Consider the following 71,325-nt stretch of genomic DNA (forward strand, 5'->3'; position numbering starts at 1 on the left):
ACTAATATCTAACAAGATATAATTCAAGGTAAATTATTCAAGATATAATAAATATATTATATTATATTATATTATATTATATTATATTATAAATAATTCAAGATATAATTCAAGGTAAATATGAATTTGACAATTCATATTGTCAAAGAGCGATACAACATGCCCTGAAATGGCCACAAACATATGCATCTAACAATAGCCTTAAAATATATAAAGCAGCAACCGGAGAACTACAGGAATTGTAGTTGGATTTTAATGAAGCCACCTCCTCAGGAAGAGATATATCAAAGCAAAGATATAGATGATTTGATTGACTCAGTCAATAATCTTAAGAGTGAAGATATATCAAGAGACAGAGGCACCAGTGTCCATCTCCCAGAGGTGAAAGACAGGATAGAATTCTCTCAATTAGAAACACACGATGGATTTGGATTGGTTTTTAAAACATAGTGTGAAATGAAAGATAAAGTGAGAAGGAGAATGAGATTTATTAGCACAGGACAAGGTATGTCAGTTAAAGACACATGCACATGAAAACACGCCTGCAAGGGGCGCCTGGGTGGCTCAGTCAGTTAAGTGTCCGACTTCGGCTCAGGTCATGATCTCACGGTCCGTGAGTTCGAGCCCCGCGTCGGGCTCTGTGCTGATGGCTCAGAGCCTGGAGCCTGTTTCAGATTCTGTGTCTCCCTCTCTCTGACCCTCCCCCGTTCATGCTCTGTCTCTCTCTGTCTCAAAAATAAATAAACATTAAAAAAAATTTAAAAAGAAAAAAAAGAAAAAAAAAGAAAACACGCCTGCTTTACAGAGATGGAAGGATACCCATCGAACATGCCAGAGCAGATGCCTATGGTGGAGCTGCGGAGGGGTCCGTCAGGAATTGGGCCGAGAGATAGAGGAGATGATAAATAAGTAAAACAGGAGACAAGCCTTGTGGGCTGATGGTGATAAACTCTGAGCTGAGGCCAATGATAAGCTCAGCCCATCCCTTCAGGACACATTCCTAATTGCAAATCTTGCCCATCAGCAGAAAGGTTTGTACAAAGCAGAAATTACTCTAGTGGTCATGTGGCCTTCAGACAGCAAATTCTCCCCAGAAAGTCACAAGGGCCTGGGGCCCCATAGGCAACTCTGGAGGTGGGCACTGCCCATTCCTGGCACCAGGCACCAGGTCAGCTGCCCTCCCAGCCAGTCAAAGCCCCCTCAAACTGCATCTCTCGGGAGCCACACATGCTGAGCTGGAGCCACCCAGAAACTGGGTCCAGCTCAACTTGAGCTTCTGGATTTCTTAAGCAGTAAGTGTGAAATCCTGAAAGCAAAGTCCTCCAGGCCAGCTTCCAAGGTAGGTGAGGTTTCTCACTGTGGCTCCCTCTCTCCCTCACCTCCTGTTCCCACAGGAATGACTGGGTAGCGAGCAGGTCCAGCAAGAAATCTCAGAGAGAAATGGTCTCACACGGCAAGTTGCAGAGCATCAAAAAAAGGAGTCTTTTAAAAAATGTAAAGTTGCCCAAGGACTCGAACAGACACTTTTCCCAAAGAAAATATACAAGTGGCCAGTAAGCACGTGAAAAGATGTTCAACATCACAAATTATCAAGGAGATGAAAATCCAAACCACAATGAGACGGCCCTTCACACCCATTAGGATGGCTATTACAAAACAAGAAAAAGAAAAGAACGAGTGTTGGAAAAGATGTGGAGAAATTCGAACCGTTGCACACTGCTGGTGGGAATGTAAAATGGTGTAGCCACTGTGGAAAACGGTATGGGGGTTTCTCGAAAAATGAAACGTAGAATTGCCATATGGACCTGGCGGTTCCACTTTTGGGTACTATACTCAAAAGAACTGGAAGCAGGGTCTCAAAGAGATATTTGTACACTCATGTTCACAGCAGCATTACCCACAACAGCTAAAACGAGGAAACGACCCAAGGGCCCATGGACAGCTGAATGGATAGGCAAAATGGAATGGAATATTATTTAGCCTTAAACTAGAAGGAAATTCTGCAATATGCTACAGCATGAATGAACCTCAAACATTGTATGCTAAGGGAAATTAAGCTGGTCACAAGAGGCCAAATACTGTATGATTCCACTTACATAGGGTAATTAGAATACTCAAATTCATAGAGACAGGAAGTGGAATGGTGGTTACTAGGAGCTGGGGGGAGAGGGAAACAGTGTTGAATGTGTTCAGAGTCTCAGCTGGAGAAGATGAAAAACTTCTAGACAGGGATGGTGGTGATGGTTACGGAACAATGTGAATGTGATTACTGTCACAGAAGTGCATATAGCGATGCCTGGGTGGCTCAGTCAGTTAAGCTTCTGACTTCAGTTCAGGTCATGATCTCACGGTTTGCGGGTTTGAGCCCCACTTTGGGCTCTGACAGCTCAGAGCCTGGAGCCTGCGTCGGATTCTGTCTGCGTCTCCCTTTCTCTCTGCCCCTTCCCTCTCGCTCTGTTTGTCTCTCTCAAAAATAAATAAACATTTTAAAAAATGAAAAGAGAAAAGAACTGTATACTTATATGTGGTTAAAATGGCAAATTTTTATGTTATGTATATTTTACTGCAATAGAAAAATACAAAGGTGACTTAAGAGGGGATTCTGCAAAGCCCATGCGTTTCAACAAGTGCAACCTCCACCCCACCCCTTGGGGAGTTCCTCTCATTCTCAGAAGCCATCTGAGGTTGGCGTGGGAAGAGAGGAAGCCTGGCTTTTAAAAGGCTGCTTAGCCGGGTGCCTGGGTGGCTCAGTGGGTGAATGAGTACCCCACTTCGGCTCAGGTCATGATCTTGTGGTTTGTGAGTTCCAGCCCCACATGGGCTCACTGCTGTCAGTGCAGAGCCCCTTTCCATCTCTCCCTTTCTCTCTGCCCCTCCTCCCACCCCCTCAAAAATAAATAAAACATTAAAAAAATAAAAGGTTGCTTAGCCTCTGATGGAAACAGGAAGAAAAGAGCAAGGGTTTCTTGTGGTCCTGGTGGAGGACATTTCTTGTCATCCTCTGCTGACAGGACCCAGCTCCTCTGTCCTCTTGCAGGAGGAGGGTCTGGAAACAGGTGTACATGCTTACATTTGTGTACACACATCCATAATATATGCGTGGGGACTTGCACAGGCAGTCATACAGAGCTGGTGTCTTACTAAAAGAAAGAAGTTAATCAAACTGCCCTCTCGGCCTTAGCAGCTGGGGCAGGTGTCATCCTGAACGTTCCTTGTGAGCCTGAATGTTCCTCCTCCCTAGCGCTACCCACCCTCTTCTGTGGGGCCAGAGACTCTTCAGCCGGGAGGGCTGATGGCAGAGCGGATCTGCAGGCAGAAACTGCTCTTGGCTCTTGGTACCCCCTGCAAGAGAAGGAAGGGACCTCATGCCCTGAGTGAAGCTCAGCTGAGCAGCCAGCAGGCTGGAAAGCTTTGCTGCCTAATTCCGACCTCTCCAAGGGAAACTCCGTCTTCAACCCATCTCTAACATCAGCTGGGCCAGCACTTCTGTTATCAGTGGCATGTGCGGGCTCCCACAACCACTGACCCTCCTGCCCAGGGCCTTGAGATGGTTATGGAGATCCGGAGCGCGGGAGATAAAGGCTATTGCACCTGGACTTTGGCTGGGGCGTCCCGCAGGCTGCAGGCAGGCAGTCCAGGCGGCACCAGGGCAGATTCACTTCTGAGTGTGGCCTGACACTTGCAGACTTGCCTCCACCATGTTCAGGGGCTGGCTCTGCCCGTGGTCACATCCCATCGAGCTCCTTGATTCTCGTAGCCTCACCTGCCTGTCCCATAGAATGGGGGTAATACTAATAGCTTCTCTGGGGAGGGGGCCTCAGGAGGGAAAAGATGAGGTAACAACAAATGTTGGTTACCGATAGTCAGGATGGGGGGTAGACAACCCGCTGGCCCTGATACCAACCAGTAATTAACATATTATCCATTCTTTCGCCCAGTAAATACCTTATTGAATCCTGGCTATAGTCTAGGTGAAGCTTGGCGCTGGGAGACAGTGGGCAGAGGGCAGGCTCTGTCTCTGCCTTAAAGAGCCTTGTGGGGAGGCAGACCTTTCCCAGATAGAGACACTTAATTGAGCGGGACAGAGAAGAGCCGGGCTAGAGCGTGGCACAGGGACCTCTGGTTTGCTCCTTCAGGTCAGCCTTTCCTGGGCAGCTGCCGGGCTCTGGGACACGAGGAGCTGGGTTCCCAGAACAGCCTCTCACTGGTGGAGAGGGCCCCGCCCATGCTCAGGGAGGAAACATACTACTTTTGAGGAATGTGGGGTAGCTGGCTGTCAAAGGTTAACTTCTGCTGGGGCTGGAGATGCTGCAGATCACAACTGGCACCGGTGTTTTGCGATGTGTTTCGTAAGCATTTTTCATCAGCAGTCTCAAAGAGACCCGATGGGGCAATACAGTGATGATGGCAGGAATCACTGGTTACAGCTCTATAAACCAAGATTTCTAGAGTCGTAAGCGGGGCTCTGGGAGATGGTGGGGCCGAACCCCAAGCTTCCGGGGTGGTGCCGGCAGCAGCCGCTCTGTGCAGACCTGGGCTGTGAACAGGGGTGAGGCGTCGGACTCCTCCAGCTGGGCTGTGCTCCCCGAGCATGGGGTGACTCTGAGGGCTAGACAGGGAGTCTGTGGGGCAGCACAGACCCCAGGCAGGCTCAGCCTCCCGTGGGCTGTCAGTCTGCAGGCCAGTAGACAGCTTGCAGAGGCCAAGGTTCACCATGGCCTCCAAAAAAACACTTAAAACACCTCTCTAAAAAAACACTTAAGAAATGCATGCTATCCACAAGCTACTGGACAAGGATCCAGTTTGTCACTATGGCCTTTTTGTGTAGTCGCTCTGGGATCAAACTGCCTGGGCTCAAATCCTGGCTTATTAGCCGAATGACTTTGGGCAAGTTACTTATCATTTCTGAGCCTCAGTCTCTTCGTCTGTAAAATGCAGTCTCTTTATCTATAAAATGTGGCTATAATATGAATACCTACTTCTGAGGGTTGTTTTGAGAGGTAGATGACATAATTTACAGATAGAATCAATCTAGTACAATGCCCAGTACAGTAAGCACACCCTTTAGGCGTTAGACATTCATATAATTATTGGGATTAACTGTGGGCTTTGGCTATCTGGATTTGAATTCAGCTCCATCATTTACTCTGTGTGATGTCGGGCACATTGCTTCCCTTCTGTGCAGTGGCCACTGTGATCTGCTGCCCAGAGCCCCCGCCAGGACTGAGTGTCTCATTTCCCCGCTGCTGGGGGTGTAGGTGGTTGATGGGTCCCAGCTGTGTTTCTCTCTGGGACTTGCCCTCAGTGGAAGAGAGCTGTGTTGTTCGAGGTCACTCATGCCCCCCCATACCCCGCCCCCCCCAAACCTGCTTCTGCTGGATGGTCACAGTAAGGGTACAAATGCCAGGTCTTCGTGCCTCAGGGCAGGATGTCCCGGAAGGGCTGTCAGAGTTCCCTGCAGGATCAGCTGGGGTCTCGCTTGTTACTGCACTGCACTTCCCCTCCTCTCTGCGCATTCCAGACTCCCTATCCCCTGGCAGGTGTTGTTGCTGAAAGCACTCTCCAATAAGCCTGCACTCTGTCTTGGAGTGTTTTCTGGGGAGCTCAGCCTATGACAGTGGTGCCAGGGAAGATCCCAGAACAGCTTCTACAATGGGATCTTGGTGCCAGTCTCCGGGGGCCCGCCGGCAAGGAGGACCTCGGGTACACAGTGTGGTGCAATTGTTAACACTCCCGTGTGGTGAACTGGGTTGGGATACTTGTGGAAGGGAATGCACTGGTGCACGCAGGTCTCTGTACACTGTGTCCTGTTACCCCAGAGCTGGGAACCAGACTCTGAGTTGCAGCCTGGAGCCAGGCCCATGTCAGCGGGAAGCCCCGTCTCCTGCAGGCCTTGGTTCTGAAACATGAGGGGATGGGACAAGAGGACTCACTGGGGTCCTTCCAGTTCCAGCATTCTCCACCAGCCTGCCCTTGTGATGAATTTGGGTGGGATGGGAGTACCCTGGAGTCAAGAGTGTGAATAATTGAAAGTAGTGTGTGGAGGGGCTTGAGGAGGTTTTCTGTGTCCCACCTTGCCTGAAGCAGCCTGTTTGATCCTGGGCTCAGGACCCCTGGCTCAGCCCTTACCCCCTTCCCCAGGCCAGTGGGTTCTGATACTAGGGTCCCTGCAGGTGGCCCCACTGAGCTTGGATTTTCATCTACTTCCTTCAGGGTGACCTTGGCTTCATAGACTTTCCTCCCCCGTCCCCCTCCCCCCCCATGCTTATCCACAGCCTGGCAGGAAGTTGTGGGCTCAGGATCACAGGCAGTTGCAGAAATTGGAAAGGTCAAAACTACAGCCCACATTTGAATTCCAACAATCATACAAATGTCTATTGTTTTTTTTTGAAAAATTTTAAAAATGTTTATTTATTTTGAGAGAGAGAGAGAGTGCACAGACAGAGGAGGGGCAGACAAAAAGGGAGAGGGAGAGAGAGAGAGAGAGAGAGAGAGAGAGAGAGAGAGAATCCCAAGCAGGCTCCACACTACCAGTGCAGAGCCTGATGCAGGGCTCGAACCTATGAACCGTGAGATCATGACCTGAGCTGAAATCAAGAGTCAGATGCTTAACTGACTGAGTCACCTAGGTGGCCCCAAATATCTATGCTTAAGACTTCTATTTCTGGTCTGTCAGACCTTGAGTTCGAGTTCCTAGGGTGGCCAGGGCAGGCAGGGGCCTCACTCCATACCCTCCAGAAGACCATGTAGGCACTTGACTTTCCTCTTAGTCATGGCTCCCAACCAGCCCATGAAGCAGACACTCAAGGAGGAAGTGGAGACTCTGAATAGTTAAGTGACTTCCCAAAGATCTCACAGCTTGTGGTAGAGCCACATCCACATCCAGGACTGACTGGTTCCAAGCCTGGCTCCCTCCGCAACCCTGTGCTGCCTCCTTGGTGAGGCCGATTCATAATGTCATGGCACGGGATGAGGAGACAGGAAACGTTAGGCCAGTGATCCGGACAGTGGAAGGTTTTATTTTGGTTTTTGTTCGCTTGTTACTTATTCATTCCCGGGTGAAAAGGATTAGTTATCTTGAATGCTTTAAAACTCGAAATACAGAGTTTAAAGAACAAAGTAAAAATTACCCTAAACTCCACCAACTGTAGATACTGTTAACAGTTTGGTGAACAGATTTCCAGACGGCTCTGTGCGTGCGCACGTGTGTGTGATCTTATAATGGGATCATATACTGTTTCATAACCTGCTCTTTTTACTCAACAATATGTCATGGGACTCTTTCCACATCAGTAGAGATAGAGCTATTTATAGCTCTATCCTTCATATAATGGCTGTAGACTATCCATTGTATTTCACTACAAATAAAAGTTTGTACCATCTTTTATTGATCCAGCCCAATACTGCTGGGCATTTAGATCATTTCCAGTATTCTGCTGTCACAAAAACGCTAGGTTGAACACTATTACATGTTTCTCTTGACCATCTGTCCACCTACCATCTTCAGGCACATTCTAGCAGGCTGATCTTAAAGAAAAATTCCTGGGGTGCCTGGGTGGCTCAGGTGGTTAAGCGTCAGACAGGCTCTGGTCATGATCTTGCGGTTCATGGGTTCGAGCCCCACATCTGGCTCTCTACTCTCAGCGAGGAGTCTGCTTTGGATCCTCTGTTTACCTCTCTCTGTGTCCCCTCCCCCACTCTCTCTCTGTCTCTCTCTCAAAAATAAATAAACATTAAAAATTTTTTTAAAAAATGAAAAATCCCCACAGCCATGGTCGTTCCTCTGTTGCCTCATTCCAGTAGCAGATCCTTGTTTTCCAGGGCTTCCCCCTGCAGCCCCAGTGGCCCTCCTCCCAGGTGCTCTTACCGCAGGTCAGCAGGGATACAGCTTTGTTCTCAGGCAGTTCTGGGTGAAGAGAGGGATGAGCCCTTGCCTCCCAACTGTGAAATTCCCAAGTCCAAATCCAAAGACATGACCAGTCCACCAAGTCCTGCCAGAGTCTGATGGCTGCCAATTCTGAGGGGCTCAGTTTTGCCCTCGAGGAGACAAATGGGCCAGGCAAGGGTGGAAGAAACTTGGGCCAAAGGATGCCAGTGGGCCAGAGGGAGTCCCTGCCAGGATGGAGGTCTGGGCTGGGTACTCCATGGATTCATGCTTTTATTCATTTTTGTATTTAGCAAGCCAGGTCTATGGTAGGGGCTGGTACATGGAATCGAAGAAGACGAGGTTCACAGTTGGTAGAGAAGGGGTTCAAAAGGGCAACAGACAATTCTCATGTGCTTGGCAGGAGGGAGGAGGAGGACTGGAGGACTTGTTGGGGGTAGTCACTCCATTATCAGACTTTGGTCTATATCTTAGCCAGGCAAGTCTTGTTTTTTAAAAACAAAGTGAGGGTAACTTTCATCATTGTGATTATGACTACCTCTCCTCCCCCAACACACACATTGCTTTTTGCCAAGGGAAGAGACCAAGGTGAACCTAGCTTTTTACTGTTTTCAGAGACAGGATTTCTTCTCTGCTCCTGCGGTGTGTCCTGAAATCACAGGTCAGTTTCCTGGGGGGACGATGATTCCACCTCTTGATGGAATTGGGGTGCAGAGGAGGACTTCCAAAGGGGGTGAGGAGGGAGGGAGAGGATAGGAGAGTCCCAGAGTCATGGTGGGTGGTGTCAGTCCTATTTCCTGAGGCTCCCAGTTTGTCTCTCCCTGGAGGTGAGCTGACTCCCGCCAGCCTGATGATGAGCTCAGCTGTCATGGTCACCAGTTAGCGCCTCTGCCCAGCAGATGGCCTTCAAAAAGTGCTTTGGGTGCATTCTTTCTCTTGCTGGGGTAGTTGGGCCCAACCTTTGTGGCTCCTCACAGAGCTCATAGAATCAACAGGTGCCTTAAGGAATCCATCCCAGGACAAGGCTGTGGCGGGGCTGGAGTGAAGGATGCTGTGGTTTAGGACAACCTGGATCCATGTCCCATTCTTCTTCTTTTTTGTTTTTTTTTTAAGTTTATTTATTTATTTATTTATTTTGAGAGAGAGAGAGAGAGAGAGAGAGGGAATGCACACGTGAGCAGGAGAGGGGCAGAGAGAGAGACAAAGAGAGAGAATCCTAAGCAGGCTCAGCACTGCCAGCACAGAGCCCAACACAGGGCTCGATCCACAAACCATGAGATCGTGACCCGAGCTGAAATCAAGAGTCGGACGCTTAACTGACTGAGCCACCCAGGCCCCCCTCCATCTTTAATCATAGTACCCTGATTTTTTCTTCCCTTCTCCGATCTCACATTTTGTACTTCTGTGGGTGATGGCTCTGCCCCCAGGGGCTCCCAGGGTCATGTGACTCTGGCCCAAGATAATCCACACAGCACAGAGGTTGACCGGTGACCTGGCTGACGCAAATCGGAAGGGTCCCAGGCTTCTCTCCAGCAGTAGCACCAGCTCTGTGCTTCCTGGGAGCAGCGATAGTTCCAAATGGCCACCCAATTGACTGTGAGGGCTGTGGGAGGGGCACAGGTCTATAAAGCTACCCGGGGCTTCTTCCAGGGACAAAGGTGACCCTGGGGATCACAAAGGGGATGCTCAAAGACTTATGACAGCTGGACTGAGTTATTGCTGACACCTCTTATTCTGTGCTTTAGAATCTCCCTTTGGCTGATCACTGATAAGACCCCAGGATGTCACCATTCCCCAGGTGATTTCCTGCCCCATCACTGAAACCCACCCCCCAGCTCCCTTATGGCCAGACCTTTCACCTAGGATAGGCCCTGGTTCTTGATTCAGAAGGGTCACACTCATCCCCACAGATGAAGAAATGGGCCGAGGGGGCCATGACTTTCCCTGAGTCACACAGCCTGTTACGAAGCCAGGCCAAGTCCCAGGGGCCCATCTCATGGTCTTTCCACTGTGATCACTTCTATCAGCTAGGGATACATTCAGCTGAAACAACAGAACGCTGGATTAGCAGTCAGAGAATCAGATTAGACCAGTCCAGGCCTGGGTACTGCTGCTTGAACCCAGTGCTGCTTTTTCCTTTGCTCTGCTCACCATGCCTTTCTCTGTTTGCTTGCAGCCTCACATAGCAAGGTGGTCGCTCCATTTTCCAGCTTTCATGTCTGCTTCCTGGGCAGGGGAGGGGAAAGCCTGTGCTAGCCCAGTTCCTTTTAAAACACCTTCAGGGGGCACCTGGGTGGCTTAGTTGGTTACGCGTCTGACTTTGGCTCAGGTCATGATCTTGTGGTTCACGAGTTTGAGTCCCACATTGGTCTATGTGCTGACAGCTCAGGGCCTAGAGCCTGCTTTGGATTCTGTGTCTCCCTCTCTCTCTGCCCCTCCCCTGCTACCCTGCTAGTACTCTGTCTCTCTGTCTCTCTCTCTCTGTCTCAAAAATAAGTTTACAAAAACATTAAAAAAAAAAAAAAAAACCACCTTCAGAAATCCACACCCTGTAACTTCCACTTAGGTTTCATCAGCCAGAACTGGGACAGTGAATCTTTGTAGCTGGCACGTTGCCATCCCGAACCAAACCATCAGGAAGGAAGCGGGGAGGATGTTGGTGACCACAGGCAGAGTCTCCCATGAAGCTGGCTGGATTGGGATTTTGACTAAGAATGCCTTGCTCAGTAAGTCACCAGGCCCTTTTCTTTGTCCCCCTAGTGTCCCAAAGGTTGGCTACAGTAGAGAACATAAAGTAGGTTTTCCCCTGAGTTGGAGGTTTGTGGGGAGATGAGAGGCTGGGAAGAAGCAAGAAGGGTATTCTGACCACACGGCCTCCTAATGCCAATCTTGCTGTCTTCTCTTCCTGAGAGCCCTTTTCAGAGATGCCTGGTGTGGGGTGCAGGACCAGTGGGAGGAGGGAGCCACGTGCTGGGCAGGAGAGTGAAGTCAGAATGCTGCCCCAGACCCTTGGCTACCGAGCAGGGACACCCGGGCTAAGTGTTTTGGCATCGTCCTGCACATCCCACCTCTCCCCAGGGACAGCACGGAGGCCGTGGTCAGACAGGCCTGCGCCTTTCTTCCAGGCTGGGCCCTGCTTCCTCCATCAGGGCCTCCTCACCACTCACCCTTCCTACCCAGATCCTCAACTCCACTGGGCAGGCACTTATGTTCTCATGGGTGTGAGCTCACGCTGTCCTTAACAGTGGTCTTCAAAGTGAGGTGGCCTGATCAGCCGCATCAACATCACCTGGGAATTTGCCAGAAATGCACATTCCCAGCCCTTGGAATCAGAGACTCAGGGTGGGAGATAGCACTCTGTGCTTTTTTGTTTGTTTGTTTGTTTGTTTGTTTGTTTGTTTTAAATTCAAGTTAGTTAACAGAGTGTAGTATTGGTTTCAGGAGTGGAATTTAGTGATTCATCACTTACATACAACACCCAGTGCTCATCACAAGTGCCCTCCTTAATGTCTATTTAGCTCATGCTCCCACCCAGCTCCCTCCAGCAACCTTTAGTTTAAGAGTCTCTTATGGTTTGCCTCCCGCTCTGTTTTTATCTTATTTTTCCTTCCCTTCTCCTATGTTCTTCTGTTTTGTTTCTTAAATTCCACATATGAGTGAAATCATATGAAATTTCTCTTTCTTATTTTATTTAGCATAATACACTCGTCTATGCAGACATTTATAATAGATGTCTTCTTTAGAAAAGTGTTCACGTATTAGTAAAATACTGTTCATGTATTAGAAGTGTCTTCTTCATGTATTATTTGTTTTCCTGGGTGTTATATTTGGTAAGTTCTTTATAAATTTTGGATACAAACCCTTTATCTGATATGTCATTTGCAAATATCTCCTCCCATTCCATTGGTTGCCTTTTAGTTTTGATTGTTTCCTTCGCTGTGCAGAAGCCTTTTCTCTTGATGAGGTCCCAATAAATAGTTCATTTTTGCTTTTGTTTCCCTTGCTTCTGGAGACATACGTAGTAAGAAATCGCTGTGACCAAGGTCAAAGAGGTTGCTGCTTATTTTTTCCTCTAGGATTTGATGGTTTCCTGTCTCACCTTTAGGTGTTTCATCCATTTTGAGTTTATTTTTGTGTATGGTATAAGAAAGTGGTCCAGTTTCTTTCTTCTGCATGTCGTGTCCAGTTTTCCCAGCCCCATTTGCTGAAGAGACTTTTTCCATTGGATATTCTTTCCTGCTTTGCCAAAGATTAGTTGGCCATATGTTTGTGGGTCCATTTCTGGGTACGCTATGTCTGTTCTTGTGCCAATACCATACTGTCTTGATGATTACAGCTTTGTAATATAGCTTGAAGTATGGACTTGTGATGCTTCCAACTTTAGTTTTATTTTTCAACATTACGTTGGCTATTTGGGGTCTTTTCTAGATCCAAACAAATTTTAGATTGTTTGTTCTAGCTCTGTGAAGAATGCTGGTGTCATTTTGATAGGGATTGCAGCACTCTGTGTTTAAAAAAAATTTTTTTTTAATGTTTATCTATTTTTAAAAGAGAGAGTGCAAGCAGGGGAAGGGCCGAGAGAGAGGGAGACACAGAATCCAAAGCAGACTCCAGGCTCTGAGCTGTCAGCATAGAGCCCAACGCAGGGGTTGAACCCACAAACCTCGAGATCATGGCCTGAGCTGAAGTCGGACACCCAACCAACTGAGCCACCCGGGTGCCCTGCAGCACTCTGTGTTTTAACAAGCCCTCCAGGTGATTCTGATGCGCGCGCAAGTTTGAGAACCACGGACACATACTGACTCTCAGGCTGTGAAACCGCTTCTGGGCTGTCAGTGCCAACCCAAAGACACCTGGGAAAGGCAGAAGCAAAACCACCTGGGCCACCTGGCCCCTCTGCACTTTGGCACAGAACAGGCAATAACCCTGTGAAGACTGTGAGAACTGAGAGACCCGGAAGTCACTGAGGGACCATTCCAAACTTCCCAGGTTATATATAGATTTGGGAACGGAGATTGAGACAGGAGAAAGTATTTGCCCAACATGAATAGCAAAAGTATTAAAAGGACTAGAATGCAAGTTTAAGTGATCTATTCTTTTTTTCCAAACTGAAGTATCTTTTTAAAAAGTTGTAGCATTTATACTTAATGTGTGCACCTTCCACAAGAACGTCACCCTAAGGAGTCCATCCTCATTATAAACATGTAAAGAAAGCCCCAGGGAGGAGTCTGAAAGTGGGGGTGATATCTCATCTGCAATGTGCTGTGTGGTCCAGGAGGACCTGCCTGTCCTTGGGGGGGGGGGGGTTAGTTAGTCACCTTCTCACCGTCCCTGTTTCTACCACACCCACCCAGTGGTCTCTTCAAATGAGACCAAAGGCAGGGGCAATGGCTCTTAGCCTGACTTCTTTGTGTCTTCCAGAGCCCCGAGAGTACAGCTGTCAGCTGGACAGCTGTGTGCACAGCAGGCCCGCCCACCCCAAACACTTGCTGGGCCCAGGACAAGAGTACCAATGGAGGCTTACCTCCCATGTGGCTACAAAGTTACAACTCAAGCTAACAAACTTAAATAAAATGTGTCCTGTCCTACTTTGACAAAGAACCCTTTATAAAGAGTTGGCAGACTGGAACATGAGGTGCAGAGCGAACGAGCTCCCATCCCCCAGCTTACCTGATTTTCTTCCCATCCGGGCTCCATCCCATGTTTTCAGGGCCTTGTGCACATGTAAGTGGACACTGCAGCCTGTTCATCAAGCTCATTCTACACCTCCTGCAGACAGCAGCCTTCTGACCACCCTTTGGAGGCAGGACCTGAAGAAGAGTCCTGTGCAAACCCTGGTAACTGGCTCAGGACTCTTCGGGATAAGAAGTCCAAAAGCATGGTCTAAAAGATGGTTTATGCACCCTGGGCAAACAGCACTTTCCCTGTGACTCTTCCCACCGTGGGTGGGTGTGGTCAGAGGGGGTTCAGCAGAGGTCTCTGAAGGCTTGCTTCTCTAAATGTGATCCCGAGACCAGCAGTGTGGGCACCACCTGAGGGTTGGTTAGAACTGCAGCCTCACTCCAGACCTGCCGAATCACATTCTGACTCTAACAAGATCCCTAGGAGATTCGCGTGCACATCCAGGTTTAAAAAGCACTGTTCTAAAGCACAAAACCCATGGCCGAGGTCCCTGTTGCCCCGGTAGATATTAATAGGTGCTTGACAAATGCCAAATACTACCTAAAGCAGACCCGGTAGCCAACACTTGGGGATGTTGCTTTGCTCGCTATGATTTCACTTCCTCTTTCTGGGGGGGTCTCAGTGGCCAGGTTTTCGCTGTATGCCCAATGCTCGCCTGAGCTGATTGGTCCAGTGGGAGACACCTGACCCACATTGGGCCAATCAGATGATTCTCCTGGGAATTTGAAAATTAAGCCCACAAAACAAGCTCTAGGAGTAATCGTAATAGCAATGGTAATAGTGTCTGTCCTGCACCTGGGATGTGCCAAGCAGGGTGTGGAGTGTTTTACATGTAGGATAATCCAGACTTGACAAGGACTGCACCAGGTGCGTACTATCAAGCTCATGTTTCAGAAGTGGAGATGGGGCTCGGATGCTAAGTAACTCTCCCGAAGCTTCAAGGGGTGAGTGGCAGCACCAGGAGACTCACATGGTGCAGAGACCGTGTGGATGCTCTCTGAGGCCCAGGTCCCTGCCCAGCTTCTGAGGTCAGGCAGACCACCCAGTTACAGCACGAGCACTGTGGGAGTGAGACGCAGCTCTGTAAGATGGCCGCAGCGACGGAGGGAGGGTTGGCCTGGGGCAGCGGAGGAGCCGTGGGAAGGGGGAAGGGCAGAGAACCTCCACATCCTCAGCCCCAGCAGGGCACTGGCCAAGGCCAGCCCCACTGGCTCACTTCACGTCAGGCCAGACAGTGCTGCTGGTGAGGACTGTGGGAGATCTGACTTCCCTCCCCTTCCCTCCTCCAGTGAATTAGTGGCCAACTTGCCAAAGCAAAGGTGTGGGCAGCTTATTTTGCAGACACAGGGCAGGGGTGGGTGTAGAAGTTGGCATCCTCCTCTTTATCTGGTCCCCAGAAGAGTGGGTACCCAAGAGGCTGAGGGGGTGGAGGCAGCTGAGATGTGCTGGGGGCCCTTTCAGAGTGGAGAAGGGAGTTGGGTGCCTCACCGGCTGAAGAGGCCCTAACTCTGGCTCGGGGAACAGGGTTCTGAGTGGAAACTGCCATTCTGGGCAGGCTGGGGAGTGGTCTGGGGCAGGTAGGCCTCTGACCAGCTAAGAAGTCAAATCAATCAGCGGCAGAAAGTTTCTATCAGATTCCAAGCCTCATCAGGTGCAGGGCTGTTCGGCTTTATTTTAAAAAAACAAACCAACATCTTTTATTAGCACTAACACAGTGGTAGCCCCCTGCTGTCACCTGAAAATCCAACCTCACACAGCACTCACACATGTCATACTCAGTGGCTCATGGTTACTGGTGTCACACCCTGGGCAGCACACTAGCCCAGGGTAGCCAAACACAAATACACTCTCACTGGACGAATCTCCCTTAAAAAAAAAAAAAAAAAAATCAAACAATCATCAGGTCAGAGAATCATTCACTCCTCGCGGTGAAGAGGGTACAAAGCTTGGTAGCGGAGGCTGCTCCTTCTGGCCCTTCGCAGTGGGGTAGAGTTTCCCCAGCATGGTGACTAGGACTCCTCGGGACGGCGCGACTGTGGCCAGGATGCTGCCAGGGGCCTCCTTCATTGCTGAGAGATGGAAGGTATCCATCCCAACGCCCCCTGATGGGGGCGAAGCACCAGGAACCAGCCTGTCATCGGCGTCCCCGAGGCCCCCGCAGATCGAGACGCAAATAGCTCAAGACCCACGCGGCTCCCAGTCTGCTGAGAGGGTGGCTTGCTCCTGTTTCTTCTTCTTCTTCTTCTTTTTTTTTTTTTTTTCCTTTTCTCAGGGAAGAAAATTCAGAGGAAGAGCTGGCAGTTCTGGAAACTTTTCTGGCTCCTCAAACAACTGTGGCAAAAATGGAGTAGAGAAGACCCTCTCCAGGCACTTTCCTCTGACTCACAGGGGAGGGGAAGGTGGGACCCTTCCTCTGGATTGAGTGGCCTCGTCCAGCTGGTACAGGCCTGGGTGAGGAGACCTCCTGCAGACACAGAGGAGGTGGAGCTCCCCACTGGTGCCTAACCCGGCCCACGGCTCCTGTGACAAAGAGAAGGGCATCTCCCCATTCCTGCCTCTTCAGACAGCTTGTGCTGCCTCGGAGGCCCAGGTTACCTCCTGCTCCAGGCCTGGAGCTCTCTGGGCAGGTCCTTGAGACTGAGTCCTTCCATGGGGAGGCAACTGCCACTGCTAGATGTGCAGGGGCATCTGAGGAGGGGAGGGCGTCGCACGGGGGTGGGACAAGAGGATAATCTGAGATGGAAACTCAGGAGGGGGGATGCTTACTGAGGAGCATTTCCTTTGTCTGAGGACCCCCTTGAGGGTTCACCCCTGTGGTCTGTTCTGGCCCAGCACAATCAGGTATGTCGGGTGGTCTGGGCCACACCAAGCCACAGAAGACAAGGACAAAGGGCTGTTTGTGTCCAGCAGCTTCACCTCCCTGGCAGGCCCGACTGTAGCCTCATCTGGTGGATGCCTCCCTAGACAGACACGGTGTCCTAAGGAGGGAGGCCGGAAGAGGGAGTCTAGAGCCCAGATGGAGAGGGGCTAACAGGAGGTGCCAAGTGTGCATCCATTCCTCAGAGGGGAAGAGGGAACCGGCAGAGGACGGGTCCCCTGGGCAGCTCAGCAGGGCAGGCTCCAGCGGAGAGGGCCGGAGAGGGCCGTGTGGGAGGCTGGGGGCTCAGCCTGTTTCCTTGGTAACTGGCCTTTTCCAATCCTGAGCCTGGTGAGGCTCCTCCGGTGGTGGGAGCCTACAGATCTGCAGGGAGGCGGCCTGCCAGCCGTGGGTGGGGCGTGACTGGGAGGCCGGCCAGCTCGCCCGCCTCAGGTGGCAGAGGGACAGGTGGTGCCTGGGAGGCAGAGGCTGGGTTCACGCAGGAGCACTGCTCGCATCCAACTCAACTCGAGGTGGGGGGGGGGGGTCCTTTAACATTCATCTTTATTCCGGTTTGCAGCAATCACAGAACCTCCTCTTTGGTGTCAGAATCGCAGCTCTGAGGAGCTCCGTGGTTTCTCACACTTCCTGTCTCTCTGAGCAGTGCTAAACCGCTTCACCATAGAGAACAGCTTATTTATGGAGATTTCTGAGTAGGTTTCCATTCCGAGGGAGGGCTAGGCTTGCCTGGAGCTGCTTCAGAGGGCGGTATGGAGAAGGCCAGCTGTGAGGAGTGGCAGGAGCAGCAGCAGCAACTGGGACAGGCTGGGGACCAGGGCCGCTGAGGGATCGAACACAGGCAGTTAAGGCCTCAGAGCACCTAGAGCCGCATTATCGGGCAGTGGGCACACCAGCACAGGACTTGACCGAGCGCACTTGTGTGCACTCGACTCGGCCAGGCTCCCTCTTTCTGCCCTGGTACAGTTCTTCTTTCCCCCGGTTTCTTTACATATTCATTCCTTCCAAAATTATACTTCATGTATATTTATGTGGTTGCTTCAATCCTCTCTGGACCATTACTGGCAGCATTTATATTCTTTATCTAGGTCTGTCTGGGTTACACAGCCAGTGTCTCTGCTCTGTCTGCAGTCTTCCTATTCAGACCACACTCCCCGCTGCCCCCACACCCCACCTTGATCGTCTGTAACCACCCGGAAAGGCCCTCAGTTCACTCAGGATATGGGGTGAAAGGCTGGGAGGGATGACGGGGAATGTGGCGGGACACCTGCTCTTCCCGTGAGGTGTGAACCTACCTGCGCCCGAGCACCGCTGAGACAGCATCCCTTCTAGAGCCGCCACGTAGTCAGGGCCCAGCCAGTCTCGGTACGTGGTTTTCTCCCCCACAGGCACCGCCCGGATCGTGGCATCCTTGAAAAGCAGGTCTTGGCCATGATAGTTGGAGGAGTCGAACATTTTGAACCCATTCTTATTGTGGTCATCTCCAAACAGGTCCTGGAAGCACCACAGGTAGATGTGCTTTTCATCTGGCCTCCCCAGTGGTCACTCAGGCTTTACATATGGTGACCCAAAGAGCAAGGGATTTCAGGGCACCAAGACTGATGTGAAATCACAGGCCTGCCAACCTAGCAAGCTGGAGTACTGATATGATGATAGCTTCCACAGTAAGCAGGGTCAAAGTGGCCATCAATCTTTCGGGGGACTCACGGATAATGGAGGATCTGATGAAAGGCCAGCCTTCTCCCCGGGAAAATGTGCACTGACACAGGGTTCTTCCCCACATCGCTTCCGCGGGGAGAAGGGGACACAGGGGAGAGAAGGGGGGAGATGGGGAGGTGGGGGAGGGGGTGGAGTGGGTGGGAACCAAAGGCCCTGTTGTCAGTCTGTGTTCATTCCAGATGTATATTGAAAGTTGAGCCAATGGGATTTGCAGATGGACTGGATGTAGACCGTGAGAGAAAGACAGGAGTTGAAGAAGACTCCTGAGGAAATGTGAGGTCTGGAGTGGCCATTCGCAGCAGGGGGGAAGCCTGAGGGAAGCAGGCAGTCCAGCTGCGGGCTTGTTCAGGCTGAGAAGCTTGTTAGAAATGCTAGTCGAAATGTCAGGTAGGCAGCTGTTAAAGATGGAAGGGTGGGATGAAAGCAGGGCTGAAGGAATAAATTTGGGAGCTGTCAGTACACAGATGGCTGCTGACAACGTGGGATGAGGCGATGTCAACAGGGGTGGAGGTGGAGAAGAGGGCTTAGGATAGAGCCCTGGGGCAGTCCAGTCATTACAAGCCAGGGAAATGAGGAGGAACTGCTATAGAGCCTGGGAGGAGAGCCAGGCAGGTGTGCACCTGGAAGCCAAGGGGCAAAGCACTTCCAGCAGGTGGGAGCTGTGGCCAATGTGGCTAAAGGGTCAGGGAGATGTGGGCTGAGAAACAGCCACTGGACTCAGCACCATGGCTCACTTTGATCTAGCTCAGGGCAGGTTCACGGCCCTGTGGGGGCCTGTCTAGAATGGTCTCCGTTCTTAAGAGAGACCAGAGAGGGGGCGCCTGGGTGGCTCAGTCGGTTGAGTGTCCAACTTCAGCCCAGGTCATGATCTCACGGTTCGTGCGTTTGAGTCCCATGTCAGGCTCTGTGCTGACAGCTCAGAGCCTGGAGTCTGCTTCGGATTCTGTGTCCCCCTCTCTCTCTGCCCCTTCCCTACTCACACTCTGTCTCTCTCTGTCAAAAATAAATAAACACTGGGAAAAAAAAAAAAAGAGAGAGAGACCAGAGAGGAACTGGTGACTTGAGTAGAGATGACTCTTTGAAGGAGTTTTGCTCTAGGAGGGTGGGATTATGGCTACAATGGCTGTGAAACCAAGAGGGGGCTTATTTGTTTTTTCAAGATGGTAGAAACAGCAGCAGGTTTATATGTGGGTGAGAACGATCTGGCTGAGAAGGAAACATTAATAATGCAAGACACAGAAAGGATAGTTGGAGGAACGGTTTGACTAAGTGAGCATGTCAGAACTTTCTCCAGGCTTCCTCAGTTCCTCCTGAGGTCTGCTCCAGGTAGACTGAAGCACCCGGGGCCCTGGCTCACTTGGTTGCCCACCCCCCAGTGATGTAGCCCCTGCCCTGGCTCACCTGGGCCTTGTCCAGCAGTCCATACACGGTGAAGATGTTGGTGTCCCGCCGGACCATGACAGCATGGGATGGTATCTGTGCCAGATTGCAGGCCGCGAACTGGGACACCTCGGCCCGGGCCCCATTGGGACACAGCAGCTCATAGTCCTCTGACCTTAGCTCAGCAGCCCAGGGCTCAGAATTGTGGCCTGAGAGGATGGAGCATTGGGAGAGAGGAAGAGAGAGGCTGCTTTCCTTCTGGATTCACAAATCCTTGACTGGGGAGAGGTGGCCATATGTAGCCAGCTTCTCAACCCTCTCCATTCTCCAACTTATCTCCTCTCCTACCAGGACCGGAGAACCTGGTTGAGCTAATAACATTGGTAGGAGCCGGGGTGCCTGGGTGGCTCAGTCGGTTGAGCGTCCAACTTCGGCTCAGGTCATGATCTCGCAGTTTGCATGTGCGAGCCCCATATCGGGCTTGCTGTTATCGGTACAGAGCCCACTTTAGATCCTCTGTCCCCCTCTCTCTGCCTCTGCCCCACTTGTGCTCTCTCTCTCTTTCCAAACATAAATAAAAACATTAAAAAAAATAACATTGGGAGGAGCTACCACTGGTAGAGAATAGGGAGAACCTATAATGTGACAGGTATTTCACAAGCACTGCTCTCTCCTCATGGCAGTAACACAAAGTGAGTATGACCACTCCTATTGCATATGAAATGACAAAATGGAGACTCTTAATCACTCCCAGGCCAAGAGCCCCACCTGTGTGTTACAGGTCTTGGGCCTGAGGTGGGGTGGGCTCCTGAAGGTGGTGGTGGACCTCTTGCCCTAATGGCTGAAGTTCTCAAACCAGAAAAGGTATAACATCATGTGTTGATCTGGAAGAGGCAGTTTCAAAGTTAGGTCTAGGGTGGGGCCCAGGGATTGGTATTTTAAACCAGCAACCCAGTGTTTCTGAAGCAGGGGGTTGTTGGCCCAAGGGCTTCCTGAGAAACGCTGCCCTCGGGAATCATACTATTTTTGTGTCTTCATGTATTATTCACTTAGTATCCACCCTCTTCCAGAAGAAACTCCAGGTGGGCCCACAAGTAGAGATAAAAATAAAGGGGAATGAGTGCCCCTGGGAGGTGGGTGCCTCGATGCAGGTGACTCTTGAAAGGGTCCCCCCAGGACCGGCCCCTCCCCTCCCCCTATCCTGAGACCACAGAGGGCCTGGGGTTGGGGCCAGGCCAGGCTCACTGGCTCCTGCAGGAGCACAAATCTCTCTCCTCCTGGGGGGATGATCCCAAGTGTTCTTCAGGGTAGGAGCTTTGCAGGGGCGAGGGGTTGTGGCAATGGGGCCTGGAGCCCTCCCAAGCTTTGGTAATACTTCTTAGGCAGGGTGGCATCTGAGTTTTGAAATCCTAACTGATGTTCTTCTCTTGCAGGTCTTGCTTCTTCTTCACCAATCTCCTCCTCCCCTTCGGGCCACATTGCACCTTTCTGCACTGAGTTTTGGGGACGAGTTTCTGAGAGAAGACTGAGCCCCCAGCACTTGGGGTTTCAAAGCCTGGGTGCAGGCAGGGTATAGAGAAAGAACAAACAGTAGGTGTTGGGGGGGGAAACAGCCTCCAGCCTTCAAAATGGAACAGGAGCAGGGAGGGAAGAGAGGCACGCCAAAGTCCCCTGCCCCTCAATAGGACCCAGGTGTGGGTTTGGGGGCATAGAGTTTCTGGGCCCTTTTTCCCAGTCAGAGCCCAGGAAGGTGACTCCAGAGAAAAAGCCACCCATGTGATGTGAATGGGTTTGTGCATTGCCTTGTATGGCTTAGGAGATGCGAGGTGATTTCCCTGCACGGGACACTGACCTTCTCCGGACCAAAGACCAGATGCTGATGTGTACTGATGACCCTGTGGAGAGAGGCCCCTGTCCTCCTGCACCTGCCCACTCCCGCCCCCCACCATACCTAGACACAATATAAATGCCCAAGAAGGGGTCTCTCCAAATGGACTGAGGTTGAGTTTCTACCATTTTGGTGGAATGGAGACTTGGATTCTAGACCGGTAAAAACTGTCATGTGTCCTGCCCACCTGGACATGTGCCCTGAGGTCTATTCTTCCTGAGAAGCCCTTGGAGCCCCTGGGATCCCCAAGGGGCAGAGCCTTCTAGACTCAGTCTTTCCCAGCTGCTGCTCTACCCCAATCCTGGCAATACCCAGTGCCTGTATCATGTTGGAGATGGGGAACAACCCCCCAAGAATCTGGTCCCGCTCTGGCCCCAGCCCCCCTCACGTACCATTTGTGTTGTCAAAGACAGTTGTGTGCTTGACGAAGGCAACATCCCCCGCGTTCTCAGCCAAGCACCTGCCACACAAGAGGCCAAGGCAGGTGTTGGCAGGAGGGACCCAGCGTCTGTGCTGGCCCCAGGCCCGCCCACCAGGCCACTGCTTACCTGAAGGCGCCACTATAGCCATAGTACCTCTCCTGGCTGTTGCCCACACACTTGTTTCGGCCCTGCTCGTCCCCCACACAGAGCGCACATAGCGAGGATGGGTAGTTCTTGGGGTTGTTCACGGGCACGCAGCTGGCACCGAAGAACTCACTCACGGCTGGAGCAGAGGGGGAGGGCTGTGTCAAGGGGCCAGCAGGGGAAAGGGCAGTGGGGGCTCAGGGGCAGATGAGAGGGCCACTCCCCTACAAGTCTGCCCACTCTGCTTGGCCCGACAGCTCAAGGCCACCCGTCTGCTGCACTGCCCACCTGGCTCAGATGAGCATGTCTCCTCCTGTGAGAATCACAGGGATGAGGGGAGTACAGAAGTTGTCCAGATACAGGAATCCCATGGACAGCCTCTGGTTGGTAGTCACCCAGTCTTCTCTTGGACTCCCTCAGGGATGGTGAACTCACTACCTCATAAGCTATTCTCTTCCAGTCAGGGCAAGTGCCCAGCTGTGTGGGAGTGGGAGCAGCCAACCCTAACACTCTCTGTGTGCTTGTGATGGTTAGAAAAAAAAATGTGGTTTTTTTCTGAGGTGCCAGACGGGACAGAGGTGCAGTCAGCCCAGGATCTTGCCAGCTTCCTACTGCCTTCCTTTCACCATGGATGTATGTGATTTAACAGGTGGGGAGGGCCCTGTGTATGGCATAAGGTGGCTGCTTGGTAAATGTGACTTCTTCAGCACTTGTACAGAAGCCTGGCCACTTTCCAGCGAGGTCCCCCAGATGCCTTGCTGCTGGGATATGGGGACAGACCCATGACTGGATGGTGATACCGCCAGGCCCAGAGCTCATGCATACCCCCTGCTCCTCATGCCCACTGGAGCTAGTTCCACTCTGGGTAAGCAGGACGGGGCAGTGTGGTACCCTCCACCCAACAACGGCTCTAAGCATAGGCAAGAATATTCCCAACCTTGGGGCGCCTGGGTGGCTCAGTTGGTTAAGCGTCCGACTTTGGCTCAGGTCATGATCTCACAGTTCGTGGGTTCGAGCCCCGCATCGGGCTCTGTGCTGACAGCTCGGAGCCTGGAGCCTGCTTCTGATTCTGCGTCTCCCTCTCTGTCTGCCCCTCCCCTGCTCATGCTGTCTCTCTCTGTCTCTCAAAAATAAATAAATGTAAAAAAAACTAAAAAGAAAAAAGAAAACAAAAGGATATTCCCAACCTTCCCAAGAGAAAGGGGCACATCAAGGAGGAAGAGGAAATCTCTCTGGGCTGCTCTGTGGGATCCTGCGGGGGGTGGGCTCCCTGACCTTCAGACCCGGCCCCCAACCCAGTAGACCCCAAAACAGAGTTTGCATGTCTACGTCCCTGCAGAAGGTGGTACCTGTGAGGACATCGCAGTCCTTGGGCCGGATGAAGCCCCTCTGCACCAGGACGCCCACGGGGATGTCCCAGCCCGCGGGGCTGTGGAACCCTGAGTGGCAGGAGCGCTTGCCCCGGAGCTCATCCAGGGTGAAGGCGTAGGAGCTGTTCCGCCTCACCACAGCCACCACGAAGTAGGAGTTGCTGCTGTCCTCCGCTGTGGGGAGGGGACACCAGTGAGGACCCCACTGGTGCTTTCCGGCCTCAGCCAGGCATGAGCCAACGCAAATCCCCTCCTGCCCTCAACCCGTTCCCTCAGGCGGCTCCTGCCCCAGAGCCATGGTCCTGCCCCAAGTGCCTCTCTCTGCATGGTCCAGGCCCTGTCTGCATGGGTTCAGGAGTGCACATCCAGCAGTGGGACCCCTGCTTGTCCCCCTCCAAGGCTGGGAAGCAGCCCTTGGCTCCACTTTTCAGAGTTCTGTGTCCCTCAACCCATTCCCCAACATTCCTTACCCAAAGAGATTTTCCTTCCCTTACACTCAGGTGGTATTTTTCTCACCTCTTGGGAGAAAGGTGGAGGCACAGCTGAGGACTGCAGAAACATTTTTCCTAGGCCCAAAGATTTTTCACGTCCAAGTGAAATGACCTGAGGTCACCACTTAAGGGGACAGAGCACCAAGGCCCCAGCCTGGGCCACTGGGAAGGTGTGCATGAGCTGACAGGAAGGACAGTCCCCAGGGCCACCTTCTATGAGCCACATGGTCAGGCTGGAAGGGCAGAGGAGGCTCTCTCATCGAGGGGTCAGCAAATACTCAGCCTGCTTTTGTATGGCCTGGCTTATAAGCATAAAAACAGTTTTTAGGGGCGCCTGGGTGGCTCAGTCGGTTGAGCTTCTGATTTCTGCTCAGGTCATGATCTCACAGTTCATGAGTTTGGACCCTGTGTCGGGCTCTGTGCTGACAGCTCAGAGCCTGGAGCCTGCAGCCTGCTTCAGATTCTGTGTCTCCCTCTCTCTCTGCCCCTCCCCTGCTCATGCTCTGTCTTTTTGTCTCTCTCTCTAATATGAATAGACATTAAAAAATGTTTTAAAAAACGATTTTAATATTTTTAAAAGGTTGTAAAAAAAAAAAGGAATATGCAGAGTCTGTATATGGCCTGTAAAGCCTAAAGGGTTTACTTTTTGACCTTTTATAGAAGGTCTGCCCACACCTGCCAGGCTTTTAATGACTAGATGGGAAACCCGAGATCTGGGGTTTGCCTGTGACTGACAGCAACCAGCCCTGGGAAAGGGACACTGAGGGGGAGCTTTTGAAAAGGGCTGAGGTGGGTTATATATATATGAAAATATCAGCTGCTTTTAGCAGAGGCCAGGTGACCCGGCAACCACACTCACGGGCATAGCGCTCCCCAACTGCTGGAATCAGGCCATATTCCTTTCCCGCCATGTAGATGTCCTCGCCTTTCAGGGTCACAGCATCAATTTTCCCAGCCTGAAATGGGACAGAACGGGTGACCGGGCAGAGAAGGTGTCGGGATTTGACAGAGGTGCTGGGGACTTTGGCCTCTCGCTCTCTTCCCCGAGGAACCCTATCCTACCCCACCCTAGTGAGATGTGTGGGCAAAAGGGGTGCTTGGAGGACCAGAGGCATGAAACCAGCACTCCCATCCATGGGCGTCTGCTTTGTTCTTTGAATAAATGTTTACTGACACATCTGTTGCCAGGCCCTGTTTTGAGCAGAACTTTGACTATCACTGCCCTTGTGCTTGGGGTGGGGTCTCCCCAGGGACTGCCAGGCCTCAGAGGCCTGGGGCACTGTACTGTGTCTCCAGCACCTGGCCCAGGGCTAGCATCCAGCACAAATGCAATGTGTATCTGTCGAATGTGTATGCGAATGTATGAAAGAGCCAGGCTCAAAGACAGCAGTCTCATGGCTAAAAAGCTCTGCCTCAGGAGGCAGCAGGAGGAGCCCAGGGCCCTCTTTTCTCGACCCTCCTGACGCGCTCCAGGTCTCCCACTCTCCACCCAATCTTGTGAATTCTGAAGCCTCTGCGCAGGTGACCCCTCGGACACTGAAAAGGGATTAGCCAATAATCAAGGCATAGTAGTGTGACGAACCCCAAGGAGAGGGAATGGGGCCAGGGGAGAGAGGGGACATCTGCACCCCAGGAAGGTACCTTGCACCGGTCAGGCCCAGAGGCATGATGGCGGAATAACAGGCAGTGGCACTGGTATTTGGGCCTGGAGGGTGTGTCTCTGGGGGCCCTCTCCTCCCTCACCCAGACCTCCTACCTACAGCCCAGGGTCCGTTCCAGCTGGCACCCCCTTCCCAGAGTCACCGTGGCCTGGAAGCAGATGGGTATCAGAGCTACACTGGACACCATCCCTGAGAGCCTCAGAACCAAGTATCTCTGAGCCTTTTGCTGGGGTTCTGAGGAACCTCCAAGTCTGCTACTCTCCCCGTAGGGCACTGGGCAGCCCCTGGGCCCTGTCTGAGTTCAGACAGAGAGAAGGCTCCTGCCTATAGGGAGCTGAAACCTCTCTCCTACATCTGTCCCTGCTCTGCAGCCCATGGCCCCAGCCGCCCCCCACAGGACAGCCTGCCCAGCCCTAGGAAATGAACGGCCCTCTACCTCCAGTCTCCCCTTCCTCCATTCCACTGAGGCCCACCCTTCCTCAGCGTTACCTGCGGTCATGCTGGGGCCGGCCTCCTGTGGGCCCCTGGGGATAGGGGCTCCCCCACCATGAGCTGGGTGACTTTGGGCAAGTTGCTTCCTCAGCCTCTCCCGGCCCCAGTTTCCGCACTTGACAGTGATCATACCCACCCCATAGCGGTGCTGTGAGGATTAAGTGAAGCAGCCTGCGTGAAATCTCAGCACAGCGTGAGGCACCTGGGACTCACGTGCTCGTGTGACTGCTATCTATCACGATCCTGACCTCCTGTTATTCCTGTCCATGCTTCTCTTCTTGGGCTTTAAGTCAATGTGGTTGCCTGGCTGGGGCAGTGTGGACACTCCGGAGGCGCTGTGGTCCGGCCTGCATTTGGGGACTGCCCTGATAAGGGCTCCTGACCATAGGCTCTACCTACTTGCTCTTAAAAAAGAGGAGGGAGGAGCCCAGGACTCCAAGGGCTGGTGGGCCACCTGTGGCCACAGTAGCATCCTTGGTTGCAGGGCCCTAGGGCTACCTCCCGGTCCTGGCCTCCATCTCCAGGCAGAGAAGCAAAGCAGGACAGAGCTGCGTGGGCCTCCACAGGGCCAGTGCTTTTGGCTGCAGCATATCAGCAGATGCCAAATCAGTGCAATGAACCATGACAAGCTTAGAAAAAAAGGCTGGGATAGACCATCACAGAAGACATCAGTACTTCACTGTACTTAGTAAGGGTCAGTACCATTTGTTTCATCTCTCTCTATAGAAGGCCACAGGTCAACCAGTGCCTGGCTGGGCCAGTCTCGGGCTCCTTCTGTTCCCAGACCACCCACTCAGTGAGGAGGGATTCCTGGGTTCCCTGAAAGGAAATACCACCCTCCCCCCAACCTGTCCCCTGGGGTGGGATGGCTGGTCCCTGCCAGGCCTTCCTCCTACCTTTCCTCTGTCACAGGAGGTGTTCTCCTCCCCAGCCTACCCTGTTTCCTTCAGACCAGGGCACTGGGGGAGGACTGGTAAGGACCATCCCAGGCACCGCCACCACCTGCCCCTCTGGGCACGGCCCCTACCTGGATCCATTCCATGCAGTGCTGGGGAGAATTGGCCGACACACACTGGATCTCCGGCTTGAGCTTCTGCCGGCTGAAGGCCACAGCCATGTCTCCACACTTTTGGATCTCTGGAGCGGACAGCACACACCAGCGTAGGTAGCGGGGCAGCCCTGTGTGTGTGAGTGTGTGTGAGCTTGTGGTCACCACCGCACACACCTGCTTCAGGGGCTGGCCCTGAGCATGATGGCCTGTGGGGCAGGGGCCATGGGGGCCAGTACCTCAGTACGAAGAGCTTGGAGCCAGACCCAAGGGAGAGTCTGGTCCTCTCCCTCATTAGCTGTAAGAAGTAAGTTATTTAAACATCTGATCCTGTTTCCTCTTACAGAAAGGGGGTAACTGTGTGCCTCTTTCATGGGACTGTGAGGAGGCTTGAGGCAGATCATGGCTGCCATGTGTCTAAGTGAGTGGCATACCATTTCCCTGGCTGTAGGGGGCAGGAAGCAGGAAGCCCATTTGTAGACTACTGCAATAGTCCAGCCAACAGACAATGGCTGAACCAGGGCCTTGGCTATGGGGTGGGGAGGAGGAAGAGAGAGGCATTGTGGAGAGAGAATGATGGGACTTGATGACTTCTGTGGGGAGGGGCAAGGAGACCCTTCCCAAGACAGACCCTGATGGCCTGGATCTCACCCCTTGGAGTGGATGGGGCATCCAGGGTATAGCAGGCCATGCAACTCTGGAGAAGCTTCCTCCCCAGACCTCCAGAGGCAGGGAGGTGGAAGCAAATGGTTCTCATGGAGGCCAAGGGGCACAGCTCCTGGGGTGAGTGTCCTCTCCCAGCTGCCTCTCCAGAAAGCATTGCCATGCCTGTGGTCCGGCTGGGCTAGAGCCAGTGGGGCAAGAGACCGGTGGACTTACGGTTGGGGTCACAGAGGAGACCCTTCATGGCTTGCAAGTACTCGCGGCCCAGCCAGGCCTCATAGCTCTGTGTGGCGATGGGCACCAGCTCAGAGGTGGCATCTTTGAAGAGCAGGTCCTTCTGGCCATAGGCCTCAGAGCTGAACATCTGGAATCTGCTGCCCTCATGGCTGAATAGACGCTGTGTGTCAAGGGATGAGAGTGGGGGTTGGTGAGGTGATGCCAGCAGGAAGGGGGGGGGCACATCCCTCCCAGATATGCCACCAGCTCCTTATTCCCACGCCCTCTGGCCAGGTGCCCACTCTGGTGACCAGGTGAGGCACTGCCTCCTTCCTTCCTCTGTGCTCCCCCAGTGCACTCTGCCTTGTCACACTCAGCTGACTGAACACAGGACTTATGGCCCAGGTGTGGATGGGACTAAGGACAAGTGATGGGACAAAACTAGCTAAAGCTGGGGTGCCCCACAGTCAGAAATGTGCTGTTCTTGTAAACAGTGGTCTCAGCAAAACATTATTCAGCACATTTAATTAATGGGGTACTTCGACCTTCATTGGCTTTGCCATTTTATTTGCTCATATATTCTGGTTTTGGTCTTAAGAGCCACAAATGTGAGCAGCTTTCTCTGAGGGGTGCCTGAGCCCAGGCCTCCTCGCTTCCTGAGTCCTGGGTCTCCCCTCTCTGGTCTGCCCTTCTGGCTGCCAGCTCACATAGTCGGTCCCTCCTTCACACCAAGGTTGGACACTACAGAGACCTCCTCAGCTGTGGTCTCGCCCCGGGCAGGGGTGGGGGTCCCTGAGGCTTGCCCCTCTTGGTCTGGCTGGCCCAGCCCCATGATGGCTCTCACTGGAGTGAGCTCCTACCCTGGCGAGAGACCAGAAGGTTCAGTACCATCTGGGAAGCTGTGTCGAAGCAGGGTAGGGGGGTGCCCTGAACTCACCTGGCCTTCATTGAGCAGCTGGAACACAAGGCCCCCGTCTGTGTCAGGCCGGACCATCACCGCGTGAGCAGGCACCCGAGCCAGGTGGCATCGCCTCCACTCGGTGACATCAGCACGGCTGCCATCCAGACATAGCAGCTGGAAGTCTTGCGACAGCAGTGCCTGGCCCCAGGAGGGAAGAGTTTTCCCTGGGAAGATAGGAAGCCTGTGGTGAGGCAACTTCTGTCCTGGGAGGGGTTTGGGAAAGGCCTCAGGAAGGCCCAGGAGAGGGAGCTGAGGAGAGGCTAGGGTGTAAAGAGCCACAGACTCATGGTGAACAGAAACTCTTCTAGGAGGTGGGACCCAGAACTCAGAATGAAGAGGAGCTTGGCGGCCACACTCCACAAGACCAGGTGTATTACATTTTCTATAGACTTTCCCCAGTTTCTATTAAAAACACGGATTTGAGGTCTCTGACAGTAATGCAGCACATACAAACAGGATGATTCATTAATGATAAAAAGAATAAGAGAAAAAGGGGAGCTCAGAAGGGGAGAGAGAAATGAAGCAGGAGTTCACTGCTTGGCTCTAAACTTGGCTCTGAGCAGAGAGCAGGGGAGAGGACCATGGTGGGAACACAGCCAGACAGAATCTACCCAGAACCGTGGCCCAGAGAGAAAAGGGTAACTCTCCAAAGCTTTGCCCATATATTCATCCAATATTCATCCACTAATGTCTAAGGATGTTTCCTCCAAGTCCTTTGTTCTATTTTCTAACCATTTCTAACATGGCTAAGGACATACTTGATAGGCAATTTTGCACCCTACTTTTCTTTTTTCCATTTGTCATTTTAAAGCATTTTCCCACACTATTGGAAAATTTCCGTAAAACTCATTTATGATAGAAAACCAGATTTATTTGAAAGAGTGAATATTGACAGCAGATTAAGAATATTAAGAAGAATAATTTTAAGATTGTAACTCAACAGATGGCATTACATAACAATATGTTTATGACTTTTCAATTTTAAAATGAGGAGGATAAGCCTCTGCTAGGAAATAGGAGGGGGAAAAATCATTTGTGGGATCATGAAAACTCTGTTCCCTCCAAAGCTATTTCAAAACCAAACCCCAAAACCGAGAGCAATAGTTTGGAAAACTCCATAAAGGTCATTTTTAATGACTGCATGATCATTTATAGCACTCTCAACAATTACTCTGTGCCATTCTCGCCTCCCTCCCCAGCTCTTCTCTATTTTTAATCTGCTGCAAAGCCTTTGTATAGAGCTCTGGGGGCATATCTGGCCTTCCGGTGAGACAAACGTACCACTTTGGTATTTTGATCTGCCACTGTTTTTCATTGGCTAGGGACCATTAGAGCCACCGTTGCTTCAGACATTTATGTCAATTTCCTTTTTTGTTCTTACCAATCTTTTGCATGAAGATAGTCTTTAAAAAATTACTTAGACTTCCTTAGATTACCACCACAATACTAAAAGTGCCAATTTTAACCCAATACAGCCCTATTCTTTCTCCACCTTCCAATTTTTTTTTTTTTTTTTTTTTTTTTTTTTTTTTTTTTTTTTTTTTTTGCTTGATCTTAAGGCCCAAGTCCCAGCTGTCCATTTTCATAGGATCATCTTGCTCTGGAGATAATCCTATGTGCTTCCTCCTTTTTCAAATCATTTTTTTCCCCTTTCTAAAATCTGGTTCTTATTGTTTGCCTTCTTGAATGTCAGACCACATGATGGACCTTCTGCTTTTAAAGGCAAAGGTTATGATTAAAAAAAAGATTGTGATAAAAAAAAGACAGTAATCAGACATTGTTGAGTAGGTAAAACTATAGAGACAGAAATGATTGGTGGGTGCCAGAAGGGGGCATCAAGAAACTTTTGGGGTGAGAGGTCTGTCACAATCACTCTCTTGATTGTATTGGTGGTTATACAACTGTGTTTTTGGCAAAGTTTGCCAAACCATACTTCAAAAAGAGAGTGTTTGCTGCATGTAAATTACACCTCAAATTAAAGAAATAAAAATCCCGACAGAAATCTAAATTAGAGGACATTCTAGAAAATAATTGGCCTGACTCTTCAAACATGTCACTGCCACAAAAACAAAGATTGAGAAATTCCTTGAAGTTAAAGGAAACGAAAGAGATCTGACAACCAAATACCACATGTGATCACACATTAGGTCTGTGGCCTGAAAAAAATGGCTACAAAGAACAGAATTGGGAAAACTAGTGAATCTGGGATATGGGCTGTAGATTAGATAATAGTATTGTGTCAATGTTATGTTTCCCGAATTTGATGACTGTTACTGTGGCTAGGTCCACATCTCCTTGTTTTTAGGGATACACACTGAAGTATTAAAGGGCCTGAGGCAGGCAAACATACTCTCAAATGATTCAGAAAGAACATACACAAGTATAGAAAGAATGATGAATCCAATGTGGCAAATGGTAAAAGCCAGAATCTGGGTAAAAATAAATGGAAGTTCTATGACTGACTCTTAGAAATTTTCTATAGCTCAACGATTGCAAAAAAAAATTTTTTTAAATGACAATGATATAATGGATCAACACATAACACTAACCCAACTTAATATGACCTTGTTCAGGGATAAGGGATGGCTTCTTCAGATAATGGGAGAAGGAATGGTAGATGAGGGCTAATGCAGAGATTTGCAAATGTTCTGCAGTCAGAATCCAGTCTGAAAGTGGGAGCCAATGCCAGACACAAATCAGAGCAGGGCAGCCCCTTGCCCCACAGAGCAGTTTGAACTATACTCATGAGACTCATCTCTTCCTTTTAGGGAGAGTTACAGGGCCTGAGACCCTGCTCCTGGACGCCGGCCCTCCCTACTCACCATCAGTGTTCGCCAGCACTGTGCTGTGCTTCACAAAGGCCACATCCCCTGCCCCGTCCGCCAGGCACCTGCAGAGGAGAAACCAGTGAGCCTGGGTGGAGCTCATCTGCCTTCTGGAGGTCTGTTCTGGATCGTAGGGGTTGGTGATGGTGGGCACAGGTTTCACGGTCAGGAAGTCCCAGGATCTAGCTCCCTGGTTTGTTTCCTGTGTGGCTTTGCCAAGTTGTGGAGCCCTCCTAGCCTCTATCACCTCTAAAGTGGGGATAAGAAAGTAGCTCTCCATAGGGAGAGATCCTTTACAATCAGCATAGACACTGTACAGCCCAGCTCGGAGCCTGAGTGGAGCAGGTACTCATAGGGCAGCTGCTGTTATCAACAGCTTCAATGCTCAGGGTGTTTTGAAGATGACTCTGCCCTGAGGCAGGGGATTAGGTAAGACCTTCTCATGCCACACCAAAAACCCCTGAGTGGAAGGGACCAGGACTTTTATGTATCCTTTATACGTCACTGCCCAGTGAGGGAGGCAGGCCAGGCCCTACTGGGCAAAGGGCTGCCTGGGTCCCCACAGCCAGCAGAGAAGCAGGGTCCGGGCTGGGGGAATACCAGGAGAGCGGGGCAGGCCAAAAGCTCTGGCTTGGAGGACTGAGGACTGTTTTTCTCTCTGTGCCCCAAATTGCATTTCCCCAGATCCCACCCTGGGGCGTGGGGCACCAGCAGGCTCCCTGCTTCCTGGTGGAAACACTGAGGCCGAGGCAGTTAGAGGGGTTCAGGAGGCTTCCACTGCCGGCCCTGCTGAGCATGTTTCCTCAGCTGTGGACAGACGCAGCTATGCCACATGCTGTTGGAGACTCTCTTTGGGCTCCAAGGAGAGCGCATCCAAAGTACCAGCCCTAATCGGGTGCGGAGCTGAGGCCAGTTCCGACTGTCAGGACTTCCAGGGTTCCCGCCACACTTTCCCACTCCTATCACCCTCCCTGTGAGTCTGAGACACCAGAATGGCGACACAAAAGTGGCAAAAGGCTGTTTTTGTCGTTTTCTACTCTCTAAGCCCTCATCTCTCTAAATACACCAAACATGTTGATTTTGTGAGCAAATCCAGTCCGGCATATTCCAGGTTGATGTTTTTAAACTAACCAGGCACATGAACTATATAAAGGGTGCTTTGAAGAGATGCAGCCAACACTGCCCCACCCTTGGGACCTCTCAGTGCAGCTATTTACCACCCGCTCTGTGGCCTCAAGGCCTCATCCCTGACTCAGCGCCCCCCACCCTTGCCCTCTCCTCTCACCTGAAGGCTCCGCTGTAGTCGTAGTATCTCTCCAGGGAGCTCTTGTCACACACCCCCTCCCCAGCAGTGTTGCCCCTGCACAGGCGACAGAGGGACTCCGAGTAGCTGGTCTCTCCCGCCCCGGGGACGCAGCTGCCCCCAAAATAGTCGCTGACAGCTGTGGGAAGGAGGCAGAGGGAGGTCAGTCAGCCACACGGGGTCAGACCCCTGGGCCAGTGCCCCAGGGAGGGCTCACTCTCCTCAGGCTGCAGTTAGGGTGGGCTGGGCTCCTCAGGGACTCGCTGGACCCTCCAAGCTTCTGTCCGAGCAAAACTGGGGAGCTGGACTGGGTCAGTGACTCCCAAACTGGGGCCACAAAAGCAGCAAGGAGTGTTGGGAGTGAATTTCGCTATTTTAAAAACAGTTCTGGGGGATAAAACATTTATCTCCACTTGCCCGCAAAGGACAACTGTCAAATAACTACTGTCCTCACTGTGGGTTTCACTTCAAATCAGTTACGTGTCATCAATGAAAGTGGGGAAAGAAAGAAGTTAATACGTAATGACTACAATTAATTTCATAGACAACGCTTTTGAAAACACAGGAAGGGGCAGGGAAACGGTGAAGTGGTCAGGATTGGCATGGTTTTGGGGCCGCCGCCAGCACTGAGGCCCAGTGTCCACCCTTTCGGCAAATATTTATCCTGTGCTAAGGTCACCTTAGTGCCACATAGGGTGAGCAGGAGGCTGGCTCATCACCCAGCTAGACCACACTCTTCCAGGGTGGGCTCCCTTTCCTGGTCTGCTTTTTGCCTCCTCCCAGAGGAACAGAAATTTAATAAATGTGCCAACTGAAAGACAGGCCACCCACATCTGGCCACCATCCGAGGGGACAGGGCTTCCAAGCTCTTGCAGGTTGTGCTGGTTTACACAGTGGTTGGGTTGTACGGGGGCAGTGAATGCATGTGTATGCGTGCATGTGTGTGTACGGGTTTGTGCATATGTGGGTGTAGCCCATGCGCGTGTGCACGTGTGCGTGTCTGTGTGCGCATGTGTATGCGTATACGATAGCAAGGTGCCCCCGAGAGGTATAGGAGTTGAGCTCATGTAGCAACAGCTCTGTGCAGTGAGGATATACCCTGTGCTGCGTCCTGTGCAAAGTCGTTGTGTGAATTATCTCAGCTCTTCCAACATCACAGGCTTGTAGTGCTAATTTTCCTGTGTTACAGATGAGGAAACTGATGTTCAATGAGGGAGACTATGCTGAGCCAGGGTTTAAATGTACATCTATCTGACAGCAAAGTCTGGGCTTTAAAAGACCATTATGCTCAACCACTGGTTGAGTGTCTGACTTCGGCTCAAGTCATGATCTCGCGGTTCATGAGAGTTCGAGCTCCGCGTCGGGCTCTGTGCTGACAGCTCAGAGCCTGGAGCCTGCTTCGGATTCTGTGTCTTCCTCTCTCTCTCTCTCTGCCCCTCCCCTGATCATGCTCTCTCTCTCTCTCTCTCTCTCTCTCTCTCTCTCTCTCTCTCTCTCTCAGAAATAAACATTAAAAAAAAAAAAAGACGATTATGCTCTCCCACCTGCCCCCACTGACAGGGACTGGTCACCCGTGGAACAAACCAGGAGGTAGCACACTCATGGATAAACTCTACTGGGGGTGCTGTGATGCCCCAGGAGGGCAGTTTAAGAATGTGGTTGTCATGTGTCAGGGGCCACTTCACTGTACTATGCCTGCCGTGGAGAGACTGGTGGCCAGGAAAAGAAACCCCAAGCAGGAGAAGCACAACTTCTACCTGAGTGCTCTCAGTCAGGCACTCAGCGCTTCAGCTCACTCCCTTGGCATGTTTTATTCTCAACAACCCCTCTCAGATCACTCTCACCTCCCTTCCATGGGAGACATTCTGTTTGCAGGACAGCCCTATTCTTACTAGAAATGAATCGACTGCGGTCACCCACTTGTGAGCTTTCTGGGTATAAGCCAGCAGCTTGTCTGGGCCCCGAAAAAGTAGTTCCTCGTGTGTAATGCCGAGGACACGTCTCTGGAAGTAGGAACCTACACAGGTCTACCAGGTGAGAGCTGCTCCCTGAGCATCACTACCTCCCAAACACGGGTGGGACCTTGTGCTCAGGGGTGTCCTAGGGTACCGTGATGAGTGAGCCAGAGTCAAGTGCCCTGGAGGGCCGATCAACCAGAACTTAAACGGTAGCAACAGCAGGCTGGCCAGCACTAAAGAGAGGGCCAGCACCAAGTAGGTGTCCGGAAGGCCCTGGAGGAGGTGCGATGGGGCTGCTCCTTAGTTAAAGGAAGCTGTGGACGAAGGTGAGCCTGAGGGCGGTCACCTGTGAGGGGAAGGCAGCGCAGCGGCCAGTGGGGAGACGCAGCGCTCCTGCAGGAGAAGCCTGCCTGGCCCAAAGCCCTTACCTTTGAGCAGGTCGCAGCCCATCACGGAGAGGCGGCCGCTTTCCACCAGGTAGCCCACAGGCACGTTCCAGCCCACCGTCCTGTTGATGCCCGTGTGACAGGACTTCATGCCTTTCAGGGTGTTGATAGTCACATTGGAGCTCCTCTTGACCACAGCTACGGCGTAATAGGAGGTACCAACCTCTAGAAGGAGAGACAGGAGAGGAGCGAGGGTGGCAGGGAAGAAGCCACCAGAGAGGCTGGAACCCTGCCTGGGAAGGCTGTGGGAGATGGGTGTGTGTGTGTGTGTGCGCGCACCACGTATCCTGAGTTAGACACAGATCTGATGCAAGGTGCAGGGACTGGGGCAGAGGCTTTCACATCTCCAAGCCCTTACCATGTGTCAAGTGCACACCATGAGTCAAGGCTGACTCGTTTCATTTGTGTGACAGGACAGGGGTTACTCTCCCCATTTTGCAGTCAAGGAAGGAAGGTTGTTCAAGGCCACAGAGGACCATAGGAAGGGGCGGGACTGGGATTTGATCTTGGTCGGCTGAGCTCTGCAGGTCCTAGGCAATACCTCTGGCCAGCCCCTATCCCCACTTCGTGCTGTTTCTGACACAGGGTCACTGAAGTGCTCGGGCGCTGGGCATTATGAAGACTCCTTCACCCAGTCAGTTGTGCCTAACACTATAGCAGACATGGGGCAGCCCCTCGGTAAGGGCTTGTGGGTGCGAGTTCCAGGCAGGCTGGGCTCCCCACAGGGAAGAACAGACTTAAACTGGCCCTCTATGTCTGTGGTGCCCCCGCTCTAAGGGGGGTGGCAAGAGAGACTTAGGGGAGTCTCTGTGGGTTGGTCTGGCCTGGACACCAGGACTGTTCTGGGGACAGGGCTACTGACCAGCTCGAGGGCCAAACCCACTGCAGAGTGACATCCTCTGTCCTTTGGCCCGCCCCTCTTCCCACTCAGCCCTCTGACCTTGATCATATACTTCGCCCACCACGGGCTTCAGGCCATGCTCCTTCCCGGCTTCATAAATGGCTCCTCCATCCAGGGTGATGGCATCAGCCTTCTGGGCCTGCTGGGAACATGTGGGTCAGCCCAGCCCAGGCACCCTGGCCCATTCGACTGCCTAGGGCCCCTTGAAAAGCCATGGAGGTCTACACTCGTCCTCTTTGTCTGGCCCAGGAACCCTGTCCTGGCTCAGCCTTGCAGCCACCAGGGTATAGCGGGCTCACGCTTTACCAGGTCCTAGGTGACAGCTCTCCTAGGCCAAGGGTTTGCCTTTTCTAATTATGTATTTAAAAAATATTAATTTTCAGGGCGCCTGGGTGGCTCAGTGGGTTAAGCGTCTGACTCTTGATCTCTGCTCGGGTCATAATCTCATGGTTTGCGTGTTTAAGCCCCGCACTGGGCTCTGCGCTGATGGTGCGGAGCCTTCTTGGGATTCTGTCTCTCCTTCTCTCTGCCCCTCCCCTGCTTGTGTGCTCTCACTCTCTTTCTCTCTCCCTCTGTCAAAATAAATAGATGAACTTAAAAAAATCAGATAGTACAAAATGGTATGTAGTGGAAAGTGAGCCTCCCTCATTTTCCTGCCTCTCAGACCTCCGCCTCCACTGTTAACCTCAGATTTTCTAAGATGCAGACTGAATCCCACAAATTCCCGCTTCATTTTTTCCCTTTTTTATTTCAAAACACAAATGGCAGTATACCTATCAGTGTCATGGGGTCCATGATAAAACTGTAGTTCAGTATAATCGCTTTCCTCCCAGTGGAGCCTGACCGAAGCCCCCGGCCCATGTGGTACTATATGATTGGATTAGCTTTGGGGAGAAATCAAGGGCTGAGCTGAAATGAAATCCCAGGTTCCCTTGTGCCTGTCCAGAAAGCTTCCCTCCAGGCACTGTCCTTCCACTGAAGTCCTGCCTCTGAGTGTCAGTGCCAGCTGAGCAGATCCACCCCTCAGCACTTCTTTCCCACCCCCATTCACCCACCTAGGACTGCTGGCCTTCATTCCTCCTTCCTGAGAAAGTGCACAAGCCCCATTCGGGAAAGCTTCATGACGGCCTAACTACCATGGGCCACCGAGGGGGCTGCTGTCTGGGCGCACCTTGGTGGGGGTGGGTAGTGTCCCTACTCTAGCAGGGGCCTTGTGGAAGGAAAACTCTGCCTCTTAGATATCTTTCCCTACTGGCGCCCACCGAGCAGGGGCCCTCTCTGTGGCCTCCCAGTGGCTGGCCTGGGCCCTGGCAGGAAACAAGCCGGCCCTTGTTGCCTGGGAAACTCAGGAGATCCTAATGCCCGCTGGCAGGGAGGAAATCGGCACCTTTCTCTGTGAATGACGCTGTTGTGTACTCCCTCGTGAGTCAGAGCCCTCCCGTCTGGCAGGGTGTGGTAGTGGAGTGAGGGGGCAGGACTCACCGTGATGAGCTGGATGCAGTGGTCGGCTGAGGTGCCCTGGACACACAGGAGGGATGGCCGGATACCGGCTTCCTGGAAGGCTTTGCTCATGTCGCTGCATTTCTGTTGCTCTGGGTCTGAGGTGGTGCACCACCGCACCTCCATGCCGCCGAGCGCTGGGGGCAGGGGACAGTGAGGTCCAGCTCCCCTGGCATCCCGAGCCCAAGCAGGCTGGCTCCAGCAGCTGCGTGTAACCCCACGAGCCTGTGTAGCCCGTGCTCTACTGCGGCCCTGCCCTCCCCCGGGGAGGGACCGAGGCAAAAAGTGTCACAGACTGCACGCATATTCCTGCACTTGGGGCAGCTGAGAGCCTGGCACTTTACAGAGGCCAGGGAATGTCTCCGGGGGTAGTGCTGGGCTACCCCCGAACCTGCTTAGCCTGGTGGCTGGAAAGAGCACTGGCTGGGGAGTCGCGGCTGGCTCCGTGACTGGGCAAGTTCCTGCTTAGTCTTGGGGCCTCTGTGTCCTCCAACAAGAGGGTGATGGACCAGGTTCTCTCACTCAGGATCCCTGCGCCCTCCTCAGGAGCCGGGAATTGAGACTGGGAAGTGGTTACGGCTGCCCCTGAGGAGACTTGCATCCTCTCGGAGCATCTGTGATTACATCCATTGCAAACCCACCCTCAGGGTCACAGTGCCAGGCCTCTGCCAAGGGGAAGCTGAGGAACCAGCAGGTGGAGTTCACGTTTCCGCTCCTGGAGAAGGAGCTAGTGACTTCAGGCAACTTGTTTTCCCCTCTCTGAGCTTGCTCTGTCATTGGAGAGTGCAGATGAGAAAAGCCACCTTCTACGCTGTAAGTAAACCTATGTGGAGAGCCAGGACACATAGCTCTTCCGTGGACTTTTGCTTAGACCCCTCCTCCTGGTGGGGAGCCTCCTGGGTCCCGAGGTCTGACTGGGTCAGGGTCCCAGAAAGCATCCAGCCTGGGGGCCCCAGCAGAAGTGGGGCCAGATATCCTTGCAGTCGATGCCTTGGAAGACCTGAGTTCCTCCACCACTCACCCTGTCCAGCTTTGGATCCAGTTCCCCACCCCCAGGAACCAGGTCATTCTCTCCTGGCAGCCTGTCCTTCCCATCCCCACTCCAAGGGTCAAGACTGCAGGGTCCTCCACAGCCTTCCTTTTGCAACCCAGCTCCTGGCGGCATCCTGGAATGTGAAACTGCGTCCCCCCTCTCCAGAGCCCCAGGGCTGCACCTTGGTAGTCCCGACAACCGTAGAGTTGGGACCCTGGTAGCGGGTCCAGATTTTGTATTGGTGAGGTCACAGGGTGAACCCATCCTGTGTCCGCCCGTCCCTGCCAGCAGCTCCCCGATGCCCAGACTCACGCCTCACTGCCCTGGGCCCTGACTTCCTTGGGAGAGGGCGGTGCAGACGCGAGGAGACCCGGCAGCGCCCCCTCCTCCTCGCTGCACCTCGCAGGGCGCCCTAGGGTGCTCGTAGCTTCTGGGCACACACGCTCCCAGCTCGGGTCGTATCTCACGTGTCACCACCGGTCCCTTAGAATCTCCTCCCGCTTCCCTCCCGGGCTCGGGAGAGGCAGAGTCGCTCCGGCCCCCAAACCCTCTTCGGGCTTCCACGCCTACCAAGAGCGTTCACCCTCCCAGCTGTCCCCCCCGACCCTCCAAGACGCTCCCCTCCACGCCTCTGGCCGCCCCTCTCCTGGGCAGGTCAGCAGGCCCGCTTTTCCATAGGCCCAGCTCAATGCCGTTTCCCCCAAGAAGCCCTCCGGACGTCCCAGTCGGCCGGGGTCAGTGTTAGTACCCACCCCCCAACCCCCGGCGTCTTCAGCTGCACTTGGCGCCTTTCTACGCCTCCCCTCTTTCCCGGGAGATAAGGACTCAGAGCACACTTCCTAGCTGCGTGGGACCCTGGTCCGGGGCTGGAGAACTGCAGGACCCCCGCCCCAGCTCCTACTTCCGCTCCTGCTCCTGCTCCCGAGACCGGGCCGTCGGGCCTCACCTGTGCGCAGAGCGAGGAGGATCCACAGAGCGACGCTCGGGCCCCGCATGGCGCGGTCTAGAGCTAGCTGGGGCCGGGCTGGGTGTCGGTGCGTCTAACTCTGGGTCCGAGTAGGTCAGCAGTTGCTGGAACTTTTCGCCTCCTTCCTCCCTGGCACTGGCCTGCAGCTACTTAAATGCGGCCAGGGTGTTTCTCGGCGGTGTCCACGCCCCTAGGGCGCACCCTCCCGGGCGCACCCTCCCGCCCCAGACTGGACACCTGGGCTAACCGGGCTGGCCTTGGCCCTCTCTCTGGCGCCCCCTGCCGGAACCTCAGGGGGCGTGGGGGACCCAGTCTAACCGGCCGACTCCTAGGTGCTCCTAGCTTCTGAGCACACACGCTTACTTGTCCCTGAGAGTCATGTTTCTGTTGTCTGGGACCTGATTCTCCCAGCTAACACGCTGTTCTAGAGTTGTGTCCACTCAACTCTCTGCCCCACATTCCAGAGCATTCACCCCTCCCTTGGTCTAGAAACACCCTAAATATCATGTTCAACTGAAGAGGAAAAAGCTCAGATTTGGAAGGAAGAAGTCAGAAACCTGGAGTCTGAGCTGCAAGGAAGCTGAAAGGCCATTGAATTCATTCACCAGCCTCTCTTCAAGTACATATTGCACAAAGGATCTGGGGATACAGAGATGAACCCAGGTAGATGTGGTCCTGCCTGGGGAAGGGGCTGTGAGGGTGGGGGATTGTCTGTCCTTGGGCCTAGACTGGGGAAGTGACTTTGCCCTGTGTTCACACATTTAGTCAGTGATGGAGCTAGAACTAGAACCCAGGTCCCTGGCAGAGCTTGGCTCCTTCCATCATGGTTTGAAACATGGGAAGAAGACTAAAAATGGGGAGGAGGACGAAGCAGAAAATTACAGAGGGGGACATGAAAGGAGAGAGAGAGAGAAGAAGGTGAGGGAGGAAAAGCTGGGTTGTCTATTTTTCTAGGCCACTGGGTCTCAAAGTGTGTCCCCAGACCAGCAGAATCAACACCATCTGGGAAGTTGTTAGATATACAAATTCACAGGCCTACCTCTGACCCACTAAATCAAAAACTCTGGGGGAAGGGCCAACAGTCTCTTATTTATTTATTTATTTATTTATTTATTTATTTATTTATTTATTTTTAAGTAGGCTTCATACCTAGCGTGGAGCCCAATGCAGGGCTTGAACTCACAATCCTGAGATCAAGACATGACCTGAGTACAACAGTGAGGCACTTAACCAACTGAGCCACCCAGGTGTCCCAACAGTCTATGTTTTTGATTCTGGTGCACAGCTGAGTCTGAGAAGCCCTGATCTAGGTGGACCGGAACTGCAGTTCCCTGCGTGTGTTGCGGATGTGGGGAATGGACTGCAGAGATTGTTACTCAGTTATCTGCCTCCATTTCTGTCCTCATTTTTGTCATCGCCCTTTCATGAGTACCCAGGAATGAGAGCCTCCCTGTCTCGGGTAGAGGACACATGTAAGAAGAACACTGAGTGAGAGACAAGGGATCCCTGGGTCTGAGTTTGACAGTCCTTGAGCCTGCTATGCTCTGCGGGGGAAAGAATGGGCTCCAAAGCTGTTTATCACACCCTGAGATGATCTGTGGCAATCACACAGGCTGCACTTCGGGAGACCTGAGTGCTACTCCTTCGTTATCACTGACTCACTGGGTGACCCTGGGCAAGTTTGTTCTCCTCTCTCTGGGTTTTAGTTTCTCCATATATAACACGTAGGTCATGGGGGCTCTGATGTGCCATTCTTCTTCCCCCAAAAGATGTCTGCTCTGGAGAATCGGAGGGGGACATGTGTGGTGGAGGCTGTTTTTCCATTCCCAGCTGGTTTCATCAGGAGAAGGAACCTCTTTCTAATTCACACAAACGGCCTAGGAGGTGGCCCTGGCAGTGGGACTATGCCTATCCTAAGAGAATAAAATAAATAGAAGGGTCCTTAGCAAGTCTCATTCTCTGACCATGAGGATGAAAAGGCTCATTTTGTCATACTCCAAGCGCCACCAGAAGGTACTGGCAGGATTTGTGCTCATTAAGTTATTCCTCTAGCAAAACTACAGGTGACACTGATGAGGTGTCAGCTACAACCTGAGAACCTGGGGAGGCAATTTCATGATGGGGTCCTTTCCCCTATCTCTGGGGAGTCATTCCCCAACTGTGACTTATCAGTGAACTTGCTGTCTCTGGGCTCTAGAGGCTTCTATGTCGGGCCCATTTGCTTGGCCTTAGCATGGACATAGCTTTGGCCACGGACATTACACACGTAGATACCTATATGTAATGGGGAACTCTGAGTTGGCTTGAGCCTGGGTCCTGCCATTGCTGGGGTACAGACATCCCTGGGTGTAGCAGAGGAATGGGTGGGATGCCATGAGAGAATAATGAACCAGTAATTTAACCTGGAAACAGCTGTGTAGAGTAGCAGAAGTGCTGAGGACAGTTTGGTCCCTATTCTGGACACATACTGAGGAGAGGAAGAGGGTCTTTGAGCTTCCTTCTGGAAATAAGAACTGGCTTCACTAAGACTTCTTTGAGAGGTTGGGATCTAGACAACACTGTTTTTGGATGTCCCCCCACCGCCCGACTCTAATCCATCATATAAAATACAAAGAGCTCCTCTCCACTCTGCCAATGACACAGCTCCAGCTCTCCAAGGATGCAGGGTGCCCCCCAAACATGGAGCTTGCTCGCCAGGGTACTGAGGCACAGTAGGCAATGGGATGGAACACGTCGAAGACAGTCTCTGGGGACTCAGAAAGAAGGCGAGGCCTTTAACAGGGGGTAGAGAATCTGTGTGGGCAGCTGTGGGCTAATGAGCCAGCCAAATATGGATGAACAATTCTTTTACCCAGAATCTTGGGGAAAATATTTTTTTTAAATCTCAACAAGCCATGATTTGTATTTTTCTGTTCCTATGAGCTGTAACGTCTTTGACTAAGAACAAGCCCCAACAATGCTTATTTAGGGGACACTTGGAAGGGCTGGTATGCACAGAAAATATGAGCAATTGTGAACATTTGGAGCAGTAAATGTGTTATCAAAGGGTATTACTCTTGACATTGTGATAAGGAAAAGAAAAGATAAAACAGGCTGAGAGGGAAAGGTTAGGGCCTGAGGTCCCTGGTTGGAGACAAACACATATTTTGGAGCATTGATGGGAATGTGTGATCACAGCAAACTCCCTCTGGCGTAAGGTTCCTCTTAAGAATGTGATGGACACCACCTACTCCCCCTTGGGTGCCCCTCAGGAATTTGACAATCGAAGTACCTAACTAAAATAAGTAAACCATAAAACTTACGTTACACGAGGGGCAGTGTGACCATAGTCTCACACCTCACACAAGAGAGTCTAGCCAGTTAGAAATGGACAACCTAGAGTTATCCAGCCAGTCAGGGTAGAACCTGAGAAGGAACAAGTGAGAAGGGAAGAGGGAGGCTGACCGGAACCCTATAGAACAAAACCCTTTGCCTATAGTTGTGGGCATTCACTTTCGAACGTCCCCTCTCTGTAAAGAGAGCTTTTATACGATTCTTCCTTTCTGATCTTATACTCTGATAAACTTTAGCCCGCTGCTCATTTTGTGTCCACCTCTTCATTCTTCAAAGCAGCGGGACAACAAATCCCGGGTATTGAGGTAAAAGATCCTGCAACAACATCAGTCACCATGTACTTGCTGACTCGTTAATACACCTGAATTTGTATATTGAGATCAATGATAGATATATTGAACACGTTTTGTGAATACAAGCTTTTGTCTCTTTAAACATATTTTCCCTATGAAGCTTCCCTTAGGGAGAGCCCCGTTCACTTGGGCTACACAATATTTTCTGCGTGTAAGCTTTTCAAAGGCAGATTCTGTGCTTGTTCTTCTTTGTGTTCATCACAGGGCCTTGAGCATGGGGAATGATTTCTATTGTGTTAGGATATTATTCATTGCTGTTCAAGTATCTTGTGCTGCTGAGGGGGAAGGACTGAGAAGAGCCACGGAATTTGGGGAGTAGGAGGTCCACAGACAGCTTTGTCCGAGCAGTTTCAGTGGCAGGGCAAGGGCCAAGGTTTGGCCAGGAGGCTGAGCAGCATGAGGGTAGGGTGTCCTGTCTAGCCAACATCCTGTCTAAAATACTGTAGGCATTCAACAAATCATTAGTATTTATTATAAATGGACGGAAAAATGGACAGTGTCCTTTTCAAGATATTTGACTAAGAAAGGAAGAGGAGTGAGGTTGTTTCAAGGGGATTAGGAGTCCACGGAAAGTTTTTATAGGTTAGGAGAGATTTGATTATATAGTCAGAACACAAGTAGCCCATGCAGGAAGGAGACTAAACACACAGGAAAAGAGGGCTAATTGAAGAAGACGTAAGGAATAAGAACAGGAGGACAAACAGAGAGGGAAAGGGACAGTGTTTCTTCCTTGGAGATGGGAAAGAAGAGGGGTGGGAAAAACTCTGCATCAAACCTCCATTCAAATGTAAGCCCAGCATCCCCGAGCTTGGTTTATTTTAGTTATCAAGCCACGAAATGTTTTTCCCCTGAAAACTTTCTTTGCAACCCAGAATTTAAAATGTAGAGAGGGGGGTGCCTGGATGGCTCAGTCAGTTAAGCATCACTCTTGATCTCAGCTTAGGGCTTGATCTTAGGGTTGTGAGTTCAAGCCCTGTGTTGGGCTCTTCCCTGGGAGTGGAGCCAACTAAAAATTAAATAGATAGATAGATGATAGATAGATAGATAGATAGATAGAAAAATAAAATTGTAGAAGAGGATTAAAAGACTGAGATTGGGGCACTTGGCTGGCTCAACCAATTAAGCGTCTGACTCTTGGTTTCAGCTCAGGTCATGACCTCACAGTTCATGAGTTCAAGCCCTGCATCAGGCTCTGTGGTGGCAGTGCAGAGCCCGCTTGGGATTCTCTCTCTCTCTCTGCCCCTCCCCCACTCACACCGTATCTTCCTCTCTCAGACAAATAAATAAACTTAAAAAAAAATAAAGCTCTGAGATTAACTGTGCAGATAGAGTTTTAAAGCTATTAATAAATCTCCATCTACACCAAAAACCATAAAATACCTAGGAATACACCTAAATAAAGAGGTGAAAATCTATACACTAAAAACTATAGAAAGCTTATGAAAGAAATTGAAGAAGACACAAAAAAATGGAAAAAATATTCCATGGTCCTGGATTGGAAGAACAAATGTTGTTAAAATGTTGATACTACCCAAAGCAATCTACATAATCAATGCAATCCCTATCAAAATAACACCAGTATTCTTCACAGAGCTAGAACAAACAATCCTAAAATTTGTGTGGAACCAGAAAAGACTCCAAATAGCTAAAGCAATCCTGAAAAAAACAAAGCTGGAGGCATCACAATCCAGACTTCAAGATGCATTACAAAGCTGTAATCATCAAGACAGTATGGTTCTGGAACAAAAACAGACACTTAGATCAATGGAACAGAATACAGAACCCAGAAATCGACCCACAAACGTATGGCCAACTAATCTTTGACAAAGCAGGAAAGAATGTCCAATGGAATAAAAACAGTCTCTTCAGCAAGTGGTGCTGGGAAAACTGGACAGCGACATGCTAAACAATGAACCTGGACCGCTTTCTTACACCATACACAAAAACAAACTCAAAATGGATGAAAGACTAAAACATATGACAGGAAGCCATCAAAATCTTAGAGGATAAAGCAGGCAAAAACCTCTTTGTGGCCACAGAAACTTCTTACTCGACATGTCTCTGGAGGCAAGGGAAACAAAAGCAAAAATGAACTATTGGTACCTCAAGATAAAAACTTCTGCGCGTTGAAGGAAGCAGTCAGTAAACTAAAAGGCAACCAACAGAATTGGAGAAGATATTTGCAAGTGACATATCAGATAAATGGTTAGTATCCAAAATCTATAAAGAACTTAGACTCAACACCCAAAACACAAAAACTCCAGTGAATAAATGGGCAAAAGACATGAATAGACACTTCTCCAAAGAAAACATCCAGATGGCCAACCAACACATGAAAAGATGCTCAACATCACTCATCATCAGGGAAATACAAATCAAAACCACAGTGAGATATCACCTCACACCAGTCAGAATGACTAACATTAACAACTCAGGCAACAACAGATGTTGGCGAGGATGCAGAGAAAGAGGATCTCTTTTGTGCTGCTGGTGGGAATGCAAACCGGTGCAGCCACTCTGGAAAACAGTATGGAGGTTCCTCAAAAAGGTAAAAATAGAACTACCCTATGACCTAGCAATTGTACTACTAGGTATCTATCCAAGGGATACAGATGTGCTGTTTTGAAGGGGCACATGCACCCCCATGTTTATAGCAGCGCTATCAACAATAGCCAAATTATAGAAAGAGCCCAAATGTCCATCTACAGGTAAATGGATAAAGAAGATGTGGTGCACACACACACACACACACACACACACACACACCATGGAATATTACTTGGCAATCAAAAAGAATGAAACCTTGCCATTTGCAACAATGCGGATGGAACTGGAGGGTATTTATGCTAAGCGAAATTAGTCACAGAAAGACAAATATCATATGACTTCACTCATATGTGGAATTTAAGATACAAAACAGATGAACATAAGGGAAGGGAAGTAAAAATAATATAAAAACAAGGAGGGGGACAAAACATAAGAGACTCTTAAATACAGAGAACAAACTGAGAGTTGCTGGAGGGGTTGTGGGTGTGGGAGTGGGCTAAATGGGTAAGGGGCATTGAGGAAGACACTTGTTGGGATGAGCACCGGGTGTTATACATAGGCAATGAATCACTGGAATCTACTCCTGAAATCATTATTGCACTATTTGCTAACTAACTTGGGTGAAAAATTAAAAATAAATTTTAAAAAATAAATCTCCATCTGTTTCATTTAATATAAGATTTAATGAGTGGAGGTATGCCTGGGTGGCTTAGTCACTTAAGCGTCGAACTTGGGCTCAGGTCATGATCTCACAGTTCCTGAGTTCGAGCCCTGCATCAGGCTCTCTGTTGTCAGCATGGAGCCTGCTTGGGATCCCCCCACCCTTCTCTGCCCTTCCCCTGCTTTCTCTCTCTCTCTCTCTCTCTCTCTCAAAAATAAATAAACATTAAAAAAAAGATTTAATGAATGGAAACCAGTATAAAAGGAGGTAAAGAGTAAAGAAGTAAAATCAAGGCTGCCTGGGTGGCTCAGTTGATCAAACATCTGACTTTGGCTCAGGTCATGATCTCGCGGTTTGTGAGTTGAAGCCCCACTGACAGCTCAGAACCTGGAGCCTGCTTCAGTTTCTGTGTCTCCCTCTCTCTCTGCCCCTCCCCTGTTCACTCTTTCAAAAAATAAACATTAAAAAAATTTTTAAAAAAAGAAGCAAAATCAAGAGTACTATATTTGGCTCTGTCACTAAGACTTTCAGAGAAAGTATTCCTACCTCAGCTACTTCCAAGCAGGGTTTCAGATGATGAGTAGGGAAGGGGTTAGCAATAGGCAGGGGTAGATAAGGGACCCTGCGGAGGCTGGTTACAGCCATGATGGCTCCCCCTGGGCCAGCCTCTGCCTTGGCTTCAAGGCTCACCAAAGTGGCTCTCAGACCCTCCTGGCCCTCCTAATCCTTGAGGTGTCCACCGTGCCCCTAGCCCCAGCTGCATATGTGGGTGGGAGGCTATAGCTGCAGGACAGGTTTTGGAAAAAAAAAAAAAAAGGATAAATGCATCCCAGACCTGTGCATGCTACATGCCACAAATAGAGTTATCCAGTTCCTGATTAGGTCCCAATAAAAAGTCAGAGATAAAAATTCTTGGTGGCAACCCAGTCAGGACCCCTCTCACTCTCTCTTTATTTTTTTTTAATTATTATTTTTTTTAGTTTTAATTTTTATTTTTGAGACAGAGAGAGACAGAGCATGAACGGGGGAGGGGCAGAGAGAGAGGGAGACACAGAATCGGAAGCAGGCTCCAGGCTCTGAGCCATTAGCCCAGAGCCTGACGCGGGGCTCGAACTCACGGACCTGAGATCGTGACCTGAGCTGAAGTCGGCCACTTAACCGACTGAGCCACCCAGGCGCCCCCCTCTCTCTCTTTTTAAATTCAAGTTAGTTAACATAGAGTGTAGTCTTGGCCTTAGGAGTAGAACCCAGTGATTCATCTCTTACATATGATACCCAGTGCTCATTCCAAGTGCCCTCCTTAATGTCCGTCACCCATTTAGCCCATCTCCCCACCCATCTCCCATCCAGCAGCCCTCAGTTTGTTCTCTGTATTTAAGAGTCTTTTACAGTTTGCCTCCCTCTCTGTTTTTATCTTATTTTCCCTTCCCTTCCCCTATGTTATCTGTTGTGTTTCTCAAATTCCACATTGATATCTGTCTTTCTCTGACTGACTTATTTTGCTTAGCCTAATACACTCTAGTTCCATCCATGTTGTTGTTGCAAATGGCAAGATTTCATTCTCTTTCATTGCCGAGTAGTACTCCATTGTATATATATAAACCACATCTTCTTTATCCATTCACCAGTCGATGGGCATTTGGGCTCTTTCCATAGTTTGGCTATTGCCGATAGTATTGCTATAAACATTGGGGTGCATGTGCCCCTTCAAATCAGCATTTTTGTATCCTTTGGATAAATACCTAGTAGTGTAATTGCTGGGTCATAGGGTAGCTCTGGTTTCAACTTTTTGAGGAACCTCCATATGTTTTCCAGAGTGGCTGTGCCCGTTTGCATTCCCACCAGCAGTGCAAAAGAGTTCGCCTTTCTCCACAACCTCGCCAACATCTGTTGTTGCCTGAGTTGTTAACGTTAGCCATTCTGACAGGTGGTATCTCATTGTGGTTTTGATTTGTATTTCTCTGATGTTGAGTGTTTTCCAAAGAAGACATCCACGTGGCTGACAGACGCATGAAAAGGGACCCCTCTCACTCTTGAGAGCTTTGTACTTTCTTGCTCAATAAACTCTATCGCTTTGCTCACTGCTGCCTGTGAGATTCATTCTCTGACTCTGTGAGACAAGGACCAGCATCTCTCCCACCCACCTGTGACATGACTTATAATGAAAACATATGCGCAAGGAAAATAAAATTGATACAAAGAGAAAAATCACAAAGCATGTTCAGGAAGGAAGATGATTATACCACGGGCCAGAAAGGAAAGGACTATAATTAAATGAAAATTTTGGCTGATTTAGAGACTTGTAGTCAGACTGTTTTATCCACTCCTGTCCACTCCTCCATCCCAACTCAACCACTGTGCAGATGAAGCGGCTGCTAACACTTACACAGTGCTCTTTTCAGGTCATGATCATGAAAAGTCAAGCCATTGAAGGCAGTCATGCTGTATGAGGCTTGCAGGCTCCGGAGAGGTGGCAGAGCTGTGCCCTCTGATCAGCTGCCATGGGTATTTTACTGGGACAGAGGTACACAAGGAGAAGGCCTCCTAATCTGAGACAAACCATGTACCTAAAGAGGTGAAAACAGCACAGGTTGAACATGCTGCTAGGTGGACTCAAAATATATACTGTAGGAATTCAGGCTTCATGGGCTAGAACAACTGGGGAGTCTTCTGCAGGAGGAGGGATTTAGGGTGGGCCTTGAAGAAAGGTAGGGCTTTGATAAGGGCACTTGGGTGGGGAGGGCACAACAGTTAGCAAGGCAGCAATTTGCATGACCAAGAGTGGCAGGACAAGACCTGCCCAGGTATGGCTTGGGAGGTAGGGGGCAGTAGATGACTGATCGACCACATACTATATTCCAGAACCGTACTATACGGGAAAGTTAGTTTGGATTTAGGACCCATGAAGGTCACTGAGGAGGGGAGAAACACAATCCAAGCTGCATTTTAGGAAAAGTCATCGGGTGATGGCTGGATCAGCAAGGGGAGAAATTAGAGGAGGCTAGAAGATGAATTAAGAGGCCACTGAAGTAACCCAGGCCTGGGGATGAGGGTGGGTTAAGGATTAGAGTGATGACAGTAGAAGTAATAGCAAGAAAAATATGACATTAAGGAAGAATCAGTAGTAGGTGGTGACCAAATATTTGGGGGAAGAGAAATGTCAAGGAGCATTAAGGTTAAAACGTGGGTGATGTAGAGAATATTCCATTAAGTACATTACTAGCCATCAGGAGAAAAGTTGTTAAAAGGTTCATAGAGCTTTTTCCTAGTAAGAGTGAGGAATGTCAGATAAACTAGATCCAGACCGAACACTGAACTTTCATAGAGAAAGGGATCTATTATCAAGACATAGTTTTTCTCGTCTTAAATACCACTAGGGAAGTGGATATTTTTGATCAAATGACTGTCACAAGATTTAGAAAACCTTTTTGTAGAGATTCATAGTGTGAAACATATGGGACTTTTCGTCTTGTCTTTAGCCCTCCCATCTGTGAGGTGAATGAACCTAATTTTAGACATCCTAAAGAAAGATTACATCACTTGTTCTAATCTTTTCTTCCATCAGAAAATTTGCTATATCTTATTTTACATGCTAATTGTTTTGAGCACTGGCTTCTATATAGTTAAAAAAAATATCATTCTAGGGGCATCTGGGTGGTTCAATCTGTTGAGCATCTGACTCTTGATTTCGGCTCAGGTCATGATCCCAGGGTCATTGCATTGAGCCCTGCGTTGGGCTCCGCATGGAGCATGGAGCCTGCTTAAGATTCTTTCTCTCTCTCAGGTTGCCTGGGTGGCTCAGTTGGTTGAGCGTCTGGCTTCAGCTCAGGTCATGATCTCACAGTTTGTGAGTTCAAGCCCCACATCGGACTCTATGCTGACAGCTCAGAGCCTGGAGATTGCTTCGGATTCTGTGTCTCTGGCTCTCTCTGCCCCTCCCCCACTTGTCCTCTTTCTCAAAAATAAATAAACATGAAAAAAAAAAAAGATTTTCTCTCTCTCTCTGAAAAAAAAAATCATTCTACTATTTATTCAGTAGTTAAAATCATTCAGTGGTTAAAAACGGTCCAAATGACATTGGTCATTAACAGTTGACTAGCAGGAATAGGGATGAATATATACTCAATTTGAATAGTTTCTTCCTATTTTGGGTAACACCAGATGGTTCCTAAGGTTTAGTTTAGTGCCAATTTAGAAGAAGGACCTACTGTTGTTGTTGTTGTTGTTCGAAAACACACAAGAGAAATCAAGTCGTATCAGATATGAATGGAAAAGACTGACAAGGCCATTCATACTATCTGCATGCAATCAATGGAGGGGAAGGCAGCTCAGGGTCAAGGATTCCTGAGGTATGCTGCACTAGAATTGCCCTACCTAGTAATGAACAATTTCTGTTAATCACACAATATTAGTAATTTTTAAGATACAGAGAAGTTACCACCTAAAGGAAATTGGTAGTTATTAATTTAAAAAAACAAACTACAATCCTTTGGTGTTCAACAAACTAGATTTTCTTGAAAGAGGAGGACTGTCTCCATGGGCTGTTTTCTAAATTGTAAGGCTATTAGTCTCATGTTTAACACATGGCTATTTTCATTTGTTGCTCTATTTTCTTCTCAGACTATTTTCTTTCATTTACTACTGTCCTAAACAGACTACACTTATCTCCCTTAGGACACCAGCAATGATAATCTGGCACTGGTCATTGGCACATCCCGTGTTTGGACCATCTGAGTGTTATTCTTGGGAGTTTGAAATTCTAAAAATTCAAAATTGCTTCTACTTGTAGTCTCCTACTCTAGGTATCATTTTATTCTGTAAACAGACTCTTGGGACATATCATTCTGCATTTAAAGTTTGTTTTATGATAAGCTCCTGTGCAACGGGCAAAATGTGTGGATGCTCACAGGAGAGAGGGAGGTGGGTGGGCGAGGGCCTGTCATGGCTGTCAGATCAGAAACCCATTCCTGGTTTGCTTCTTGATCCTGCAGACCTGAAGTTGCAAAGAAGCACAAAAATACAGTGGCAAAAACTGAAAACAATCCAAAAGTCCTTCAGTGAACGGATACACGAATTATACCTCTGTAAAATGAACTACTACTTAGCAATAACAAACTATTGATTCCTACAGCAACACGGATAAACCTGATGCATTTTGCGAAGTCAAAGAAGCCACACCCAAAATGCTACATGGGATATAGTCCCATTTATATGACATTCTGGGAAAGGCAAAACTATAGGCACTGAGAAATCCCAGTGGTTGCAAGTTGGGGGTAGAAGTTTTGGGGGTAATGGGGTGGTCACATGGTATGCATGGGTCAAAACTCACAGAATTGAACACCATAGAGAATTTTACTGTACATAAATGAAAAAAAAATATTTGTTAGGGTAGTGGCTTCCTTTGGAGTAGGAGCAGTGACTGGGAGGGAGATTGAGGGGGGTACCTGGAGTGGTCACGTTCTGTTTTTTGAGCTTCATGCAGATTGTTACGTGGGTAATGTTGGTTTGTAAACAGTGAGGTTATGTGCTTATGATATTCATACATTCTACATATGTACACTTCAATAACAAGTAAACAAAAAAAGACACTGGGAGAGAATTCCAGCCTTCACTGCCTTCTAGTCTCCTTCCCCTCATCTTCCCCCACCAGTGTACTACTCTTGTATGTTGATAGAAACTGCTAGAAAAATTGTAGTGTTAAACTCTCCCTGGTCAGGTGTGCTACCTATTCCTAAAAGTTTCAAACTTCGGTTTACCTGACCACCAATTCTGTTCACAACGCTGTTTGGCAGACTAGAACTTTCTTTTTCTTTCTTTCTTTCTTTTTTTTTTTTTTTGCCATCTCTCAGGTAATCATATTTGGAGGAGAATGAAGAAAGAGCTGGTAGTGGAAAGTCACTGAGAAAGTAATCACTGAGTAAGCAGTGACTATTCTAAGTCAAATTAAATAAGAGAAAAATGTATCTTACCCATGTGATTTAAATAATCGTTTTTCAGGCCTGTTTCTAGACTCTCAATAATGAATGTTCTGTAAAACTGCTAGGGACTGTTGTGTCTAGTACCATGCAGGTGTGAGAATGGCTTAGAAGATCTTGATACCTTCCATGTTTAAGGTTGAGGTAGGGCAGGCCAATCTCTGACCTCTCTGGAGTAGGGACGCTTAGAAGAGATGAGTAAGCAGGATCATAGGGTACTGAAAAGTAAATAATCTCCTAACTGAAAGTCCATCGAAGAAAATTTCTCTATAGTTGATGAGGAATGGTGGACCATGTTATTCTCTCACTTTTCTGCTACCAATCATAAACACACTCCAGAGCAAGGGAAGAATAGGTAGTGAGAGTCAAGCATCAGATGTTGTGATCAGTTTTTGTACATACTGCTTTACTTAACCTTTATAACAATCCTGCAAGGTAGTCATTCAAATCCCATTTAAAATATGGCAAAATGAAGGCTCAAGGTGATCTGTACAAGGTGAGTTGCAACAATTCCAGGCTTCTGATTCTAGAGGAAAAGGGAATTAACTTTTAGAATGTACTATGTGCTAGCCTCCCTTATTTATAATCTTATTCTCAAAATGTTTCCACTTTACAGAGAAGTAAACAGAAAGAAGGATGGCATGATTTGCCCATGGTTAGTTACATAACCAGTGAGTAGCCAAGCTGGTATTCAAATCAAGCTCTGATTCCACAGCCTACATTCTTCACATTGTAGTATTCCACAGCCAAAGCCAACGAGAGCTGTACTGTGCAATTCTGGAGGCAGATAAATGGAGTCTTTAACATTGGACTAAAACACCAGATAATCTAAACTGAGGTCAGAAAAGTGGCATTCGTGTTTTTCCCTGATGGCTTTCAAATTCAAACCTCTCAATAAAATCTCTTAAGTTTATTGATATTTACTTTCTTTTAATCAGTAATTCAAACCTTGAGGGACTGAATAACCCACTGAATTCAGCTTAGAGCACAGAAGACAAGGAACTGGATGGTAGAAAAACCAACTGTTCAAGGAACCAGGAATCAAACGTTCTAATGTTCCTGAACTGTAGTGTAACTTTGGTTAAAACATGAGGATCTCTGGGCTTGTTTTACCATATGTAAATTAAGAGTATTCAAGATAGAATTTTGGAAGGTAAGTTGTTGACTCTGATACTTTAGAAAACAAATTTTTCTTATGAGTAAAGTCCCCAAATTGCCATCTTTGGAATTTAAATAGTAAATAGTGGGTTATCAGGTATTTGTAAGAATCTGTTCTGCAAGCTTGCTTCCATCATTTTTTGAAGACCCTTGGGAAGATGTGGAACAAAAAAGCAACAGAAATGTGTAGTCACATTTAAGAGGCACTTTTATTTTTGCCAACTTAAAAATATTAAGAAGCATATTAAAAAATATGAATATCTCATAAAACATTTGAAATACTATTATTCCCTGTGTATTGTGGACTTTTTTTTTTCTTCTAATGAATACCGTTCCATTTTTAGTTCTAAAGAAGTTTTTTGTAGGTCACTGTGACAGTGCTAGGCTGACTTCTTTCCCAGAAACAGTCATTTCAGCTGTGATAGGAATGACTTGTTCCATGGGTCTGTCCTTACTTATTGTGTGACTCTGGGCAAGGGCCTTCATCTAAGTCTGTCTCTGTAAAGGGGCACTAAAATAACACAATTTGAGTCACAGTGCCTTACACAGTAGGGGCTGAAAAACAAGGTAGATTAGAAAGAACTTGGGGCAGAAAGACTTGGATACAACCACCAAGCACTGCTGCTTACTAGCTTGTCACTTGGGCAAGTGATTTCACAGAGGGGCTAGTAACTCTTAAATTCTTATCTTTTAAAATTAAATGATAATATACTAAAGTGGCTATTACACAGTAGTACTAAGCAATTAGTACTTTTATTAATAATTCTATACAATCTAGAAAGTTGCACAAAAGTTAGTATTTTCTTACAAAAACATCACTTAACAAGGACATCCGAAAGCAATGTAATACACATTTTAAGAGTTAAATGGCACTGTTTTCATAATCTCTTGGTATTTTATAACATGTAACCAATAAATACTTCAAAATGGCTTATGCTGGCTGGGGTCTTGCTGCAGAGTGATTCTGGGGCTCTTGGGCTCATTTTACAATAATTTTCTTCTAGTTGTTTTATGTTTGGTAACAACTTACTATAATTAGCATTATAGCCATAGTATATATTTCAATGTGTTAACATACTCAATTCCAAAACCTATAGAAGAAATTTGATTAGGTTTCCTAATGGCCCATGAAGTCTGTTTGTAAATTACATGATGCTCCAAGTTCGAAGAAAATGTCAGCTTGTAAAATATTATTTTCTTTCAGAATTCAAGACACATTTAACATATGGATTTTACAATAAAGTTTATTAGCTGTTCTCCTCTTTCTCATAAATGGAATGGATAATGTTGATAATCCTTTACAAACCAGTACTCACTTGTTTAAGAAACTGTAATGAGGAGGTTGTCAAAAACACATATTTAATAAACTCCAAAAAGCAAAAGGAAGGCAAACAATATTATTAATATAAAAGACCAGAGAAGTTGATTTCTGAAATCCTATCTACCTTTCACTAAAATTTCTTAAAATTGCCCACCATGAAGATCTGTGCAACTCTAATGCAGAGCAGCTACAAGAGGTGAAAGGTGTGCAGTCTGAAGGGAAAACACACACACAAGGCTTTTCCTTCTTTGTCTACCAGTGAAAGGAGAAGTGGAAGGAGAGGCAGAGGGCCAAATCCAAACCCAATGACAAGAACAACAGTAACAAAGAAACCCAAAACAAAACCAGGAACCATCTGAAAACTTCTGTAGAAAAGAGGAGAACATGCCTATACTTTTGTATGTAATCTAATTTCCCTAAAGGTTCTTTCCACAACCACCATATCCCTGTTTTCAGTTCACGTGATTAAGGAAGATAAAGTCTAATCAATTAATATTTAATTTAAAAACCAAACAAAAAGTTAAGAGTAGGTGGCAAAAGAAAAAATATATTTTAAATATATATATGTTTGTGTGTGTGTGTGCAACTATGTAAAGAAAATAATTCCCATAGTTACAGAGTTTAGTTAAAGAAAGTTTTATATATATTTATATATATATATATATATATTTTATTATAACAAAATAGGCAGTTACTGTGGGTAAAATATTCATTAAAATCTGATCCCTAAGAATACATTTAAAGTTTTAGACTAGGAATTGGACTCCTTTTCCATTGCCATGGGTACTACATCATCACTAGAATGTCTGTTCTGCCTGTATTTACGTGTATGAAATTTTCTCAACCTTCTGTGTAAAAGGTGAGCTCCCCTAGCACCTAAACACGGCCTCAATTCAGAAACTGTGATGATCATTATGTTTGAACAACTTTTGTAAGACACTATAAATAGTGTTGCACAAGTAGATTAAAAACATTTAAACACTGCTATTCCTAGCAAATGTACTAAGAACCCTCAAACAATAAAAGACTTGAAGAACTCTTATGAAAAATGAATATCCCTTGTGAAATAATGCAAGTTAACGTAGACATTAATTTTGAAATTAAAAACCATATATTTTCCTTATTTGTCTATAATGAAATATTGGCTTTGATAACACAAGTCAACTGAGAAAAGGACTTGAGAGTTAATATATTGGCCAAACCATGCTATTAAAGTTAAGCGTGCACTGTTGCTCAAAGTTTACTAAATCACTGTTTAACACCACTTTTCTTTCATTTATACTGAAATTTGAAAAGAATGTATATAAAGCTTTTCTGAAAATCTCTTAAAGTTACTTTCCCTTAAACATTAAGGAATTTTACCACAATTTCCCAGTCTCCCCAAATCCTTAATAGCTGGTCAGGCCATTCCACCTTTAGTTCTGAAAAATGGCCACAAACCAATAGCGACATAAAGTAATACAGATGCTACAACTTGAAGGAGACACCAGATGTCAAAACTAAGCACAACCATAGACCATGATGAGTGGGATATGATTCAACATGGAAGGAGTATTGCAGACAGACTCCAAAAGGAAAGGGCAAAGAAATGTCAAAGAAAATGAAATCGTGGAAAAGAGAAACCGAGAAACATCAGTCTTCATAACTTTTCTTTTGCTGGAACCCATATGTAAGGACCAGACTGTTCTTCTATGATCTGCTTCACTTGGTTGTAAATGTCTTCCAGCGTATCTCCCTGTACAATAGCTGTAACAGAAACAAAATCAGAAACCTCCATTAACTGTCTATCTTTACCATTACAATCATTGGTGAAATAGAAGCTAGGTCTTAGAACTAGTTATTCATCCAGCAAGAGACCATTTATGTATTGTTTGCTTAGTAGTAAGTGCTCATTTCATTAATTTTCATATTTGAAAAATGTAAGAATTTTTATTTTAAATGCTGATTGAAAATGAGACTTGGCAATTTTTACTTAGTTTTGTGTATTTGGAAAATACACACTGAAGTATCTAGAGGCAAAGGGGCATCTGCTTGCAAGTTACTCTTAAATGTTTCAGAAAAAAATTAAATGTGGTAAAATGTTAACATTTAGAAAATATAGGTGAGAAGTGTATGAGAATTGCTGATACTATTCTTGTGATTGTTCTAGAAGTCTGAAATTATTTTAAAAAAAGAAGGAAAAAAGCACTTGAGTTACAACACCAAGGCATGTGATATACTTATGAACACCTGAGGAATACTTTAAAGGACAAAATGAATGGGAGATTTGGGAATTGCTACCCACTCATTTCTTTTTAATAGTATCTTAAAATGGATCAAAATTTATGAAGTGTAAGGGAAAAGTCAGTTTCACAGAAGAAATCAAGTCTGAATCTATTTTTCTCCAGTCTAGTATGTCCTAATCAGCAACTTAAGAAACACTAAATTTCAAGATTCCTCATCAGCACTGCCTAAGTTAGATGAATTATTCTGAAAACCACAGTATTAATTACATAGTATTAACACCTAGTATTAGCCACAGTAAATAATTACTGATAGATGTGGGCATAGTTCAAAATCCATTTCAATAGGTCAGTTCATATGGCTCCAAATCAAAATTCTATTAGGGCACTGACACACATGATGCCAACCTGTGAAATGTTCAGTAAATTCTTGTTCCAGTTTCATGGCTCTCTCAAATGTCTTTCTGGCTTGTTCTTCTGTTAGACGCTTATTCATTTCCCTATGCAAATAAATTTAGGAATTGCTAATTAATACATTATAATACTTTTTGAAAAAAGATGATGAATTAGAAGAGACACATAAAACATAAAATCATGAAAAGTTGAGGTTTGTTGAGAATATATATATGTCATTAAAAATTAGATTTAGGGGCGCCTGGGTGGCTCAGTCAGTTGAGTGTCCAATTCTAGATTTCAGCTCAGGTCATTATCTCAGGGTCACAGAATTGAGGCCTGCATCAGACTTTGTGCTGAGCGTGGAGCCTGCTTAGGATACTCTCTCCCTCTGCCCCTACCCCACTCTCTCTCTAAAAAAAAAAAATTGGATTCAGTCACTAAGTATATAGCTTTATGCTTGGAATGACACAGGGTTTCAACACACTTTTGCATTGGCTCAAGGCAGCCAAAAAAACTAAGCCTTAATGTCATAGTTTTCACTCTGATCAAAATTTCATATTAAGATCTACCTACCAATTTACAGGTAACAAAGGAGACACATGAACATATCGAAGAACACCATGAGAAGGCAATCAGTAAAATATAGTCTAGGGAGAACTTTGCAGAAGAAATGATTTAACGAATAAATTGAAAAAAAAAAGAGAGATGGAGGGAGAGTCTATAGATTAAAATACTTAACAACCAACTGTCACAAGTAGATCTCACTTGGAACTTGATTCAAACCAATTGGAAAAACATAAGCAAAACTTACGAAACAATCAGGAAAATTTGAACTATCTGATGATATAAAAAGTTGTTTTAGGTGTGACATCATAGAGATGTTTTCTTTTTAAGCTTTTAATTTTTTTTAATGTTTATTTTTGAGAGAGAGGGACAGAGAAAGGGGGAGGGGTAGAGAGATAAGGAGACACAAAATGAAGCAGGATCCAGGCTCCCAGCTGTCAGCACACAGCCCGACGTGGGGTTTGAACTCACAAACCATGAGATCCTGACCTGAGCTGAAGTTGGATGCCTAACCGACTGAGCCACCCAGGTGCCCCTATTTTTATTTTTTAAATATTTATTTATTTTGGGAGAGAGAGAGAGAAAGCACAGGCCGGGGGAAGGGCAGAGAACGCGGGACAGAGACAATCCCAAGTCCAACACAGGGCTTGGAGATCATGACCTGAACTGAAATCAAGAGTCAGAAGCTGAACCATCACCATAGAGAGGTTTTCCAATAACAGAATTCTTATCTTTCAAACATATAAAGAAATATATAGATAAAACCATATAATGTCTGGGATTTGTTTCAAAATAATCTGGTGCAGAGGGGTAGGGAGGTGGTGGGATAGATGAAACAAGATTGGTCATAGCTGGTAATTATTGCTGCAGCTGGATGATGGGTATATGAGAATTTGTTCCCAACTTAAAGGGAAAGCATTCAATATTTCATCATTAAATATGATGTTTGCATATATGTATATGTATATGTATGTATATTAGAAACAGTGTGAGCAGGGAAGAATGGCAAAGGGAGAGAGAAAGACTTTTTTTAATGTTTATTTTTGAGAGAGAGAGAGAGAAAGAAAATGAGCAGGGGAGGGGGGGCAGAGACAGAGGATCCAAAGTGGGTGTTGTGTTGACAGCAGACAGCCTGATGTGGGGCTCGAACTCACGAACTATGAGATCATGACCTGAGCCAAAGTTGGACACTTGACTGATTGAGCCACCTACATGCCCCTAGAGAGAATTTTTAAAGCAATTTTTTAGCTTTTTCAAGTTATGTGTGGAGCCCAATGTGGGGCTTGATCCAACAACCCTGGGATCATGACCTGAGCCGAAATCAAGAGTTGGATGCTCAAGTGACTGAACCACCCAGGTGCACCAATGCTTGCTTTGATATTTTGTAAATGACCTTCGTCAGATTAAGGAAATTACCTTCTGTTCACAGTTTGCAGAATGTTTGTCACGAATGGATGTTAATTTTATTAAATGCTTTTTCCGCATTTGTTAAAATGCTCATATGTTTTGGATCCTAAAATCTGTTAATGTGGCACATTTACATGGATTTTAGAAAATTAATTAAAATTGTGAAAAAATATACATAACATAGAAGTTATTATTTTAAACATTTTTAAACATACAGTTCACTGGCATTTGTATCTTCACATTGTTGTGCAACCATTACCACCATCTACTCCTGCAATTGTTTTCATCTTGTGAAATCAAAACTATATTAAAAATAACTACCCATTCTCATCTCCTCAGCCACTGGCAACCACTATTATACTTTCTGTCTCTGTAATTTTGACCACTCTGAGTACCTCATGTAAATGGAATCATACAGAATTTGTCTTTTTGTGACTGGTTTATTTCACTTAGTATAATGCCTGCAAGGATCATCCATGTTGTAATATACTGGAGAATTTCCTTTATATTAAATTTATTTTGTGTTTATTATTTTTTTTGAGAGAGAGAGAGAGAGAGAGAGAGAGAGGCAGGCAGGCAGGCAGAGAGAGAGAGGAAGACACAGAATCCAAAGCAGCTCCAGGCTCTGAGCAGTCAGCACAGAGCCCGATGTGGGGGCTCAAACTCACGAACCGTGAGATGGTAACCTGAGTTGAAGTTGGACGCTTAGCCAACTGGGCCACCCAGTTGCCCCTCCTTTATATTTATAGACCATATTTTGCTTATCCATTCATCCACTGATGGGTGCTTAGGTTTCTTCCACATTTTAGTTATTGTGAATAGTGCTACTATAAACATGAGTGTACAAGTACTTCATCAAGGAAGCAGTATATACCCAAAAGTGAAATTGCTGGATCATACGGTAACTCTATTTTTAATGTTGGAGAAATCACCATACTATTTTCCACAGCAGCTGTGCCCTTTTACATTAATTCCCACCAACAGTTTGAGAGTTCCAATTTTTCCATGTCCATGTCAGCAACTTGTTTTTTTGACAATAGCCATCCTAATGCATGTGAGATAGGATCTCATTGTAGTTTTCATCTGCATTTCCTTAATGATTAGTGATGGTAGCATCTTTTCATGTGCTTATCAGCTGTATCTTATTTGGAGAAATGTCTATTCAAGTCCTTTGCTCATTTTTGAATTGAGTTGTCTTCTTTGTTGTTTTAGTTCTCTCTATATAATGGATATTAATCCTTTATTAGATAATATGATTTGCAAATACTTTCTCCCATTCTGTGGATTGCCTTTGTACTCTGTAGATAGTGTCTTTTGATATACAAAACTGTATTATTATATTTTTTTAATGTTTATTTTTGAGAGAGAGAGACAGAGTGCAAGCAGGGGAGGGCAGAGAGAGAGGGAGACACAGAATCTGAAGCAAGCTCCAGGCTCCGAGCTGCCAGCCAAGAGCCTAACACGGAGCTCGAGCCCACAAACTAGGAGACCACGACCTGAGCTGAAGTCGGATGCTTAACTGACTGAGCCACCCAGGCACCCCTTATTATTATTTTAGAGAGAGCATGAGTCTGTGAGTTGGGGGAGAGCAGAGGGAGAGAGATCTTAAGGACTCATGCCTAGCGTGGAGCCTGACATGGGATGGGGCTCTATCCCACAACCCTGGGATCACAACCTGAGCCAAAATCAAGAGTCAGATGCTCAACTGACTGAGCCACCCAAACGCCCCCAAAATAAAATCTTTTAAAAATAATAAGAGGCGCCTGGGTGGCTCAGTCAGTTGAGCGTCTGACTCTTGATCTTGGCTCAGGTCATGATCTCACAGTTCGTGAATTTGAGCCAGGTGTCAGGCTCTGTGCTGGCAACACGGAGGCTGCCTCGGATTCTGCCTCTCCCTCTCTCTGCCCCTCCCTTTCTTGTTTTCTCTCTCTCAAAATAAATAAGCTTAGACAAAAAATATTTTATTTTTAAGTAATCTCTACACCAAACATGGGGTTCAAACTCACAACCCTGAGTCACACGTTCCATAGACTGAGCCAGCCAGGTGCCCCGATATACAAAACTTTAAAATATTCATGGAATCGAATCTGCTTTTGTTGTTACCTGTGCCTTTGGTATCAGATCCAATAAATCAATGCCAAATCCAATGTTGTTTTCTTCTAAGAGTTTTACTCTGTTACATTGTTACATTTTACTTTTGTTACATTGGTCATTGATCCATTCTGAGTTAGTTTTTGTATATGGCGTCAGGTAAGGGTCCAACTTCATTCTTTTACATATAGATATCCAGTTTTCCCAGCACCATTTGTTGCAAAGACTGCCCTTTCCCCCACTCAGTGGTTTTGCATCCTTGTCAAAAGTCATATATAGGGCTGTTTACTTCTGACCTCTTTATTCTACTCCATTGGTCTTTCTAATTTCATTTTTTTCCCATCATGATAAGTGTACTCTTTAATCCCCATCCCCTATTTTCTCCATCCCTCTACTCACCTTCCCTCTGGTAACCATTAGTTTGTCCTCTATAGGACAGTTTGTTTCTTGTCTCTTTTTTCCTTTACTCATTTGTTTTGTTTCTTAAATTCCACATATGAGTGAGATCATATGGTATTTCTCTTTCTCTGACTTACTTACTTTCTCTGACATTATACTTTCCAGCTCTATTCATGTTGTTGCAAATGACAAGATTTTTTTTTATGGCTGAATAACATTCCACTTTATATACATACCACCTTTTTTTAATCCATTCATCTATTGATGGACACTAGGGCTGCTTATATAGTTTGGCTACTGTAAATAATGCTGCAATAAACATAGGGGTGCACTGGTGCACATATCCCTTTGAATTAGTGTTTTCGTATATTTTGGATAAACACCCAGTAGTGTGATTCTTGGATAATAGGGCAGTTCTGTTTTTAATGTTTTGAGAAACCTCCATACTGTTTCCCACAATGGTTGTACCAATTTGCATTCCCACCAACAGGGCATGAGGGTTCCTTTTTCCTGCACATGATTATCAACACTTGTTTCTTGTTTTTGATTTTAGCCATTCTGACAGGTGTGAGATGATATCTCACTGTAGTTTTGTATTCCATTGGTCTTACATATGTGTTTATACCAACAGCACAAGTTTTGGTTACTGTAGCTTTGCAGAGAATTGTGAAATCAGGAAGTCTGAATCTTCAAGTTTGTTGTTGTTCTTTTAAGACTGTTTTGGCTATCTGGGGTGGGGGGGGAGGGTCTCTTGAGATTTCATATGTATTTTAGTATGGGTTTTTCAATTTCTATTTTTAAAAAATTTTTAATGTTTATTTATTTTTGAGATTGAGAGAGACAGCACAAGTAGGGGAGGGACAGAGACAGAGGGAGACACAGAATCTAAAGCGGGCTCCAGGCTCTGAGCTGTCAGCACAGAGCCCGACGCAGGGCTTGAACCCACGAACTATGAGATTGTGACCTGAGCTAAAGTGGGACACTTAACTGACTGAGCCACCCAGGCACCCTGGGTTTTTCTATTTCTGCCAAAAATGTCATTAAGATTTTGACAGACATTGCACTGAATCTGTAGATCACTTTGGGTAGCACTGACATTTTAATGACATTAAATCTTCTAATCCATGAACATGAGAAGTGTCTCCATTTATTTATATCTTCTTTATTTTCTTTCAGCTATGTTTTGTAGTTTTCACTGTATGTGTTTTTCTTTCATTTCCTTGGTTAATTCTTAAGTATTTTGTTCTTTTTGATGTTATTGTAAATGGAATTGTTTTTGTAATTTCCTTTTCAGATTGTTCATTGTCCACATATAGAAATGTAACTGGTTTTTGTGTTGATTCTGTATGCTGCTACTTTGCTGAATTTATTTATTAGTTCTAATAGTTTTTATGTGCAGTCCTTAGGGTTTTCTACAGATAAGATCATATCATCTGCAAACGGATAATAATTTTATTTCTTCCCTTTCAATTTGGATGCCTTTTATTTTTCTTGCTTAATTCCTCTGGCTAGTATTTCCAGTACCTATGTTGAACAGAAGTGGTAAAAGTAGGCATCCTTGCTTTGTTCCTGCTCTTAGAGAAACAGCTTCCAGTCTTTCACTGTTCAGTATGATGTTTGCTGTGGGTTTTTCACACATGGCTTTTATTATGTAGAGGTAGTTTCCTTCTATTATTTTGTTAAGTGTTCTTAATCATGAAAGGGTATTAAATGCTGCCAAATGTCTTTTTTCCCTTTTTTAAGGTAATCTCTACACCCAAGGTGGGGCTTGAACTCACGACCCTGAGATCAAGAGTCACATGCTGTACCAAATAAGCCAGCCAGATGTCCCTGTCAGATGCCTTTTCTGCACCAACTGAAATGATCATGTGTTTTTTCCTTCATTTTTGTTTCCTTCATTGTGTTGTTATATTATGTTGATTAATTTTCATGTCAAACCACCCTTGTATTCCAGGAATAAAACCACTTGGAAATGGTGTATAATCTTCTTAATATTTTGGTGAGTTCTATTTGCTAGTATTTTGGTGAAGATTTTTGCATCAGTGTTCATAAGAGATACTGGTCTGTAGTTTTCTTGTACTATGTTTCCTTCTCTTGTATTATGTATCTCTTTCTCTTCATTTTTTTGAAACGTTTGAGGAGGATTATTGGCATTAGTTCTCTAAATGTTTGTAAAATTTACCAGGGAAACCACTAGCTCCAGGGGGCTTTTCTTTGTTGGGAGGTTTGATCACTGATTCAATCTCTTTAGCAGTTATAGGTCTATTCACATTTTGTATTTCTTTTTGATTTAGTCTTGGCAGGTTTGTGTTTCTAGAAATTTGTTCATCTAATTTATATAATTTTTTGGTGTACAATTGTTTATAGTACTCTTATAATCCTTTTTATTTCTGTAGAATCACTGTCTTTTTAGATTTTAGGAATTTAAATATTTTTTTCTCCCTTTAGTCCACCTAGCTAACAGGTTGTCCTTTTGTTCTAATAATCAACTTTTGGTTTCACTGATTTTCGCTACTGTTTTTTATTCTTTTGTTAATCTCTGCTCTAATCTTTATTATTTCCTTCCTTTTGTTAGTTTTGAGTATAGATTGTTCTTTTTCTAGGGGTAGGGGCTTGCAAAAATGGCTATCTGCCTCCATGTCTGCACTTCCACAACCAGAAGAAGCAATCAGCTATTTGAGCACAATTCTCTAAAATTGGGAGAACCGAATCCTTATTGCCCACCACCTTGGCCCCCACAAACTGCCCAAGAAAGGCATGTGTGGCCCTGCTATGGGGTGAAGGTGGGGATATGGGTAGCTGCTACCAGGTTAAAAGCTGAGATTAACAAAAATGAACCATTCAAAACTTCCCCTAGAAGCTGCAAGCCTTCAAGACTGCTGCATTTCAGAGTAGTTACTTCTGACAGATTCTGTTAAGTCCAATTGCTCTCTAGGTGGGGAAGTGTATTCCTGGTGGTTCCTACTCCACCTTCTCTCTAGCTCCACCACTGGTTAATTTTTAAATGTTTACCTAACCTTGCATTCTTGAATAAATCCAACTTGGTGGTTATATTTTATCTTATTAAAAAAAATTAACTGTTGAACTCAATTTGTTTATATTTTGGTAAGGATTTTTCCATCTATATTCATGTTAAGATTGGCTTATCAGAATTCATTTCCTTATCATATTCATTTATTTTACATAAAATTAATTGAAGAATCTGGGTAAGATCTGTATTACTAAGCTTTGGCAGAATTTAGTAAGTCCTGTTGGCCTAGTGTTTTATTTCTGGGAAGGTTTTTCATAAAAAAGTTAAGTTCTTTAGTAAGTTTAGGACCAGCTTTTCTATTTTTTTTTTCCTTTTCTATTTCTTAAGACTTTTTTGAAGTTTTTTTAAAGTATAACCTTCAAACATAGAAGACAATCGTAAATATATAGCTTGATGAATTTTTACCAACTTACACTTACCTGTGTATCATCTAGTACCTAGATCAAGATACAGAATATTATACCAGCAATCCAAAATTTGGATGTGCTCTTTCCAGTCACCTACCTACCCTCAGAGTAACCTCCATTTGACTTATAAAGCAATGATTAAGTTTGGAATCACAGAATATGTATAAATACACACATATATGTGTATACACACACACACACACATATACACACATATGTATACACACACATACATATATATATATATACACACATATGTATATATGTGTGTGTGTGTGTGTGTGTATGTCTGGATTTTTTTACTCAAAATATGTTTATGAGATTCTTCTATACTTTTGTGTGCAGTTGGGAGATTGCTCATTCTCATTACTGTAGAATATTTCATTGTGTGAATTTATGTATTCACTGAGACATTTGGATAATGTTTTTGGTTATTTTCAACAGTTCTTCTGTCAGCAATATAGTACATGTCTTTGGTGAACACATGTAAACATTTCTGTTGAGTATATACAGTTTTAGGAGATACTGTAAACAGTTTACCAATGTGGATATGCCAATTGATAACTCCTTATCAGTGCAATGAGTTTCATTTGTTCCATATCCTTGCTAATGATTGATGTTTTGTCTTTTTTTTTTTTTTTAAGCTATTTTGGTGTGGGGGCTAGTATATGACATTATGGTTTTTTTTTTTTAAGTAGGCTCCATGCCCAATGTGGGGCTTGAACTCAGGACCCTGAGAACAAGACCGCATGCTCTACCAATGGAGCCAGCCAGGTACCCCAAGGTTATTTATTTATTTATTTATTTATTAAGTTCTATTTATTTATTTTGAGAGAGAGCAAGAGAAAACAGAGTGCATGTGTGCGTGCATAAACCAGAGGGGGTTGCAAAGAGGAGAGACAGGATCCCAACCCAAGCAGGCTCTGCACCATCAGCGCAGAGCCTGATGTGGGGCTCAAACTCAGGAACCATGAAATCATGATTCCTGAGCCAAGGTCAAGTTGGACACTTAATCAACTGTGCTGCCCAGGCACCCCACAACATTATGGTTTTAATTTGCATTTCCATGTTTAATTGAGCACCATTTCTTATGTTTATTTATTATTTGGATATACCCTTTTGTGAAGTGTCCAAGTTCTTTGATCATTTTATTTGATGCGTAGTAATATTTCCATTTTCATTCCTGGTATTATTTATGCCTTCTTTATTTTCTTTTTTTAACCTCTGTTATTAATGGCTTATAATATTTTTAAAGAAAACATTTTTCATTTTGGTGACCCTGTTTACCATGTTTGTTTTCTATTTCATTACATTTCTACCTTCTTTGGGTTTCACTTTTTTTTTCTAATTTCTCAAAACTTTAGATTTTTAATATCTATTTGATTTCCTATATTCTTTCCTAATATTTAAGGCTGTGGATTTTCCATTATTAAGGCTATTGCATTTTCCAAGTTCATTCACTTGACAATTTCATTACCATTTAGTTCAAAATATTTATTAACTTATGCTGTGATTTCTTCTTTGGCCCATCCAGAAGTACAATGCTTAATTTCCAAATACATGGGAATTTTCTAGTGATATTTTAATTATTGATTTCTATTTTAATTTCACCATGGTCAGACAATGTTTGTTTCCAATCACTGAAATTTGTGGCTTAGCATATGATTAGGCTTGGTAACTGTTCTATGTGTACTGGAAATTAATGTGTAAATTCTTCAGATACTGAATGCAATGTTTTTTACATATGTCAGTTAGGTAAGGTTTTTACTTTGTGCTGTTCTATATCCATACTGATTTTTTGTTTTATTATTCTATTACTTCCTGACATGTTAAGTTCTCCCACTATGATTCTGTATTTTTTTCTTTTATAGTTATCAATTTATGCTTTACATATTTTGAGACTATATTATTAAGTACAAATGTATGTATGAATATACCTTCCTGATTGGGTTAACCTTTCATTTTTACAAAATGTCCATCTTTATCTCTAGTAATGATTTCTTGCCTTTAGGTATATGCTGATAGCAATATAAACCAGCTTACTTTTGGTTAATGTTTGCATGGTATATCTTTTTTCTAGTCTCTCACTTTCAGCTTTTCCATAGCCTAATATCTAAGATGTGTCTTATGAAAGCAACATGTAGTTGATGGGTATCATAACACACGATTTTAAAATATGGCACCTTGGCCTGCTGAATATTTTAAGCTTAAAGGAATTTGAAAGATGGCAGGTATATGAAGGACTCTGATCTTCCCCAAGGCGGGTCAAAATCCTCATGTGAGAGGTGGTATTCTTACACTTGGAGGAAATAGGCACCCTTATCTCCAAAGATGGAGGGATACTGAGAGGAATTTGAACAAAAAGGCCTTGATAAATTTCCCTAGTTTGCTATTCTTAGCTCATATTCTTTGGTACTGTGACATTTTCCCATGACTGTCCATTTGTCATCAAACCTAGTATAAAAATGCTCAGGTTTAACTGTTTCTTTGGGTCTTCCTTTACTTATGAATGCTCCCATGTCACATAAAAGTTGAATTTAATAAATTTTGTATGTTACTCTTTCGTTACAGAGGTCCAAGTGAAAACCTAGTAGAGGGAAAAGAAATTTTTTCCTCTCCTACAAATCAGCATATAGTTATTTATTTTTACTTCCACCATTCTGACAATCTTTGTATTTAAAAAATTAAAAAAAAATGTTTATTTATTTTTGATGGGGAGAGAGACAGAGTGTGAGAGGGGTAAGGGCAGAAGAGAGGGAGACACAGAATCTGAAGCAGGATCCAGGCTCTGAGCTGTCAGCATGGAACCGGATACAGGGTTTGAACTCACAAGCTGTGAGATCATGACCTAAGCTGAAGTAAGAAGCTTAACCGACTGAGCCACCCAGGTGCCCCACAATCTTTGTATTTTAATCAGACCACTTAGTCTAGCATTAAGTTAATGAAAAATGTACTTGGGTTCATTTAAAGCATCTTACTGTCTGGGGTGCGTGGGCAGTTTAGTTGGTTAAGTGTCTGACTCTTGATTTTGGCTCAGGTCATAATCTTGAGGTTGTGGGACTGAGCCCTGCATTGGGCTCTGCACTGAGCATGGAGCCTGCTTGGGAATTCTCTCTCTCTCCCTCTCTCTCTCTGCCCCTCCCCCTGCTTGTGCTTGCTCACTTTCTCTCTCAAAATAAATAAATAAACTTAAAAAAAAAATAAAGGTGGTGCCTGGGTGGCTCAGTTGGTTAAGCATCCGACTTTGGCTCAGGTCATGATCTCCTGGTTCGTGAGTTCAAGCCCTGCATTGGGCTCTGGGCTGACCGCTTGGAGTCTGGAGCCTGCTTTGGATTCTGTGTCTCCCTCTCTCTCTGCCCCTCCCCCGCTCGCTCTCTCTATCTCAAAAATAAACAAACATTAAAAAAAAAAAAAGGCATCTCAGTGTCTGTATCCTTGTCCCATCTGTTCTGTTTCTATTTGCTCTTTCCTATCTTCTTTTAGTTTTATTTACATTTGATTTCTGCCCTCTATTATAAATAGGTATACATTATTTTATCTTTTTAGTGGTTACCCAGAACTACACTGCCCCATTCAGTACTTATTAGCCACAGGTGACCATTCAGACTTAAAATTCTAATACATATTACCTTATACTTTAGTATATTAATGTTGATGATGATGATAGGTATGTTACAGAACGCTTATTTAATCCTCACAATAACCATATGAGGAGGGTATATACTACTATTTCCATCTTACAGATAAGGGAACGGAGACACAGGGAAGATAAGTAAATTACCCAATATAATAAGTAACAGACTGGATTTGTACTTAGAGACTCGTGCCTGAGGCATTTACACTTACATGATATTTTCCATGGATTTGGGTTTAATAAAAATGGAGATTGGGTAAAGTTGTGCAATCTGTAATCTCTTTATGGCATTTCCAGAGACATCGAGGATACAATGTTTGCCCTAAAATAGAGGAAATAAAGAAGAAAAACAAGTGAACTAAGTATTTTCAATCATTTCAAAGGTACATTTCCTACAGGTACAAAATATGGATTATGGTATGTTTGGATCCTGTTCACTTTAAGCAAACTTGTCATTTCTGTTAGCAAATTTCAGAGGGGAAATGAAGACAATGAATGATGACTATGAATAATTAATTTTCCATTTTCAAATATTACATTTAAAAAGGAATGAAAATACAGTTCCCTTACTCCTAGCTTTCATAGATTGGTCTCCAAATGGCAACCAATATGGGGTTCCTAACTTATTTTACCAAGAAAAATAAAACACCCTAAACACCTAATAAATTACCTTACTACAACCACCATTTCATAAAACAATACATAATCAACAAGAGGGAAAATACCTAAAATGAAGAAGAATCTTTAAAACTGAATAAATTGAAATTTATAAAACCTTATATACCACTAATTTATTTCTCATTTTATTGGGGACTTTAACACAAACTGGCAATTGGGGACCCCACTTCTGGATTTAAGACACTTTTCTGAAAATGCTTAAATTCACTTACAAAGGCCATTTGGATTTTTAATAAAGATGAGTGTGTTCATGTTAAATAGGGTAGTAATCATAACTTATCAAATAGATTTTATTGTATTTTAAATTACATACTGCCTTATCATGCATTTTATAATCTAAGGGCTTAAGTGTACTTCAATAAACAATTTCAATTTAGTAGGAATATTTAAAATAAAAAATTTAATACTGTATAAGACTTCAAACATATAGAAAATAATAGACACAGGGAACCTGGGTGGCTTAGTTGATTAAGCGTCTGACTTTTGACTTCAGCTCAAGTTATGATTTCACGGTTTGTGAGTTTGAGCCGCACATTGGACTGTGCTGATAGTGTGGAGCCTGCTTGGGATTCTGTCTCTCTCCCCTTCTCTCTGCCCCTCTACTGCCTGCATGCGTGCTCTCTCTTAAAAAATACTCAAAAAAAAAAAAAATTAAAAAAAAAAGAAAATAATACACACATATGTACCCACTATCTATTTTTATTAGACATTAATATTTTATGTGATTGCTCAGGAATTAAAAAAATGCTATGCTGAAACATTAACATTCTATCATGTTTGCTTTATTTTATTCCTCTCTATATACATACAAAACAATTTGAGAGTAAATTGCAGACATAATACTTCACCCCCTATTTCCTAAAAACAATGACATCTCTTATATAATCACAGTACAATTTCAGTTGGCCATCTAATGTCCTTTAGTACAAAAGAAAAAAAAGTTCCTGGTTCAGGATCCAATCCAAGATCATACATTGCATTTGGTTGTAATGTCTCTTTAGTCTGTCAATCTGGCATAGTTCTTCAGTCTTTGTCTTCCACGATCTTGATATTTTTGAAGAGTACAGATTATTTTCTTTTTTCAAAGAATATGCCTCAACCCTGGTGTACCTGATATTTCCCATGCTACACATTTTGGCAGGAATACCACAGAAGTGATGCTGTATCCTTCTCAATTCATCATATCAAGAGGCATATAATATCTATTTGTCCCATTACTATGCTAGTGATGTTAATTTTGATCACTTGTTTAAGGTTTTATCTGCCACGTTCATTATAAAATTACAATTTTTTTCCTTTGTAACTGGTAAGTATTTTG

General features: G+C 46.4%; 2 protein-coding genes across 10 annotated transcripts in view; both read right to left on the minus strand.

The window, feature by feature from the left end:
- Nucleotides 1-14,369: 14,369 nt before the first annotated feature.
- Nucleotides 14,370-39,981, minus strand: MELTF (melanotransferrin). Its single transcript, XM_049628359.1, has 16 exons — nucleotides 39,810-39,981; nucleotides 37,813-37,967; nucleotides 36,370-36,469; nucleotides 35,412-35,594; nucleotides 33,008-33,164; nucleotides 31,720-31,787; nucleotides 28,874-29,061; nucleotides 27,937-28,117; nucleotides 27,037-27,188; nucleotides 24,716-24,812; nucleotides 23,345-23,539; nucleotides 21,978-22,134; nucleotides 21,822-21,889; nucleotides 19,563-19,750; nucleotides 17,738-17,936; nucleotides 14,370-17,265 (listed from the first exon to the last, which is right to left on the minus strand). The coding sequence occupies exons 1-16, from the start codon at nucleotides 39,856-39,858 to the stop codon at nucleotides 17,183-17,185; spliced, it is 2,220 nt and encodes a 739-aa protein (XP_049484316.1). The 5' UTR covers nucleotides 39,859-39,981; the 3' UTR covers nucleotides 14,370-17,182.
- Nucleotides 39,982-55,083: 15,102 nt separating this feature from the next.
- Nucleotides 55,084-71,325, minus strand: part of DLG1 (discs large MAGUK scaffold protein 1) — a 268,993-nt gene continuing 252,751 nt past the window's right edge. For all 9 annotated transcript variants that reach the window (XM_049628362.1, XM_049628367.1, XM_049628366.1 and 6 more), the window contains 3 exons: nucleotides 69,542-69,651; nucleotides 57,809-57,900; nucleotides 55,084-56,924 (listed from right to left, as the gene is read on the minus strand). In XM_049628362.1, the coding sequence (XP_049484319.1) occupies nucleotides 56,818-56,924; nucleotides 57,809-57,900; nucleotides 69,542-69,651 (309 nt within the window). In that variant the 3' untranslated portion in view covers nucleotides 55,084-56,817. The remainder of the gene's footprint in view (nucleotides 56,925-57,808; nucleotides 57,901-69,541; nucleotides 69,652-71,325) is intronic.

The sequence above is a fragment of the Panthera uncia genome, chromosome C2 (assembly GCF_023721935.1).
Source record: "Panthera uncia isolate 11264 chromosome C2, Puncia_PCG_1.0, whole genome shotgun sequence".
NCBI lineage: Eukaryota > Metazoa > Chordata > Mammalia > Carnivora > Felidae > Panthera > Panthera uncia.

Coding starts and splice junctions, on each gene's coding strand:
- MELTF (XM_049628359.1), bottom strand. CDS start 39,858: ATGCGGGGCCCGAGCGTCGCTCTGTGGATCCTCCTCGCTCTGCGCACA. Junction 33,165..35,411: donor GGGCTGCGACCTGCTCAAAG/GTAAGGGCTTTG, acceptor TCCTTCCCACAG/CTGTCAGCGACTATTTTGGG. Junction 29,062..31,719: donor AGTGCTGGCGAACACTGATG/GTGAGTAGGGAG, acceptor CTATCTTCCCAG/GGAAAACTCTTCCCTCCTGG.